Genomic DNA, 72,089 nt, shown 5'->3' on the forward strand with positions numbered 1-72,089 from the left:
GCGAAAGAACCCCCGCCTTCCTTTAGTAACACTCGGCCTCCACCTCGCCGACCAGTCAATCCCCGTAAATGTTATGCGTGCGGGGCGCCTGACCATCTGCGCAATAAGTGTCCTCTGATCAAGTCTAGTAGGGCAAATAATGAAGCTGGTTCATCACAAGGCTGTTTTAAATGTGGGGCTTTCTCACATATCGCCAAGAATTGTACCAATTCGAATAGCACCCCCTCCTGCTCAACTTCTGGGGTAACTTCCAACAACAATCAAAAGTGACTAGTGGCTTCGGCTGAGTCAACTAATTCATCTTCCCGAGGCTCAGCCCCTGGTAAGCAGATCGAAAATTCTGGGAACGTTCAATCTGCTAATCTGTCCTTTGAATGCCCCAAAGAGTGTCTTAAGATTGCGGCGGATACCCCCGCACCTGTTCCTTTCCTTAAGATTGAGGTAAATAACGAACCTATAACAGCTCTATTAGATTCAGGCAGTGTTTGTTCCATTATTTCGGCTGAATGGTACTCGAAATTGAAGTCTGTTTGTAACCTACCTGTCTATGACTCTTCTCCTGTGAAATGTGTTTCTGCTAATACATCTCCATTAGAAATTCTAGGTTCCTTACTGGTCAAAATTCGTATTTTAAAATTTACATGGAAAATTAAATTGTTTGTGGCCAAGCAATTGTCTTGCCCCATTATATTGGGAGTTGACTTTATTTCTCACACTGGTCTTGTGCTCGATCTCCAGTCTAGGTCGTGCACATTCAAATTTGCTTCTAGTTGTAAAATTCCACTATTAAAGTGTAATTCTGTGTCATGTTCTTCTATTTCGCCTACCCAGGATGAGATGTTGTTAGACCTTAGACATCTACCTGAGGAGCAGGCTGATAGTATTCGCAAACTGTGTCAGTCGTTTCCCGAGGTATTCTCTGATACTCTTGGCGTTACTGACCTGATCGAATACAAAATTGAGGTCACGGATTCGATTCCTGTCCGTTTTCCACCGTATAGGCTATCTCCACCTAAAATGAAGGCTCTGAAAGAAATCATCGATCAGATGTTGAAGGATGGTATTATTAGGCCCTCTAAGTCAGCGTATTCTTCGCCTATTTTTCTAGTCCCGAAACCCCAAGGGGGCTTCAGGCCTGTAATTGACTACAGGGCTCTCAATCGGAAGGTGGTGTTACAATCTGTGCCCCTTCCCGACCTTCATTCTTGCTTTTCATGGTTTCGTAAGGCCAAGTTCTTTACTATCTTGGACTTGAATCAGGCCTATAATCAAATTCCCCTTGCTGAAGAGTCTAAACACCTTACAGCGTTTGCCACGGACTGGAATTTATACGAATACAACCGCGTGCCTTTCGGGCTCCCCACGGGGGCAGCTGTGCTCACTAGGCTACTAGATAGGGTCTTCTCCGACATCAAATTCGAGTACTTATATCACTACTTGGATGATGTCGTCGTGTTTTCGGAGACCTTCGAAGAACATCTAGATCATCTGCGAGAAGTTCTGAATCGCCTTCGTAAGGCTGGGTTAACTGTCAAGTTGTCCAAGGTCGCTTTTGCTAAGCCCTCTATGTCATTCCTAGGGCATATTGTGTCACCGGATGGTGTAGCAGTCGATCATTCTAGAACACAGGCCATCCGTGATTTTAAACCTCCCAAGGACATTAAAGGTATCGCCAGGTTCATTGGTATGGTGAATTTCTTCAGAAAGTTCATTCCTAACTTTGCTAATAGAGCGGCGCCATTGAACCTTCTTCGTAGGAAAGGCATCAAATTCGAGTGGGGACCTTCTCAACAAGCCGCTTTTGAAGATCTGAAATTAGCTCTCTGTAATGCCCCTATCCTTGCTATGCCTGATTTCTCAAAGAAATTCATCGTCCAAACGGACGCGTCGTCGTCGGCGGTAGCGGCAGTCCTTCTTCAAGAGACTGAACTAGGGAGGCGACCCATCGCCTTTGCATCTAGGACTCTATCGGCTCAAGAAGCCAAGTATTCCATCTATGAGCTCGAAGGGTTGGCAGTCTTATTTGCCTTAGAAAAGTTCCGTCTCTATCTGGAACATGTCAAATTCGACCTGGAGACAGATAATCAAGCATTAAGCTGGGTCTTAGGTAGGCCGCGTCGTACTGGTCGTATAGCCCGTTGGGCCATCCGTATTTCTGCCTTCCAATTCAATGTCAGGCATATCCGAGATACCGAAAATGTTGTCGCTGATGGACTCAGCCGTATGTTTTCAGGCGACGTTGAGAACCATGAACAGGTCGACAGTCCATCACCTCCCGAGTCCATGCTATCTGAGGTTAATGCCATCCTAACAGATGTTCCCATGCTGTTTAGGGATATCGAGAAATACCAACGTGAAGATCCGACGCTGGCTCCGATAATGGAAACCCTTTCTTCTGGGGAACATGTTGTCCCTTATGTTCTGAGGAATGGAGTTCTATGTTGCCCTTCGAGGCATGATAAGATGATGAAAGTTGTTGTTCCAGCGGTTCTTGTACCTATGATCTTCAAGTATTATCATGAGACCCCATTAGGAGGGCATCTTGGTACCTTTAAAACTCGTGAAAAGATTCGTGATATGTTCATCTGGAAGGGTATGGACGGTGAAATCCGTGAATTAGTAAAGGCATGTAAATCCTGTTTGCTTAGTAAACCGACCATGTCCACTAAGGTAGGTCTTTTGTCTTCTCATCAAGCGTCGCGCCCCATGGAGCGCCTGTATATTGATTATGTGGGACCCTTCCCCCAGTCAAAGGGGAATGCCAACAAGTTCATCTTTGTATGTGTAGATGGTTTTACTAGATTTTCCTGGTTATTTCCGACTAAGCTGGCTACCGCTCAGTCCACCATTTCTTGTCTTAATACTATCTTTGCTTCTTTTGGTCCTTGTCAATACATAGTTTCCGATAATGCTAAGGCTTTTACATCTAATTTATTTCGTAAATTCTGTTTTGACTTATCCATCTCTCATGTAACTACTTCTGCTTATTACCCTCAACCATCTCTGGCTGAACGGGTTAACCGTAATCTCAGGTCCGCACTCATTGCCTATCATCATGAAGATCCTTCCAGGTGGGACACGTCCCTGCATTGGATAGCTTTTGCTTTGAATTCAGCGGTTCATGAATCTCACAAGTTCACTCCAGCTTCTTTAATGTTCAAGTTTGTTCCCAACTCGCCGCTCTCTAACCTCTGGTCTCTGAATGACATTCTACCCGAGATAATAGATCCGGACAACATTAAAGATCTTTGGAAGAAGGCTAAAGCCAATCTTAAAGTGTCTCATGAAAAGGTTAGGGAAAGGTATGATCGTGGACGGAGACCCACCCCTTTGAAGGTAGGTGACCAGGTTATGGTCAAAAATTTTGTTCCCGCGGGCAAGCTTGCCCCCAGATTTCATGGGCCTTGTATCATTCTCGATTTTCTTACGCCGGTTACCTTATTGTTAAGTAATCCAGCCACCGAGAGGATATTTAGGGTTCACCTGTCCCAGGTGAAACCGGTGTAATTTTGTGTTAACTTGCTTCATATTATTTTGAAAGGATATGAAGGTTATATTTTTTTTTTTTTTGAGTTCCACTTTTATGGCATTCTGCCCCTTCTATAATATTTTGGTTTTAGATGTAAGCCTTTTGTAAAACCCGCCCCGATCCGTTAAACTGCCATCCTGTTCTTGCCACGGCCATTACCACGCTCCCGTCTCCTGCTCCACCTTACACTGTGGCTTAATAAGATTAAATGCCACGGATATCTACACGCCGCTGGCCCCTCAACCTCTCCATAATGCCTGTGCCTTCAAAAAGACGATGGTCCAACACAATTCTGCCGCCTAGCCTTAATGTTTCAGTGCCCCCGCAGCCGCGCAGCGCCGTGCAGCAACTGGGGAGGGGGATGGGCCCCCTCCTCTCCAGCGAGGACGACATGTGCACGGCGAGCCGGAGCTCTCCTCCCGGCCAAGGCTGATGTGCGGCGCACGACCTGCTACTGGCCCGCAGCCTGTATATGTTCACCGCGGGCGCGGCGTGTTTCAACACTCTGCTCCCCTCATAGTGCGGGCGAGCGGTATCTCAGGGTACTTAAGGGGTCCGAGCGGCCTCCTTTTGGACGCAAGCTGCAACGGCCGGTCCGGCCATCCAACTTCATCAACATCAACTACATGGACAGTTACTATAAGAGATAACTACATTTGGGAATTCAACCGCAATATCTGATGGACATTGCAAATTTTTCCTTCACTTTTAAGTAGTAAAAGCTTATCTTCGGAAATTCAACTTCTATAAACCTAAAGACTTCACTTCACTTCCAACAACAAAATTTTGGAACCGAATTAAGAAATTTCTCAAATACTTCTGCAAGTTATCTTAATATCAACATCAAAACTTGGAACTTATTTTCAAACTAAAGTTTATGTTCTTCTGTGTTACCCCGTGGAGGAACTTTTGGGGGGGGGAGGTCTGTACCGGGCGGTACACCTCCACACCGTTTATTTAAAAGTTGCGCCAGTTGAAACTCCTCTTCTGGAGGAAGTCTGAACTTTATCTACGGTCTTAATTTCCAAATTTCTCAGAAGATGTCACTACCTGGAAATTTTTGAGTTTGTGAACTGTGTCATTTTCGACGTACTTTTGTCTTGCTTGTATTAAGAAGTGTGAACTTTCTCTTCTAGAGGACACTACTGAAGATCAACAATAGTGCACCCTAGTGCGGAGTCAAAGAACTATTTTGTTGGAGAAAATTTAATTTCAGGAGTTTGTTCGTTGTTAAATTTCTTTCTGTCATTGTTTAAGTTGGCAATATTTACCCCTTTCTTCCCCTTGTTTTGAATGTATCCAATCACGAATTTTTTCAATTAATTTCTGACCAATCTGGTGTATCTTTCCCCAACTTGTATCTGTTGCGGGGTCCTACCCAATAAAATCTTTGTGGGAGGGTGTTTTCTTTCCCCTAACGCCTAGAACTTTCTGCGAGAGTATTTAAACTGCTGATTTTAGGGTCTCCGGGCCACTTCTGTTCCATCTTTCAGTGTATTAAGTACATAGCAGGAGGCGGGAAGCGCCTCTTTCCTCGGCAGCGGTCAACAATAAGGTAATGGCCGATTAATAAATTTTTTTCTTTGCCAGCTCAGCAGTTTAACTTTCGGGGCAGGTTCTAAGCGTTCCCCTATGTAACCTTTTCCTAAAATGTAACTTCTCTTTTCTTCTATTCTCTTGTAAAGCGACATACTGGGATAGAGAGTGTTAACCCTCTCGAGCTCCCACTCACATTGTTTGAGGTGAACTTATTTTTCGCAACCTATTCTTCAGTAATGTAAGTTAGTAGTTTCTTAAGTCACCTCTGTAGTATGGGATTAGCCCTTGCATCAGTGGCCTTAGAGCCAAAATAGGTCTTAAAGACAAAGTGTATTAGGAGTGCAAGTTCGCCTCCTCTCAAATTGTGATTTTAGAGGTCATGTATTAACTTTCTTGTCATTTAACAGACCTCAGTAGATTGGGTATTTTGCTCCTGTGTATATGTCCTTTGAGGACGGCTTAAAGGTGGAGTTCGGAGTGGCCTATGATAGGCTTGTATTTTAAGGGGAAGTTGCCCTTTTTGAAAATTGTGTTTCTGCCTCAAGGAAGCTTTTGGATGTAATTGGAAGCCGGTGTTTCTGGCATGTTTGGGGGTTTTCGGCCCCTTTGTTGTATGGTGTTCATTGTAAGGTTGGGCTCATGGCTCAAGAATTATGTTTCTGACCTTTTGAAGCCCCAAATGGGGTACCTATGTAAATGTAATTATCAATCGTGTTTCGGCTATTAAGTACCTGTTCAATTTGTTGTTACCTAATTTTGAAAAGAAAATATAACCTTGTTAAATTTTAAAATTAATTTCACTTTAGTAGCTTGAGACCCCTTCACCACCCAGCACCTTCTTTCATGCATAACTACCACCAAAACTCGGTAACAATTATTATCATTACAATCGTAAGTTCAATATCCTCGGTGATATACGCGTTCTACCCAAACACTAAAAGCGTCTTTTTCTTTCCATGTACCCGTTGTCAAGGAACATAAGCCTACGTTAAAACGTGCGGTTATGATCCCGACACAGCTCAGTTCGATGTTTAAAAAAAACCAAAAAAAACAAAGGAATATCTTAGCAATGTGCTCAAGCCGTTAATTACAGCCATTGCAAGAACCAGACTGCTCCAGGAGCTGTCCACAGTCATTCGTCGGCAGAAACAGTGAAATAAACTCGGGCTGCTCCTTTTCCACTACTACTACTACATACCAAACCAGAGGAATAGTCTGCTTCTTGCACTGACAGATGGGTGATATTTTTCGTGATAACTTATTGTTTAAAAAATAGACTGGAAAGTGGAGCCGTCTAGTTCTTTTGATGGGCTCTTCAATTATTCTGGGCCAAAACCCCGTGTAATTTCAGGTCTTGAATATTTATTATAACCATGTCAACGGCGTAGTCATGTTGAAACAACAGAACCCGTGACATCTCCGACGTGAAGCAACATTGGGCGTGATCGCCGCTTGAATGGGTTTGCCATGTGCTGTTGGATGGGGGAGGAGCAGAAAGGAACTGGCCACCCTACTGTGGGTAAACTCTAGTTGAGTATGCCTGATAACCGACCTCTGGCTGAGCTGGGGGCAATAACTAGGTTTGGGTAAGACACGTGGTTTTCTTCTTTTTTTCTTCTTGTTACTCTAATATCTACTACGGGAAAGGGGACTGTACTATTTGAGTATCGTATTGACATAGACAGACCAAATACATGATTGTGAGCTAGGAACCTCTCGTAGATCTTTGTCTGCGGGCCAATGGAGTGCCAAAATGGCTGATAGAGCAGGCATGAGTAAGTTTTTAAAAAAGTAACTATGATCGGTGGAAAACGATAAATAAAAGTAAACAGACTCTGGGATGGGTTTAAAACAATTGTTGAGGAATGTAAGAATAGGTTGGCACCTTTAAAGAAGGTAAGGAATGGTAAAAATCCACTATACTAATACAGAAAAGTAAGGAGACTAAGAAGGAGATGCAGACTGGAAAGAAATAGAGTTATAAATGGCTGTGGAAGTAAGGAGTAATTGAAGAAATCTATTAGGAAATTGAATCTAGCAAATAAGTCAGCTAAGGATAACATGATGGCAAGCATAATTGGCAGTTATACAAATTTTAGTGAAACATGGAAGGATACGTATAGGTACTTTAAGGCAGAAACAAGTTGCAAGTTGTACATTCCAGGAATCATTAATGAACAAGGGGAGAGTGTACGTGAGGTTCTTCAAGAGGCAGAAGTATTCAGTCAGCAGTATGTACAGATTGTTGGTTACAAGGATAATGTACAGATGGAAGAGGCCACTAATACTAAAGAAGTATTAACATTTACCTATGACAACAATGACATTTACAGTAAGATACAAAAGTTGAAAACTAGAAAAGCAGCTGAAATTGATAAGGTTTCGGGGGATATACTTTAGACAAAGGGTTGGTATATAGTACCATACTGAAGTATTATTTGATTATTGTTTGCGTGAAGGAGCCATAGCAAATGAATGGAGAGTTGCTATAGTAGCCCCTGTGTTTAAAGGAAAGGGTGATAGACATAAAGCTGAAAATTACAGGCCAGTCAGTTTGACATGCATTGCTTGTAAGCTTTGGGAAAGCATTCTTTCTGATTATATTAGACATGTTTGCGAAATTAATAACTGGTTTGATAGAAGGCAGTTTGGGGTTAGAAAAGGTTATTCCACTGAAGCTCAACTTGTAGGATTCCAGCAAGATATAGCAGATATTTGGGATTCAGGAGGTCAGGTGGACTGTATCGCGATTGACCTGTCTAAAGCATTTGATAGGATGGATCATGGGAGACTACTAGCAAAAATGAGTGCATTTGGACTATGCAAAACTGACTGAATGGGTTGCTATATTTCTAGGAAATTGATCTCAGAGAATTAGAGTAGGCAAAGCTTTATCTGACCCTGTAATAATTAAGAGGGTAATTCCTCCAGGCAGTATTTTTTGACCTTTATGTTTTCTTATATATGTAAATGTTGTGAGTAAAGAAGGGGTTCAGAGATAAGGCTTTTTGCGGATGATGTTATTCTGTATAGAATAATAAATAAGTTACAAGATTGTGAGCAACTCCAAAATGACCTCGATAATGTTGTGAGATGGACAGCTGGCAATGGTATGGTGATAAACGGGGTTAAAAGTCAGGTTGTGAGTTTCACAAATAGGAAAAGTCATCTCAGTTTTAATTACTGCGTTGATGGGGTGAGAGTTCCTTTTGGGGATAATTGTAAATACCTAGGTGTTAGTTAATATAAGGAAAGATCATCTTCATTGTGGTAATCACATAAATGGGATTGTAAAAAAAGTGTACGAGCTCTGCACATGGTCATGAGGGTGTTTAGTGGTTGTAGTAAGGATGTAAAGGAAAGGGCATGCAAGTCTCTGGTAAAACCCCAACTAGAGTATGGTTCCAATGTATGGGACCCTTACCAGGATTACTTGATTCAAGAACTGGAAACAATCCAAAAGTAGCTCGTATTTTTTCTGGTGATTTCCGACAAAAGAGTAGCGTTACAAAAATGTAGCAAAGTTTGGGCTGGGAAGACTTGGGAGAAAGCTGCTCGACTGAGTGGTATATTCCGAGCTGTCAGTGGAGAGATGGCGTGGAATGACATCAGTAGACGAATAAGTTTGAGTGGTATCTTTAAAAGTAGGAAAGATCACAATATGAAGATAAAGCTGCAATTCAAGAGGACAAATTGGAGGCAAATATTCGTTTATAGGAGAGGAGTTAGGGATTGGAATAACTTATCAAGGGAGATGATCATTCAATTTCCCATTTCTTTGAAATCATTCAAGAAAAGGCTAGGAAAACAACAGATCGGGAATCTGGCACATGGGCGACTGCCCTAAATGCAGATCAGTAGTGATTGATTGATTGATTGATTGATTGATTGATTGATTGATTGATTGATTGATTGATTGATTGATTGATTGATTGATTGATTGATTGATTGATTGAATACAGAGGGTGAAGGAGCTCACGTACCTGAGAGCAATGGGTCCATTCCCAAGAAATAAAGTTCCCGTTTATAAGGTCAGGGCAGGTCTCCGCCAAGTGCTACACTGACTGACAGAGCAAACGCAACACCAAGAAGGAGTGGTCAGAACTTTATGCCAATTGCAGGGTAGACTGACGTCACTGAGGTATGCTCATGATGTGAAATGCGCCGCTGTGCTGCGCACGTAGCGAACGATAAATGGGACACGGCGTTGGCGAATGGCCCACTTCGTACCGTGATTTCTCAGCCGACAGTCATTGTAGAACGTGTTGTCGTGTGTCACAGGACACGTGTATAGCTAAGAATGCCAGGCCGCCGTCAACGGAGGCATTTCCAGCAGACAGACGACTTTACGAGGGGTATGGTGATCGGGCTGAGAAGGGCAGGTAGGTCGCTTCGTCAAATCGCAGCCGATACCCATAGGGATGTGTCCACGGTGCAGCGCCTGTGGCGAAGATGGTTGGCGCAGGGACATGTGGCACGTGCGAGGGGTCCAGGCGCAGCCCGAGTGACGTCAGCACGCGAGGATCGGCGCATCCGCCGCCAAGCGGTGGCAGCCCCGCACGCCACGTCAACCGCCATTCTTAAGCATGTGCAAGACACCCTGGCTGTTCCAATATCGACCAGAACAATTTCCCGTCGATTGGTTGAAGGAGGCCTGCACTCCCGGCGTCCGCTCAGAAGACTACCATTGACTCCACAGCATAGACGTGCACGCCTGGCATGGTGCCGGGCTAGAGCGACTTGGATGAGGGAATGGCGGAACGTCGTGTTCTCCGATGAGTCACGCTTCTGTTCTGTCAGTGATAGTCACCGCAGACGAGTGTGGCGTCGGCGTGGAGAAAGGTCAAATCCGGCAGTAACTGTGGAGCGCCCTACCGCTAGACAACGCGGCATCATGGTTTGGGGCGCTATTGCTTATGATTCCACGTCACCTCTAGTGCGTATTCAAGGCACGTTAAATGCCCACCGCTACGTGCAGCATGTGCTACGGCTGGTGGCACTCCCGTACCTTCAGGGGCTGCCCAGTGCTCTGTTTCAGCAGGATAATGCCCGCCCACACACTGCTCGCATTTCCCAACAGGCTCTACGAGGTGTACAGATGCTTCCGTGGCCAGCGTACTCTCCGGATCTCTCACCAATCGAACACGTGTGGGATCTCATTGGACGCCGTTTGCAAACTCTGCCCCAGCCTCGTACGGACGACCAACTGTGGCAAATGGTTGACAGAGAATGGAGAACCATCCCTCAGAACACCATCCGCACTCTTATTGACTCTGTACATCGACGTGTTTCTGCGTGCATCGCCGCTCGCGGTGGTCCTACATCCTACTGAGTCGATGCCGTGCGCATTGTGTAACCTGCATATCGGTTTGAAATCAACAATCAAACATCAATTATTCGTCCGTGCCGTTTCTGTTTTTCCCCCAACTTTCATCCCTTTCGAACCACTCCTTCTTGGTGTTGCATTTGCTCTGTCAGTCAGTGTATTTAGAAGAGAGCATCCATTGCAGCTACTGGTTAGGATCGCACTATTCCTACAGTATGTGTTCTCCATCGTGGTCCACGGAGCCGATTCTTAGACTGTGACATAAGCCACCATAAGAAGATTAGAAGCATTTGAAATGTTAGCCTACCTTCTCGTGCTTCATATCAGCTGGGTAGACAGAATACGAAATGAAGTGGTATTGAGCAGGATGTGTAAAGGAAAAGAAATGTGTAGGGCTTCTTAATGTTATATAAAACGTCATCCGGAGAACTACAGGCTCCTGCAAATTGTTATACAAATGGTGATCGAGGGGTAGTGGGGTCCTGGGAGACCGTGGCTGGAGATCCTGAGATGGGGCTCGGACAAACAACCATGTCGCTATTCCGTGCTGCCAACGACAAAACTGTGATAACCAGAATGATCGTCACCATTCGATTACGGATACGGCACTAGAAGATGCAGATTGAGATAAGTGGCTTGCATGGTTGAATGGTCAGCGTCGAGCGTAGGGTTCAGAGTGTTCCGGTTGCGTTTTCCGGCTGGCTCAGGTAATTTAAATGCGTCTAGATAATTCCTCTATCTCGGAGACTGGGTATTTTTTTGCTTTTTTCCAATACACCCCTCTTCATATGTGCACACAATACTTCACGCTACCAACCAACCACCACAGAAACACGTAGTGGTGCATACATCCCTCCATATAAGGTTAGCGTGTACGACTCATTGGCTGATGCGTCAGCGTTGAGGCCTTCGGTTCAGAGAGTCCCGGGATCGATTCCCTACCGGGTCGGGGATTTTATTGCGTGTGATTAATTATTCTGGCTCGGGGAATGAGAGCTTGTGTTTGTTCCAACACTTTCATTTTCATATTCAGACAGCACATTACACTACCAACCACAAGAAAAAAAGCACTCAATAGTTATTACATTCCTCCATATAGAGTTGGTCAGGAAGGGCATCCGACCGTAAAACCGGGCCAAATGCACACGTTTGCTACATATTGCACCCGTGACCCCGCAGGTGTGGGTAAGCTGAAGAAGAAGAAGAAGAAGAAGGAGGAGGAGGAGGAGGAGGAGGAGGAGGAGGAGGAGGAGGAGGAAGGGCATCTGGCTGTAAAACACGGCCAAATCCACTTATGCTACTCCCACCAGAATGCGACAAAAGCAGTGGAAGAAGATTGAAGTAGGTGGTTTGGAGACGAAATAACTAACTGTATCAGCGTTTACATAAAATGAATGTATAAATATCCATGGGAAGGTTATTAGGACCGAGGAATGAACCATTGAATATTGAATTCCCACTTCGTTCGTGAAATGTGCCTCATTTTAGTGTTCCGTGGAACTGGATAAATGGCGGAGTTACTCTAGAATTGAGGTGAGGAGTGTGATGCATTATTTCCCTCTCCTCTTTTTACTGTCCTTGCGCCAAGTCACTGCAGTAATGACGCCATAAATCAACAGCGTATCTGAACTTGCAATTGAAGATTTATTTGCCAAGTGTACGCTGAGGAGAACAACTGTTGAATATGTTTGTACCCACACCAGCTGTGTAGAACACCAGAGCTGCGACATCCGACAAGTGCGTGCCACTTCTATTCTTAACCTTTATTTATTTTACATCTTTGTCCTTCGTTTTGGCTATCCGCCACCAATTGAACACGCCTATATCTTTATGGCCGTGCTTCGCGCTTTGTCGACTCCATATCACCACCAGGGTACATTTCATTGTTTTGTATTCCTGACCGTCAAGCTCTTTGACTGTGAAGTTCCGGTAGCATATACAGAATTTCACCGAGGGGTTCAATTTTAAGATTGGTTATTCAAATGTACTTAACTTGGGTTTTAATTATGTTTACTACTACTATTGAAATGTATTATTATTGCTATCATTTTAGGCTATTTTATTATTATTATTCTACCGGGCAAGTTGGCCGTGCGGTTAGGGGCGCGCAGCTCTGAGCTTGCATACGGGAGATAATGCGTTCGAGCCCCACTGTCGGCAGTCCTGAAGATGGTTTTCCGTGGTGTCCCATTTTCATACCAGGCAAATGCTAGGCTGTACCTTACTTAAGGCCACGGCCACTTCCTTCCCACTCCTAGCCCTTTCCTATCCCTTCGTCGCAATAAAACCTATCTGTGTCGGTGCGACGTAAAGCAGCTAGCAAACAAAAAAAGTCTGGTCGCAGGTGTTACTTTGCATGTGAGAAACTAACAAAAATATCCAATTCAAGGGTACGATCAAAAGCGTACATTAGCCAAGAGAACTAAATTTTTCAGAAGGTAAGACAGAAATGTTGTGATGATTCCATTGTCCTTGGACGTTGTCTGTGGCGCAATATGAACACGTGCATGTCGGTAGTGTAACAGGTCTTCTCTCATAAAAGTTGCCTCTGTGGATCAGTGGTAGATCGTCAACCTCCGGATATCAACCCGGCAAAGGTAGTCGGATTTTTGAAGGGCGCAAAAGAGTCCAACATTCCGTGTCGTACGACGTCGGCATGTAAAAGATCTCTGGTGACACACCCGACAAAATTCATTAAATCTCAGTCACAGATGACCAAGAGAGTTTCGGTTTCTCTGTCCGCCATCTAGTAGGCCTCGAGTAAATCGGAACGTCGAAATTGACGAGCAGACAGCCAGATGGTGTCAAATTTAAAATGTCTGTACACGGTTGTTAAGGCTGTACGATTAATATTATTTATACAAGTTAAGTGCATCCTAGTCGACGGATGCCCTTTTATGTCTGACTCGAGTTTAATAGCGAGGAAATCGATATTCATATGCCGCAGTATATTGATCTCAAACCAGTCTTTGAATGATACCTAAATAATAATATAAGAGAATTTATTGGATTCCAACCTATTCAATACATTACAGGATGTTAACATTTTTAGTTAAACATCGTTAAAATGGAGACATGTTTCGCCCTCCATGTGGGGCATCATCAGTTATATCAAAGCACCTCAAAATTAAACCAGACGTCTGGAAGGAAATTGTGAACATAATATGTAAGAAAGAATACATTAAAAACACGTACAAAGTCCTATCCTAAACGAAATAACAATAGACTAGTTACACATAGTAAAATACGATAGTGGTTTCTTAATATTACTATTTTACTATGTGTAACTAGTCTATTGTTATTTCGTTTAGGATAGGACTTTGTACGTATTTTTTTTAAATATATTCTTTCTTACATATTATGTTCACAATTTCCAACCAGACGTCTGGTTTAATTTTGAAGTACTTTGATATGACTGATGATGCCCCACATGGAGGGCGAAACATGTCTCCATTTTAACGATGTTTAACTAAAAATGTTAACATCCTGTAATGTATTGAATAGATTGGAATCCAATAAATTCTCTTATTTTATTATTGAGATTCTTTCAATGCGGAAAACAAAATGATTTTCATTACTTGTAATGATACCTAAATGTTAAAAAGGTCTGAGAGAAGATTTTCTTTAAATATCTAGGATCTAGCACGTTTATCAGACAATCAGTGTCTGCCTTATGCTCTACGGTACTATAATTTTTCCGATGCAGACTTCTTCTCTCTTCAGTTTATTTACCTACAGCGTATTAAACTCAATGTTTCACGCAACATGGCCTTGCCGAGTTACGCTGTATGCCGTTGTCCTTACACGGCCACAGGATATGGCTTATTACGTTTTTCGGATTGGGCCATATATCCATCCAGTGGTCATGATATTCACAATTTCGTAATGTATGCGCTATAATTTGTCCGGAGGTCGTGTTATATAGCAATTGAGGCTTTACAAATCATGTCAGTGTTTTCCGGGCTTGTAGGCCGTGGTCCAGGAGCATTAGTCCCGACGTTTCACCGAAGACTGCGTTCGGCATTGTCGATTGTTCCGACTGCCTTTGATAGCAGCGAAGCTCACAGTGGAATGGAGTCCGTGCTTCAAGTCTCAATCAGAACACAGACGCACCGTTTCTGATGAGGATTAGCCCTCCGACCGGAATAGGGTCTTGGCTGCTATTTCTTAATTTGTTCTAGCTGGAGCTGCATTGATGGTGAGGGACCTGTTGAAACGGAATCGGTGCTGGTCAGAATTTGACCTGCACCCTTTTTAGGGGTGACTAATTTAGGACAACCTTGGGTCGCTTATAGCGGAGAGCAAGGGTATCGTCATTGCCCAACGTGATGATGAGGGCATTGGGCTTATGGATTAGTCCAGAATAGAATTTCCGGAACGTCTTCTTTATTCTGGTTCTTATCTCATCAATCTTTAGGGATTGATGTATGTGCCCATTCCGTTCAAACCAGTGTGCAACAGAGATGAGACCCTGGTTAACTGTTTGTTCCACGTATCCCTAGAGAGATAGGTGGTTTGTGAAGTACCGATACCGGTGCGCTCTATCGCACTCTCTGTCGGTCTGTAATGAGTGTGTAAGTTGTGTATTTTATTCAGTATAGGTAGATTGTATCAGTATAGTTGTGTTTTTATTTTGTGTTGTTTAGTTTGTGTTGGTGTGTGATGTGTGAGAGTGTGTGTATAACCGGGAACTACGATCACTCTTGTGTTGGTTGACAAGGTAATTAGTAGGCATCGGTATGTGGTAGTCCGTTGGTGATCGCTCGTCCAGGTACTGACCACGTCCGAATTGCTTTTGGAACTTTGCAACGAGACTGTTACCGAAATGTTGCGCAGTGACTGTCACATAATACTGGACTGATACGTTTACTGATTTGAGTGTGCGGATGTTAAATTTTGAAGAAAAAAAAGAACAGCATCTGTAATGGGCAGCGTTATAAGTGGCTGTGCAACCGCCTCGGTTTCCGGTTTCTGGTGTTTCAAGGGTGATTTGGTATATTGGTGAGTGAGTTTCTTGGCTACAGGGTCTCGGCTACTCGATCCACCGGGGTGGCCCTGTGGTGGGGAGAGGTAGGGTTTGTCTGGTGCGGGTAGTTTGTAGAAAGTAGGAAATATAAGCGTGGGGGAGGGGGGGGTATTGGGGGTCGGTATTTGAGAACATGGCATTCCGGGGCCGTGGGTATCCTCAGCCAGCCGTACAGATCGCTCCAGTCATCCAGTAAACAACAAATCGACTGAATCAACTGTCCGGGGTATTGCGAGGCCAGACAGTGGACCGCCAGTATCACCCCTCAAAAGAAACATGGTGGGTGGGGGGATATTGAGGGTCGGGGGTTTGAGAACATGGCATTCCGAGAGATGAGACTGCAATTGCACCTCGTTATATAGTGCAGGCTACAGTGCTCTGCTCGCCTATTGGTCCGCCGTGCTGTAGGGGCGGTCGCTGATTGGCAGTTCTTCGCCAATGATTCAAGCATTAAGGAACCCGATATTCATCGACCTGCTTTGGCGGAGACCCGTTGCTTATTCTGGTCTACCGTGGACATCGTGTCCTCCAGAATTTAAGGTTTTCAGGATTGGAAACTAGGCTTTGTTTACATGTTCAGATTCCTCCTAACTGTTGAAGCTGTTCTTGTGCTTCAGGATATCAATGGCTTCGCGTCGTAGCCGGACGTGATACGATACAGTAGTTGACGGTACTTTGGTGCTAAGTTGATCGGAACCCTTGATAATGCCGAACGCAGTCTTCGGTGGAACGTCGGGACCATCGCATGCTCCTGGACCACGACCTACAAGCTCGGAAAACACTGGCATGGCCGTGTTATAGTTGTATGAGGTGTTTAGGTATGTTTATTTTTATTCCTACACCGACAGCGAGATACGTAGCTTCGTTTGTTTTATCATGCGATTGTTAACACTGACCTCGCTTATTTATGGCCCTGAAAAGGTGGACCTCTCAGTTGTTCTCACCGTTGTTGTGCACGACCTCTTCCAGGCGTGTAGCGGTGGAATCCAATAGGGCAGAAGCATACTATTATCGTCACCTGCCACCTCGTCCCAGGCTGCACTGACAACTTCCAGAGAGCGTCGTTTTTATTTGGCGCGGGATCGGATAGATATTCACCATTATTCGCATCGTTTTGACTCGCACATTCTTGATTGGATTCATATCTGCCCTACAAGTAGGCTAGTTCATAAGCTCGAACGGACCTTTCGTTGTGAACCATTCCTAAACTAAGCGGGGCGTGTGGATCGGAGACAGGTCCTGCTGAAATATTATAGAATCGGCGGCATGAAGCACCCACACGGAAGGGACCATAATATTCTCGTAAACGTGTACATAATTCCCGGCGGTGAGACGTTGCTCGATTCTGTGGAACATTCCTGTCCTGCGAGAGCTCATCCTACTCCAATGGGCAACAGATACATAGCCAGAACGCCGATGTTCGGCTACGTATTCTGGATTGTGTCCGGTGCCAAAAGGTTGAAACACTCGTACCGGCTAATCGTTCGCCGAGGAAAACGTGTTTTCGTTGGAGAATGTGACATTCAATCAATCATGAAGCATGTTGTCGGCAAACGCATCTGATCATCAGTGAGCTTTTGTTTTTTAAACGCTCGCCGGGATTGTAACCCTGCCTAATTAAGGGGTCGCAAGGCCGTCCTTGATCTGCCAGTAAAATGCTCGGCCTGGCTTAGTTGAACGGCGCTCATTAACGGAGTCGAATGAACTTCAGCGATCAAGCAATCCTTCTGTTCCCAGTTCGAGATCCGCAACCAACCCGAGCCAGCACGTCGGCTAACGTCGAAAATGTCTTATCCAACGCGTCGCCGTACTTTGTGGGGTGCTGTAGCGTCGTCTAGCCTTTGTAGCGGTTAGATTTCCTTGTTAAACGAAACCAACTACCCGCTCACCGATCTAAGGTCCTTGGTGTGTCGTAGTTGTAGATGGAATCATCTGCCTTTGTGTAATAAGCGAGGTTGGGTCATCCTGCAATCGAATTGGTTTGCTCACTGTTGCTGCTGACGGAATGAAAGAACCTTCCAAGTGGATTTGAATTGACCATCTTCCCACAGTCAACCTGCGTCCGTACCCTCTGGGCGATGGTGCTTCACAACAGGTACATACAGTATTTATCTTAACAATGAACCATGCAACTCGTATCTTTTTTGTACTGACCGATGATTTTACCCTAGGAATACATAAAATGTACTATAAATCATTTTTGGAATAAAACCTGAATTGTTCCCTAGAATTAATAACATTTCTATATATTGTTTCATGTATCAATAAGAAAAGTTCAAATGTTCACTTTTTAAACACCACTGATCGCCCCAGATGTTCCTGGATTAAATTCCAGGTCGAACTGGGGATTTTAACCACGTTTGGTTGATTTATCTGGAACCGGTTGTTTAATTTCTCTTAATTCACACACAACATATAGTCCGCTAGTGACAGCCAGCCAGCCAGCCAGCCAGCGAGTGCCAGAGCATCAATTTGTGCGAGGTGTGTTGATAACGTTCGGTGTGAACGCGGCTCAACGTGTTGCTAACAATTGTTGCTAACATTTTTTGGTCTGTACCAACTTCTTGTGGATAAGAGAATTTCTGTTCGCAACACGAGAAATCTGATGCTACATTGAGATGTTAACAAATTCAAAAACATTTTTCGAAATGTTTGTTGGTATCACGAGTTAGCAACAGCTGTGTAAACGTAGCTTAATAGTTCAGTACATCCCTCTACATAGGGTTGGCGACAGGAAGGGCATCCGACCATAAACAGGGCAAGAGCTGTGTAGCTCGGACGGTAGAGTGCTGGCCATCTGCGCTAAAGTTGGCGGGTTCGATCCCGGCTCAGTCCGGTGGTATTTGAAGGTGCTCGAATGCGCCGGCCTCGTGTCGGTAGATTTACCGACACAGAAAGGAACTCTTGCAGAGCAGAATTTCGACACCTCGGTGTCTCGAAAAATCGTAAAACTAGTTAGAGGGACCATTATTATTATTATTATTATTATTATTATTATTATTATTATTATTATTATTATTATTATTATTATTATTACACACGTAATAGGCAGATATCAGTCCGCCTGAAGCATTCATCACTGCTTGTTCTTCGTGTTCTTTCATTTGGTCACTAGAGGCCCTCTTCCGTCCTTCGGTCCACTTCGGCCTTGGTGCTTTAAGTGCTGAATTCGCTGGCATTACTTCCCACTTGTATATCTTGTGTCTATAGATGTTTTGTGTGCAATGTCCGCTGAATCTACTTGCGCTCTTTCCAGATCGAGTTATACTTGCGTTATCCATGGTATCCCCTTGGATGTATCTGAGGATTCTGAACGTAAGTCTAGATTGTGGGAGTCTGCTTACGTGTCCATAAAATTTTAGTCGCCCTTTTCGGATGTCTGCTGCGAGGTTAGACAACCTCTCTATGGTATCCTTGAAGTGAAGCCTGTACCTTTCATTTGTGAGCTCTGGGCCGATAATTTTCCTGATGATTTTTCTTTCCCCTATAGGTAGGTTCTCCAGGTCGCTTTTGGTGTGTACCATCAGGGTCTCACTTGCGTATAGCACTTCCGGTTTAATCACAGTGTTGTAGTGACGAAGTTTGGCGAGGGTGGACAAACATTTTTTGTTGTAGATAACCTGTGTTTTGTATAAGGCTCTCTTCATCTTCAGTAACCTAGTTTTCTGCGCAGTTTTCTCTTTTCCGGTCGGTTCGAGCACTTCGCCTAGACTTAAAAGTGTGGGACTCTCTTGCCATATTTCGTGTTCAAAACCGATATATCGAATTTTGTGCAGAAGAACTCAGTCTTTTGGTAAGAGATTTGTAGGCCTACTTTTCCTGCACACTCTTTAAGTACTTCTACCTGCCTCATTGCAGTGGTTTCGTTATCTGTTAGTAGTGCCAGATCGTCCGCGAAAGCAAGACAACTGACCTGTAGTCCATCGTTGCTGCGTTCTAGTCGCACTGGCTTCCAGTGGTTTTGTATTTTCAGCTTTTTCTCCCATTCCTGGGTGGGTGTATGTAACACTAGGTTAATGAGGAGCGGGGAAAGACCATCACCTTCACGGACGCCTGTCTTGATCTCAAAGGATTCAGATATTTCTCCCATGAATTTCACTTTAGATGTCGTGTCTGTCAATGTCTGTTTGATCAGGCGCAGAGTCTTGCTATCCAGGATGTTGAACAACAACTGGCGGTCAACAGAGTCATAGGCCTTTTTGAAGTCAACAAAGGTACATATGACTGGAGTGTTCCGGAGGGCTTTGATTTTCTGGGTTGAAGATTTGTTCCGCGCAAGAGCGTTCAGGGCGGAAGCCTGCCTGGTATTCACCGATCTTATGTTCCAGCTGATCTTACGTCGTTTGACGCAAGCACGCTGAAAGGATTTGTACTAGTGAAATACCCCTATAATTGTTCACGTGTCTGCGGTCACCCTTCTTGAGCAGTGGGTGTATCATTGCGCATTTCCATTCTTCTAGCAGCTGTTCTGATATCCAGTTGTCCGTGATAATCTGCGTGAGTTCTCTAAGTAAGTTTGGTCCGAGGATTTTCAACAGTTCGGCCACTATGCCGTCTTCCCCAGATGCCCTGTTGAGTTTTTGAGTCTGAGGGTATGTTGGAGGATCTCCACTTGAGTCCGAGGTGTCTCTCTTTGGATTCCTCCACCTCGAATCTCTGTGGGCTCCGGACAATTGAGAAGTTCTGAGAAATACTGTGCCAGCACCTGGCAATTCTCCTTATTCGTCAGTGCCAATTTTCCGTCACTTTTCCTAAAGCATAGATTCGGTGGTATGTACCCTCGGATATGTCCTGCAAACGTCCTGTAAAATTTCCTTACATTGTAATTCCGGAAATTTTCCTCTACGGAATCTAGCTGGTCCGTCATACATTTCCTCTTGGATTGTCCGATGTTTTTTGCGGTTGTTTTCCGTGTTTCATTGAAAACCCGTAAGTTTTCTGGGGTTTGTTTGCTGTGGTATTTCTGGAATGCCAATTTCCTGGTGACGAGTGCATTCTCGCAGTCAGTGTCCCACCAGGGACGTTTGGTGTTCTTCCCCAGAGGAACGAGGGCTTGTGCTTTTTCTGTGATTTTTGTTGTTGTTATTATTATTATTATTATTATTATTATTATTATTATTATTATTATTATTATTATTATTATTATTACAGTCCAATTTGCGACATTAATCGCACCCGCAATCCCACGAGGGCGTGGGAAAGGTGGAAGAATAAGATAGTTGCCTGTTTAAATTGTGACTCTGCTTGAGAACGCGTTTTTCTTTCTGTGTTATCAGCAGAGTGCTCCATGACGTCAAGCAATTGTGATTACGAGTTCCGTAACTGAAATGAAAAGCAAGCATAGCAGAATAGCGTGTGAGAATAAATACCGACCTTAGAGCGAAGGTAAACAAGTTGGCCTTACGTATACATGTTTTATATGCTACGCTGGGAAAACAGATGAGAAGTTTGGCATTGGAAGTAGTGGACGCTCGAGGACGAAACAAACAAGGGGAGTGTCCATAGTGTGGCGACACCGGTTTTGTCGAGCCCCGCGAGGTTTATCTGCGTGGGTGCAAAAGCAATATTATCAGGAAATTTTCTCTGATAGACTTCAATTTTGGAGAATTTAGCGTTTGATGCTTTTCTTTTTACTTGTTTAACGACGCAATAACACATCGAAGGTTTTTGCCGGCGGAGGAATGGGAAAGAGCTAGGATTGGGAAGGAAGCGCGGCCGTGGTCTTAATTAAGTACAGCCCCAGCATTTGCCTGGTGTGAAAATGGGAAACCACGGAAAACCATCTTCAGGGTTGTCAGTGTTGGGATACGAACCCACTATCTGCGGAATGCAATCTCACAGCTACGCGACCCTAACCACAGGACAAACTCGCTTGGTTTATAGGTTATTAATATTCTATCATGTCGTTATTACGTATTGCACTGGTTCGATATAGGAGATTTGGGCATTAACGAACTTATAACTTGCAACTTAGTTGATCAAACCATAAAATAAATATGAAGTAAGCGGCAAACATGAATAAAAATACACTCGGCAGTGCAGAAGGAAAACTGACAGCACCGCTTGCTCTTTTTCCCATGAAGTGCAGGTTGTTAACCTATAGACTAGTACGGTAATGCCTAGTGTTCTAGTAAATGATTTCAAAACAGTCATAATCGGAGAAGAAAATGATTTCACTATTTTTGCTCAATGTTTGATGTTTCCTTGCCCGTGAGTTAGATGCTCAGTGGTATAGTGTCGACATCCAGATTCCAAGATTACGGATTCAAACCTGGCAGATTTAGTTGGATTTTTGAATGGTGGAGAAAATCCATTCGATTCTCCATTTCGTACAATGTCGGCATGTAAATGACCTCCGGTGACATGTTTGACGTTTATCCGATACCATAGTCTTTCAAATGGAGTTCTGCTCTGTTTGTTATCTAGTAGAATAAAGCGAAACCTCGAAAATGACGAGCAGGCAGCCTAATTGGCTTCGAATAAAAATGTCTGTAGGCAGTAGCTAAGACCGTGTGATTAAAATAATAATAATAATAATAATAATATAAAATAATCGATGACAAGGTCGTAATACTAATAGGGTTGGGCGATATTTGTTGTATTAAGGGAGCACTTGCCTTCTCTAAAAATCCTAATAGAAATTGTCAAAACATTTATGGTATTTGTAGAAAACTCTGACTTTCCTTGCCTTGTTTCAGAATTCGCTGTCGGTGCCCTTTCTGTTGTGATTCTGACGTTTCGCGCACTTTAGTTAAAAAGTTGTTACCCCTAAATCTTGTCACGGTACATGTTTTACTTGAAGTTCCAATAGTTTTCAGATGTACCCTATGTTCCTGTTCCTTCGCACCATGCAGTCAGACAATCGATGCCATTCGCTGCCTGGTCTTTGGTGACTGAAGATGTCGTTAGATGGAGGCTGTCATCAACATCTCCTTCAAAATCGATGTCGTCAGACTCATTAAAGCATGGCTCTTCTTCGCTTGCCTTTGTGACGTCTTCTCACCTGATCTCTCCTTTGTGAAGAAAGGAGCTGCTCTTTTATTACTTCGTGCTTTTGGTTTCTCTGCTAATCTTTAGAAACTAAGAGGGAGTTACCAAGCCCAGCGACAAGCTTGGGGAGTATGTATTTAGATTTAATGACGAAAAATATTCTGTTGGACCGTTATATTTTCTTAAGCATATCACTAGGAAATATAAAAACGGGCCTTTAGGTTACGTTACAGATATTAGTTATGTAATATAATTCTTTACTTTAAAGTAGTTAAACACAGTTTTATGTGGCTTTTGATATCATGCACAGCCACGGGACCTCCAATTTTGTGTGGAATCCGATAGCGGGTTGATTCGTGTGTCAGTGCTAACGGAGAGCATTTTGAACATTGCGTACAAGAAGGGGTTTCATTTAGTACGCTAGTACACTAGTGTTGGCTACTGAATGCATGATTCGAAGTAGTGTATCGATTCATTCAAGTGTCCGAGTGAATCGATTCACAGGAACGGCGAGCTCACGGCAAACGATTCATCTTACTTCCAGCGGACAGTGCTGAGTGGTGCACTCACTGGACGTTGTCGGGGAGCCGAGCTTCCGCTGCAGCGAGACAGTGAATCATGGCACATCGAAAGAATCGTGAACGAGCGCGGCTCAGTGAGACACATGATACACACGGCTCCTTATCCGCTCACTGCAGCGAGACATACAGTGAGCCATGCTACACTGAAAGAATCATATGCTATAATGGACTCTCGAGCTCAGCTCATTTGAAAATAATACCCATTTGCATTCACTGTCCTCTTCTTACAGGCAGGTTTAAATAATAGATGGATTTATTTGCAGTGTTAAAAAGGTAGTCACAACATACTGTAATTCTGAAGTAGCTAGTAAGTAGGTAGGCTATTAGGTTATACTATATATTAGTTTAATGAATCTTAGTATTATAACTTAATTGACATTTGACAATTAAACTCTACTCTAGCCTGCCCTATGACTATGAGTCATGCTTATGACCACTCAAAAGTACCTGTTTTATATTGGGAAGAACGGCTCAGTATTCTCTCAGTTCATATGTCACATCGTTGCACAAGACTTCAATCATACGTGGGCAGACGCAATAACAGTATGTTGAATCAGAAAACCAGCGGGCTACTGTACATCTCGGGTAGCCTATACAAAATATGACGATTTCAAAAATCCTCAGCTGATAGAAAAATACTTTTTTAAAAAAAATTACTGAGCGAGTTGTCGTGCGGTTAGTATCGCGTAGCTATGCGCTTGCATTCAGGGGATGGTGGGTTCGAATCCCACCGTCGGCAGCCGTTAAGATGGTTTTCCGTAGTTTCCCCATTTTCACACCAGGAAATGCTGGGACTGTACCTTAATTCAGGCCATAGCTGCTACCTTCCTAATCCTAACCTTTCCCACCCTGCGTCGCCGCAAACCTTCGATGTATTAGAGTAACTAGCATTTTTTCTAAGAAAGGAGTTCATAGTATGAAGACCAGATGGCAGCTGCGAGCACTAAATGCTGTTGCCGCTGTCTTACCAGCACATACTACACAGATGCAGTAGGAGCGGTGACCAATGAGCCGTGAATCGGATCACTGTATCGATTCAGTAACGTGAACGGAATCAAATGAATCGATTCAGTAAAATGAATCGATTGTCCCATCACTATAGTACACAAGAACCTCGTTTATCCGGATCGAAAATAATTTAAAAAATTTACTTGTACAGTATTTCTTTTACTGGGTCGACTCTTCTTGAATGTCTTCTCCGCCAAGGATAGTTAAGGAGAGGAATTAGAAATAATTCGGCCACGGTCTATCAAAGGTACCGTCCCGGAATTCGCCTGGAATTGAGAATGGGAAGCCATTCCCAGGACAGCCGAGGTGGGATTCGAACCCACGCTCTTCTGAATGCAGCGCACTACTAATTCACTGATGGTGAATTCGAAAATGAAACCGGCGCTCCATTAGAAAAGAACAATGACTCATGGAGAGGCAACAATCCAGCTGGACAAACTGATGGCCTATTTAGAATCCTTGGCTGAAACCACACCGGCAGAACTGTTGCTAGTATACCGTCATCGTGACCGCGCTGCGCGCAAACGATATAGATACAAATGTAAAACAGAAAAAAAAAAAAATAGTGCATAAAACAGAGTCGTAAATGTAAGAAAAGGGTTCTTATATTATTTTGTACAATTGAAGAAAGGTATTAACTTACTGTACAACTTATGTTAATAGATTTTTGTTTTTATTTTTGCTCGGGCCGTCGATCCATGTGGATCTTTTGCCCCTACTGGCACCATATTGTATGAACCTGCGTGTGATTGGAATGGCGGTAGTGTGGAATGTTGTGTATGAGGAAAGGAAAATTAAGAACTTCACAAACACCCAGTCCTCAGGCTAGGGATATTAATAATTACAATTAAAAGTCCCTGACCCGGCCGGGAATCGAACCCGGAGCCGCCGGGTGACAGGCGAACGCGTTGCTCTCTACTCCGCGGGGCCGGGCTATGTTAATAGATTAACATGTACTGCATTTGGATTTTAGTTTTTCGGAATTATCCGGATTTTCGATAATCCGGATTGGTTCCGGTCCCACTTAATCCAGATAAACGAGGTTCTTGTGTACGTTCTGTTACGGTGTAAAGTTGTAGAAAATGAGTTCTACCATAAGGCTTTTTCGGACCCATGACCATAAAACATATTTTCTTCTTCTACACGTGAAGGATGTGCTCTGAAAGTTTCGCCGTCTCTTACTGTTACATCCTCTATTTTATGCCCACTCGACACTCGAGAACACGCCGCGTAAAGCTGGCTGTGACTGAAGCACTGGTTCTCTGGACTTGTTTATTGACATTGCAAAGGCCAGTCTGACAGGGAGTCAGCTCGGCGCCCGTGGTCGTCACATCACGTCTGATAAAGATTTGACTATGAATGTAAATGGAAGACTGTAAACTGCACGTGCTGTTGCTGGCACGAAGCGACTGCAGCGCCACACTCCGGCGGGTCCACGACAATGCTCAGAGAGCGGAGTGAAAACACTAGGTATTCTATTCGTCATGTTAATAGTATTTACATATAGATAGAGAACATTCACGTCCCATTCTCTCCTGTGGTGTACTGTTACCGTACCTGGAATAACACAGGGTGTATTCTTCCAAAAGCATTAAAATAGTCCGAGCTCGATAGTTGCAGTCGCTTAACTGCGGCCAGTATCCAGTATTCCGCAGATATTGGGTTCGAACCCCACTGTTGGCAGTCCTGAAGATGGTTTTCCGTGGTTTCCCATTTTCACACCAAGCGAATGCTGGGGCTGTACCTTAAGGCCACGGACGCTTCCTCCCCACTCCTAGCCCTTTCCTGTCCCATCGTCGCCATAAGACCTATCTGTGTCGGTGCGACGTAAAGCAACTTGCATTAAAATACGATTTTGAAATCTTAGTGAGTGCGATCCGAAGGTCTCTCTCTCAGCAAATACTTGTGAATTGGAAAATATTGCGAAACTACCTTAAGGGGAATTATGTCGTCGCTCCTATGCCACAACCGCGAATGTGACAATGCTCTTTCTATCCATTATTTCCCTTAGAGCTGGCCATGCCTCTCAGCCACATATTGATATGCAACCCGTCAGAACAAATTTCGTTCAGTTCATTTTCTATGCTAATGTGTGAAGAAAAATAAACCTTACTGTACGATTCTGTGGAAATGTGTTTACATGATATATTTACCCGCTTCTTGAGTATGATGTATTTAAGGTACATTTTCCTTAGACACGCGCATAGGAAAACGAACTCAACGAAAATTGTTCTGATGGACTGCATATCAATATGTAGCTGGGAGGCATGACCAGTCTTAAGGGAAATAATGGATAGGAAGAGCATAGTCACATTCGCGGTTTTGGCATAGGAGCGACGATGTGTGAACTATGCATGTTTTGAAACAAAGAAATATCTCACATTTACCGCCTTAGCCAGACAGCTGTTAATAAGCGTTACTAAATTTAAAAAAGAAAAACACATATACCTACTACACCTTGTAAGCAAACTATCAGGTTGGGCAGGAAAATATCCAAGTTATTTCTCGCTGTTCGATCAAGATTTACGAAAAGAACGCAATACGTAATTTTTAGAATTCGAATGCAGTTAACGCCAGAGATGTACGCCAATGAATGTAGATGTGGAAAACTGAGGTTTGGATCAGAATCGGTGGAAGCGGCAGCTGGGATTTAGGAGTGGATAATGCTGTTAAATCACAGACTACAAAGTGGGCTAGAAGTCGGTATACTCTGAACATAAAGTCTTGTGTGTGTGTATTCGTAGTTGTTCCATTTATATCTACACAGTGACATTAATGTATAGAACTATCGGGCAAATACTTGATCAGCTGAACAGTGGAACGAGGAATCAAATAACCAAGCAGTAAATTAAATGTCAGATTCGTTTTCTCAGTTGAAAAGCGTTTAGTGGTTTGCGATGTGGGTTCACGAACGATCACAAAAAATCCTACAATTTGTGACCAACTTTCAGTTGCGTTTTCGGAAGGTTCCACTGCCCAAGAGAATATTATTGGCATGGTAATGGAAGACTTACAGGACATGATCCATACGAGATGTACCTCGAACTTTGAGAACGTTGACTCTTCTACAAACCTGTTCTCTGTTGAAGAATCAATCAATAACACAATCTCCAGTTACGTAAACTCAAAACCTATCGACCTTTCCAAGAAAGCCAGTTGATTTTTAGCTATTTTCCTACAACCGAAGCCAAAAGAAACATTATTTTTAAATGACATTTGTCCAAGAAGAATCCACATTCCTGTCAAGAAATCCTCGTTGTGTTACGATTCAGGTTGAAGTAACAAAGGATCATGTGTTTGGAACGTATTTTTTCGGTGGCTCGGTGAATCAGAAGTCTCACCGGGGCATGTAACGAACAGTTGCTTCCTGAACTCTAAATGGAAGGCATAGCTGACTGACACATTGCGGTTTCAACAAGGTAGTGCACCAGCTCATTTCATCGTAAGTGAACGGCAGAGCCTTAATAAAATTTTCCCAACATTGGCGGATTGGTCGAGGAATCTCGGACATTCCTTCGCCTTTGCCATGGCCTCTACGAAACCCTAATCTCATCACTTTAGCCAATACCCTGTTCATATGCGTTACTAAATTTAAGAAAGAAAAACACATATGCCTACTACACCTTGTAAGCAAACTATCAGGTTAGGCAGGAAAATATCCATTTCTCGCTGTTCGATCAAGTTCAGGAAGTTTGTAAGAACTGTGGAAGATCAGCTCTCATAAAATGCGGGTGGAGCTCTGACAATTTTTTTAGAATAAGTATTTGGTAACTATCATTGTTTCACTGCATATTTCCGGTATAAAATCAAACCTACGATACGAAGTGCTATGACAGAAGCAATATCTCTATGAAATTATTATTAATGCAATCTCAGTATTGTCACTAAGCAAATGAGAGAGATTTGTTTCTTTTCCATATACAGTGACTAACCGCATACTGCACATCTGCTGAACAACAATGTGAGCTTCATACACACACCCATAGATAGAAGAAACTCTTGCACAACGAACATCCGTCAAGTGGCGGGAAACGTTCATTCTTTTAATAGTAGCTTTATAAAGTATTATTGAATCGTTTACATTAATCAACATATGAAATGTACACTGTAAAATGGGTGATGCCACAATCTGTGAGTTTTACAGAGAATGAATTTGAAAGGTTGCAATCTCATTATTGTAATTAAGCAAATGAGAGAGGTTTGTTTCTTTTCCATATAACTAACCGCATACTGCACATCTGCCGAACAACAATCTGAGCTTCGCAATAGCAGATTTACGTTAAGACAGTGAAAATACAGTTTATACACATATATACACAGGCCAGTAAATGTACTGCTGAGTAAAAAAAAAGTGATCACGTTGTCGCGTAAAGGAGCAATGCCAAGGTAAACCAACGACTAACCCCCTTGTTGCATTGTTTCACTATGGCATTTCCCACTTTTTGGGTTGTATACCAATTCTTCGAAACGCTATAGATATGGCACTATAATTCCTTTTAAGTAAATTATAATATACGGTATTGTACTCCTATTGGTGTATAAAACAGTAAATATCAGTAATTTATTATTATTGCCTCCCGATTATACATTGATCTTAATCTATATGAAATACAGCTAAGTTGTGAAGACTCAGAGAAATACCTAAAAAATACCGCTATCTTTCTACTTATTAAGCAACGTTCGTGAATTTTATGAAACTAATTTATGTTTCTGGCGTATTAAAATTAAGATTACAATCTCTTAAGAGTAGCCTATTCGGTACATGATAAGTTTTAATCTTAAAAATTCATCCTCGGTATGAACATTATCTTATGTTCTTTTATGCATTTTCTTCTTTGTCATTATTTAGATTATGTTATTATAGCTGATTAGTGTAAGTTTTCGTGGCAGTTAGTTACAACCAAAAAGACCTCTGGTCTTGCATTTAAACAAATACACTTCAAATTAAAGAAAACCTGGTCCATCAATTCATTGTCCACGAAATGTTGACATCTCGCCTTTTGGCAGTGGACGCGTCGTATACTGTATACTATTCTAATTTTGATGACTGAATTGAAATTAAAGTGAGTGAAGATTTTTTTTATTTTAAAATATCCAATATATTTAAAAATTGAAAATAAAAGAAACTCTCGTAAGGTCGTCATATCTGCACAAACCTGTGAGTTTTCGATTTTATAATTTCCAGTATATTTAAAAACGCAAAACAAAATAAAACCTCATAATATCGTCAAGCCAGTACAAACCGAACATCAGACAGACTGTATTACCTCTTTACCCTTTGCAACCAGAGCCGTTGCTTACTGGCGCGGTGCAGCACACTTCGACCTCTGGTCGTCGTCATTTAACTGTACAAAAGGTCTCAATTTATGCCACTAGATGTTATTCAAATGAGGTGCACGCAAAGCGAAAGTGATGAGCCATGAAGCTCCGATTGAAGTGTTTGATGGTTTGGTAATGTAAGCAAGCAGAGCGTGGTCAAGTGGAACATAGATTAAACAGACAGTAAACAGAGGAGTGTATGAAGGACTTTACTGCATGTGGACCGGCACGTAAAGGCTGTGACAAATGAGAAAATTTTGAGAGACGGCTAAAAGCTATCCAACCAAGTTGCGTCTATGTTGTCGCGTTATCTCACCCACTCAGAGCGTTACAGTGCTGAAACTTTCACAGCGTTAAATATCACTTGCGCGAGGAAAAAATTATTTTTACTGCATAAAGACGACCGCAATGGAAACAGCTTCCCATTTGACTATAATTATTCATCAAAGTGTTATATGTATATCACAAACATCGTCTTCTGGGAGGTATAATCTAGTTTAAACTCTATGAATGAATAGCAAGTCTGCTGAGGACCGTAACATAATCGCACGATAACAGCAAGGAAACTGCAACAAGATCCACAATCCTCCATTTGCAGCTAATTCTGTGGCCTCATTTAGTTTCATACCTCCTATCAATAAATAATTAAAAACAGTGTCTAATCATCGACGGCTTGATCTCCCTCCCTCTAATTCTCTTACCTTCCATGGCCGAGTCCATTATTCTCCTAGGTATCCTATCGTGCTCTGTTTCCCACAATTGAAGCCAGTTTATACGCACATCTTCATACGTCGAGTTTATTTCTAAGCCTTTTTCTGCTCATTCCGAGTACCTTCCTGCCATTGTTTCTAACGGTTTTCACCGGCTATCATTCTCGCTACTTTCATGTCTGTTACCTCTAACTTATCCTGAGTCCGTTTTACTTTCACTCCCATACAGCAAAGCCAGTCTAAAAACAGCCTTGTCTAATCCCTGTAAGTGCCTGAGGCCATTTCTCACAACCGTCCAGATCAACACAAATGCCTTTTGATTGCCTGTAACAGCATCTCCCATATTGGATAATCTCTCAGTTCGGCTCACATTTCCGTTGGTACCGTATCATACTCCTTTTGTAGACCTACGACACATAAACATAACTGTCTCTTTCTCCCGTTGCACTTTTCAATTTCTTGACGCAAGCTGAAAATTTGAGCCTGTGGTCGGAAACCAGTCTTGTTTTCATCCAACTTGCTCTCCACCACTGATCGCACCCTGCTTTCCAAAATACCTGTGAACATTTTCCATGATGTATTGATCAGTTAAATACCTCGATAGTTCTTGCATTCCTTCCTGTTTCCTTACTTAAAGATAGATGCAGTTATTGCTTTTGTCCAATCAGAGAGTGTACCTTACATTCCATGCTAATCTTATTACTCTATGAAGCTATTTCATCCCTGCCTCCTTACTAATTTTACCAGTTCAGGTATAAATTCATCTGTTTTTGCTGCTTTAATACCACCAGTTTTTGTACCATCCTTTCCCGTTCCTTCAGCGTAATTTTACCGAAGGTCAGTTCCAGGGTTGCCACCGGGCAAAAAAGTTTCGTACTGAATTTTCCCCTAAAAAGGTACTAGATTATGGGAAAAAATACTGAATCTTATTTTTTTTTTACAATGGAGTAGGATTATTTATAAAGGCAGTATAGAAAACAAAGTATACGTATTCAGAATACATATTTATTATAAGATAAATTTGTAATAATCAGAACTTTCTGGTTTTGATGTCTATTATGGGAAGGATCAATGTTGCAATTTCAATCACCCCCATTGTAACACTGCCAGTTCCAAGCTGAGTGGAGTTTAGTCATTTATTTGTGTTTAGAATATGAACGCTATGATTATTCTCACGCATTTCATTTCAACATTCTCTTTCTCTCTCTCTCTCTCTCTCTCTCTCAGAAATCTCTTGAAGTGAGGATGGTTCATACTGTACACCATAGCTATGTCATGGGTCGATATATTGACGTTATTGGCGTATAATCAAGTAAGCCATGGCTCGACTCTCAGTGACTGCAGGTGGTATTGTCTAGATGGAAATTACCTGATGGCGTAGAGAAGGACATCCGGCCCTAAACTACTAATACCGGAAATGAAATTACGTAGATCATTAACAAACTCGGAATTGATAATAATGGAGAAGGATGTTCAGATCGTAAATCATGTCTCCGAAATGTAGATAATAATAATAATAATAATAATAATAATAATAATAATAATAATAATAATACTAATAAGGAGAAGAAGATGAAGATGAAGAAGAAGAAGTTGTTTAGGAATAGCCCATTTCCCGAATGTTAATAAGCTCGCCGGACAAAATATTAGTCAATCTGGTGCACACGCACAGATGGATAGTACAGATGGCGCAGCGAACGAGTCTCGTGCTCAACCGCACGCGCACTGCCTCTACGCGAGCATAAGGCACTAGCGATCAGTGAGACATTGATGTTTCAAGTAGACATTGTTACGTCAACATGGCTAGGTGTAAGGATGTGACAGGGTGGCAAAGCGGGGCAATCGTGTTTGGCCGTGCCCATGGCCATACGGTGCGTGAAGTTGCTGGATTTGTTGGTGTTTCGCAGTGGACTGTTCGTCGTGTATACAAGAAGTTGTATACGACACGTGACCATGAAACACTACGTCAGAATTGTGATCGGAAGAAAGATCCTGACTGAGAGGTACCGGAGACGCGTTTCACGGGTTGTGAATCAAAATCGCTTCCAAACCCGAAACTGCATTCGATGAACATTTGGAGTATGTTACCTCGCAAGAGGCCATTGCTCACACAGGCACCGAAAGCAGCGCGTCTTCAATGAGCTAGAAATGATCGAACGTGGACAGTAGCTGACTGGCGGAACGTAATGTGGTCTGACGAATCACGTCAATGACGGACGTCGTTGAGTGCACTGAAGGCCAAATGAAACATTTCATCCTGTATCTGTGCAAGGGAAGGTTCAAGCCGGAGGTGGGTTTGTGATGTTTTGAGGGTGTTTTTCGTATCATGGATTTGGCCCGTTCACTGAGGTGACCACTAACATGAACCAGTGTGTTTATTTAAACATTCTAGATTATCAGATTTTGCCTTTCAGTCAAGCTGTACATGATGCATATTCTATTGATAGCCCGATTTTTCAAGATGACAACAGCAAAGTTTATCGGGCTGGACGCATTTGTGACTGGTTTTATGAGCAGTACCCCCACCCTATTACATCTCGATTGGCCTGCAAAATCACCTGACTTGAACCTCATTAAAAATCTGTGGGACATGTTGGAACAGCGGGTAAAACGCCGACATCAGCGTCCCGGCAATTTGGTGGAACTGTGCGATAAAATCCTCAGCGAGTGGCTTAACCTGGATGCGACGTACCTGCACACCCTTGTGGACTCACTCACTAACCGAATCCAGGCGGTTATCAAGTCCAGAGGCGGAGTTACACAGTATTATATGATGCTTCTAATGATTTCTCCATGGGTGGCTAATGTTTTTTCTGCTGAGCTTGCATTCACCAGCAAGATGTTAGTTGCTTCCCACATTCAGGGAAATTATCGAGGAATTAAGTTGGTTAGTTTAGTATGTTTATATCAAACGGATTTGAAGGCTTTAATTGCTTATTCTTCGGTTTCTCATATAGGGATCGTTCTGGGAGGTTTGATAACATGGATTCCAACACCTAAATACTATCTACTAGCAATAGCTTAATTTTAAAATTTTAAAATACACTGACTGACAGAGCAAATGCAACACCAAGAAGGAGTGGTTCGAAAGGGATGAAAGTTGGGGGAAAAACAGAGACGCCACGAACGAATAATTGATGTTTGATTGTTGATTTCAAACCGATATGCAGGTTACACAATGCGCACGGCATCGACTCAGTAGGATGTAGGACCACCGCGAGCGGCGATGCACGCAGAAACACGTCGAGGTACAGAGTCAATAAGAGTGCGGATGGTGTCCTGAGGGATGGTTCTCCATTCTCTGTCAACCATTTGCCACAGTTGGTCGTCCGTACGAGGCTGGGGCAGAGTTTGCAAACGGCGTCCACTGAGATTCCACACGTGTTCGATTGGTGAGAGATCCGGAGAGTACGCTGGCCACGGAAGCATCTGTACACCTCGTAGAGCCTGTTGGGAGATGCAGGCAGTGTGTGGGCGGGAATTATCCTGCTGAAACAGAGCATTGGGCAGCCCCTGAAGGTACGGAAGTGCCACCGGCCGCAGCACATGCTGCACGTAGCGGTGGGCATTTAACGTGCCTTGAATACGCACTAGAGGTGACGTGGAATCATTCGCAATAGCGCCCCAAACCATGATGCCGCGTTGTCTAGCGGTAGGGCGCTCCACAGTTACTGCCGGATTTGACCTTTCTCCACGCCGACGCCACACTCGTCTGCGGTGACTATCACTGACAGAACAGAAGCGTGACTCATCGGAGAACACGACGTTCCGCCATTCCCTCATCCAAGTCGCTCTAGCCCGGCACCATGCCAGACGTGCACGTCTATGCTGTGGAGTCAATGGTAGTCTTCTGAGCAGACGCCGGGAGTGCAGGCCTCCTTCAACCAATCGACGGGAAATTGTTCTGGTCGATATTGGAACAGCCAGGGTGTCTTGCACATGCTGAAGAATGGCGGTTGACGTGGCGTGCGGAGCTGCCACCGCTTGGCGGCGGATGCGCCGATCCTCGCGTGCTGACGTCACTCGGGCTGCGCCTGGACCCCTCGCACGTGCCACGTGTCCCTGCGCCAACCATCTTCGCCACAGGCGCTGCACCGTGGACACATCCCTATGGGTATCGGCTGCGATTTGACGAAGCGACCAACCTGCCCTTCTCAGCCCGATCACCATACCCCTCGTAAAGTCGTCTGTCTGCTGGAAATGCCTCCGTTGACGGCGGCCTGGCATTCTTAGCTATACACGTGTCCTGTGGCACACGACAACACGTTCTACAATGACTGTCGGCTGAGAAATCACGGTACGAAGTGGGCCATTCGCCAACGCCGTGTCCCATTTATCGTTCGCTACGTGCGCAGCACAGCGGCGCATTTCACATCATGAGCATACCTCAGTGACGTCAGTCTACCCTGCAATTGGCATAAAGTTCTGACCACTCCTTCTTGGTGTTGCATTTGCTCTGTCAGTCAGTGTATATAGTAATACTAATATCAATTAATAGGAGATTAGGTTGTATAAACTGCATTCATTTCTACATAATTAGACTGGGTTTTGTTTTTACAACGCAGTAATTTGGGAACAAGACTTCCGTGGCTCAGGCGGCAGCGCGTCGGCCTCTCACCGCTGGGTTTCGTGGTTCAAATCCCGGTCACTCCATGTGAGATTTGTGCTGGACAAAGCGGAGGCGGGACAGGTTTTTCTCCGGGCACTCCGGTTTTCCCTGTCATCTTTCATTCCAGCAACAACTATCCTATATCATTTAATTTTATCTGTCAGTCATTAATCATAGCCCCAGAGGAGTGCGACAGGCCTCGGCAGCCGGCACAATCCCTATCCTCGCCGCAAGATGGGTACTTCATTCATTTCATCCCTGACCCTGTTACAGGTTGTAGGTTTTCATTTTCTTTTTCTTTTCTTTTTCTTTTTTTGGAGAGGGCTGCATTATCTAACACAAAAGTAATACATGGTATGTAGGTTCACTTAGGTACTTAACAATTATGCTACTTTTGTAACAAGAAGAAAATCAAATGCCGAACTCACCATCAGCTCGGGAAAATTAGTGAAACCTACACCTGTATTCTTCCTAACAGTTACATTTCCGGTTGAGATTTTCGTCTTCTGTAAATGTATCCTGCCCTCATTCGAAGGAAATTAAACTGTCAGTGTATAGGCAGTTGTATAGTTGAATTTTCGTCATGGTATGCATAACTTCATGCAATTGCTAACTTTTAAGACACTGTCAACTTGCAAAACAGTTTATTTCCATAAAAACGTGCTGTACGATAAGAATTCGATGGACGCAGTCCGGCTCCTTGGTTAAATATTTAGCGTGCTGGCCTCTGGTCACATAGGTCCCTGGTTCGATTCCCGGCAGGGTCGGGAATTTTAACCATAATTGGTTAATCCGCTGGCACCAGGACTGGGTGTATGTATCGTCTTCATCATCATTTCATCCTCATCACGACGCGCAGGCCGCCTACGGGTGTCAATTCAAAAGACCTGCACCTGACAAGCCGAACTTGTCCTCGGACACACCCTGCACTAAAAGCCATACAGCATTTCGTTTTCTATGAATACATCCAATGAGAGTTATTATTTGCCTTGCTGCCACCTGGACGACAACACTGAATGCAAATCGTTGATTGATTGATTGATTGATTGATTGATTGATTGATTGATTGATTGATTGATTGATTGATTCTCAACATGTGAAGTTAATTTACCTAAACTAAACCCGACTATGAAGTCTCATCTTAATAACAGCTGTTTACGTAAAACCTGAAGTGATACATTTAGAGAATAAGCGTGCAATTAGGACCACGTAAAAATAAAGCTCTGTCTTTCAAGAGCCAAGAAATGTTCCCAATACTTATATATTACCTTCACGTTCGGCGCACTTCCTACAATACGGCAGTGGTATCACGCACTGGGCAATGAGACTTCAATAGCAAGTCGGACTCCATGCAGAATGGATGAGACTTAAACGCTGGGGGGTGGGAAGTACTGGAACAGCCGCTGTAGTCACCTGTCTCCGTGCGATCTTGACCTCATCCCCAATGTGAAAGAACCATTGCATGGGAGACGGTTTGGGACACGAGGGAACATTGGCAACGCTGTGAAACATGAGATGCAAAATTCACACATGGTGAAGTGACTGGTATCCAACGTCTCTCGCATCGTTGATAACGTGTTATGGACAATCTAGGGAACTACTTTGAAGATTTGCCATAAAGATTACTGTACTCTCTGAAAAAAAAAAAAAAAAAAAACGAGCATTATGCAGCACTAGTATTTTATGGCTGGCAGTTCCCTCGCGTTATATCCTGCACTTGGTAAATCTACTCGGCATTATTCATGCATTCGTGCGAAAGAAAAGTTGCTATGACTTATGCCCCAGCCCTGGTACATTTAAGTATAATACTTGTTTTAACTGTCGATTTTAAAGTTTTGTAGTGCCTTCGGCAGTGCCTGTTTTCAAAATAATTTTAGTGCCTTTTTCCGTGTCTCCTTTGCAATTTTTAGTACTTAATGTCCGGTCTCTGAAGAACAAGCATCCTGAGCCAGAGTTTACTTGTAATTGGGTGGCGAGTTCTTTTACATTTCTATTGCGCTGCGTTTCTCTACGACCGCGCCGGCTCACGAGATACTCCCCTGCAATTTGCCACTTTACTTTTCTAAACATTTTTCACGAATAAATATTTTATAGTAGAACTACTTTTAGAATTAGATTTGTAACTAGCTGATGTACCCGTGCTTCGCTACGGGATTCTCAGAAAGACTGACTTTGTGGTTTTCCTAACCTGAAATCAACATAGGTCATTACAAAAACGTAAGTATGTATGTAGCGATTAAAAGCAATGCTATCATATAAAATACTCGATCAAATGGAAAGCCGCACGTTTTATCACTTTTAACGAACAGTGCTGTGGTTAGATTGCGGTGCCAATCTAATAGTCCAAAGTTCCAGAGCTGGGATGACCAGGACGCAGATTGCCATGAACACTTATCTGCCATTATTCCGCTAAATATCCACACTGTTCATTCCAATCAGTGCCTCAGAGTAGGGATTGAATAGCTCGAACGCTATGATGATCCAGTGTGTTACCTACCAGTAGTATCAGAAAATTTATAAACCAGGGGAATGGCATGCTAAAGAAGAAAGTTATCTAACTCCCCAGCTACTTCCCATCAATATTCAGGCAGGCTGTTACACTCTGTACGACTGGGCGAGTTGACCGTGTGGTTAGCGGTGCGCAGCTGTGAGCTTGCATCCGAGAGATAGTGGATTCGAACCCCATTGCTGGCAGCGCAGAAGATGGTATTCCGTGGTTTCCCACTTTCACACCAGACAAATGCTGGACCTGTGCCTTAATTAAGGCCTAAGGCACTCCCAACCCTTTCCTATCCCATCGTCGCCATAAAACCTATCTATGTCGGTGCAACGTAAATCAAATAAAAAAATACTCTGTACGCAGCACTAATCCTATCTACCGGAGATGAGGGGCAACTGAAGACACAAAGCACATCACGACAAACAATGGTCAGTGTAATGTTATTGTTGAGCAATGTTATGAACTTTCTATATTGTAGGCCTTCACATTTAGTTTTCTTTCAACTCTGTGATTTGTAAAATATTTTATACCATAAACTGTAGTTTCTTATTCTCCGACTTTACATACCGATTTCCATTAAATACTGTTTACCCATTTTCTCGTTAGTCGGCGCTGATATGTACTTAGTAACAAAAATACAAATTCATGAATATCTCTGTGATCATAGCCAGTACGGTAACAATGTATAAGACATGAATAATAGGAAATTTAATGCTATATAACCTTCGTTATGTAGCATTCATCGATTACACCTCTAATAAGAAATATTTGAGAATTACATATTAGGCCTTCCCCTGAACTACCATTTCACTCAGCGTGAATAAAATAATGTACAGCCTAGACTATAGCGACTTATTTCCTGACTTTGCATACCGATTTTCATCAAGATAGGACTACTAAAAACAATATTTGAGAATTAAATTTTAGGCCTTCCCCATGACTACCATTTTTCTCAGCGTGAATACAATTATTGATAGCCTAGATTGTAGCAACTTATTCCCCAACTTTGCATACCCGTTTTCTTTAAAATACGACCACTAATAACATAAGTAGTTGAGAATTCAATTTTAGGCCTTCCCCTAAACTACCATTTCACTCAGCGTAAGTAAAATGATTTATAGCTTAGATTGTAGAGGCTCATCCCCAGACTTCACATACCGATTTTCATTAGACCACTAATAACATAAATAGTTGAGAATTCAATTTTAGGCCTTCCCGTAAACTACCATTTCACTCAGCGTGAGTAAAATGATTTATAGCCTAGATTGTAGAGGCTCATCCCCCGACTTCACATACCGATTTTCATTAAATTCTCTTCAACCGTTTTCTCGTGATGCGTGTACAGACAGACAGACAGACAGACAGACAGACAGACAGACAGACAGACAGACAGACAGACAGAAATTACGGAAAAGTAAAAAGTGCATTTTCTTGTTACTATGGACATGACCGATACAGAAATACCATTATTTTCAAATTCTGAGCAATGTACAGACAAAACTCTTATTTTATATATATAGATTGTATCCAAAAGTTCAGACTGAGGTCGTGTTTAAACTAAGTTCTAAAATCTTACTAAATCGCATGTGTAGGAAATTAAGAAAAGGAAGCTATTTGGATAGGACACGTACTAAGAAGACAAGGTGTATGCAAAAACCATTATAGAGTGGACGATTAATGGAAAGAGATGTCGAGGACGAAGAATAATTGGAATTATAACAGATTTAAAGAAGAGCCGAATGTATGTTTAGTCGAAAGATGTTCAAGATGGAAGTGCTTATAAGGCATATTTCCGTCAACCTGTCTACGGTAGAAACACTGATGATGATGATGATGATGATAATGATGATGATGATGATGAGCAAACGCCAGTGACCAAACTATTTATTTTTGAATGATTGGGAATTATTAAACACACATTCGGAGAAGGGATTAAGCCTGCCACTTTTTACGACCGGCCATAAAAATTGCCTTCAAGCAATGGGCGGCGAACCCTCTGTACTCAAAACAGGACAAATAAGTGACCAGTAAGCTGGGAAGTCTAAACAAAGTTGTTTCACTTACATTGAAGATTAAGGCAGTCTGTATCCGGTTCTCGACACTTAATACTCATAATGAAATGGTCTCTTCCCAAGAACACTTTAAAATGTGTTCGTGCTAATTTCAAAACCCAAATGTCGTGATATTTTATCAATAATAGCTGTACAGACAGATTTAAATGTTTATATGAGTAAACTACATGGGACTTTTTACATAATGTTGGTATTAAGCAAAGCAAGCTTGTAGTTTTACGTGACTGTTGATATCACGATCATAGCCACGGGGCCAACACTTTTACGTGGAACTACTCGGACGAGCCAAATGAGAAACTATTCTTCTGTCTACTAGACCACAGCGATGATCTTATTTTATTACAATCTAAGGATTATCTCTGTATGTGGAATGACCTTTGCAATTTGACTTACATTCTTCGTAACATTTCTGTCATTGGTTTCATACTTTCTGAGCATCGTATTTTATTCTTGTACCATCTGCGAACTTGATATATGCAGAAAATAACGTTTGTTTTATGTCTTCAGTTCGCCGCTTGTCAAATATGAAAGAGTCCGTTCCACTTTGGAACCTTGTGAGGTAAACGAGACTGAGTATCGTAACGGTGCAAAACCCATCTCAGTTGATGCTTATTTTTCTAAAATCTCGAAGGAGATCTCGTTCTTGATTCTGATACAGTGGGCATTTGCCTTCACATGCATTTCGTAAGCTATTTGTTGTTCAAACTCTTTCCGTAGAAATCCATTTAATTTGTTATTGAAATGCATACGCTAACACACGTAGCCAGAATGGGGTGGTTCGATCCCAGATCACTAAATATTCCGATGACTATTATAAGTCCCCCTTCCCAGGACTTACATTCACTACTCGAAAGAACCGCGATTTTATGTTGTTTTGAGGACCATATCACTTGTTATAATGTACCGTAGTATTTCCTTTTTTCTTCTTTGCTATTTGCTTTACGTCGCCCCGACACAGATAGGTATTATGGTGACGATGGGACAGGAAAGGCCTAGGAATGGGAAGGAAGCGGCCGTGGCCTTAATTAAGGTACAGCCCCAGCATTTGCCTGGTGTGAAAGTGGGAAATCACGGACAACCATCTTCAGGGCTGCCGACAGTGGGGTTCGAACCCACTTTCTTCCGGATGCAAGCTCACAGCTGCGCGCCATTAACCGCACGGCCAACTCGCCCTGTCCGTAGTATTTAAATTGACTGTCTTTCCCATCCCTGTGCCAAATATAAAGGTCATACGAATGAAATATAAATATGAGAGAATATGATATGTATTTTATTACATAACCCAGAAGTATAAGACGCTACAGAAAGCTAAATGCTAACATAAATAATGCTAGAACGTGCTATTTATTTTAGAAGTTTTTTTGAAAACTTACAAAATACCTCAGAGGATAATATTATGTTTCTTTCTAAGGGCCGGTTCTACCACCTACTGGTAAAGTAGCGCGTAATTTGCCCTCCGCGTAAAAGGATGTTTCCGTCCGACCACTCCCAGGTAGCGCTATCGGCAGAATAAATCGTCGATACCCGGCGCGTAATTTATCGGCCACTTCGAGGGCCCGATAAGACTTTACCTACCGGGCAAGTTCTGAGAGCTGAACATTATTAGCTGTATTTCTGGTGATATGCAACTCAAATTAGCTTAGTATACTGAAATAAACAGTATACTGTAACAGTGATCGATATTGTATTGCCGGATTTTGAACATTAATGCTTCCCTTTAGTTGCAACGGTCACACCAGCCTCTCGCATCGGTAGCGCAGGGAACGCATTTTATACGTCAAGCTTTCGTAAAGAAACTGTAAAAGGATATAAAATCAAAATCTATTTGGAAATCATTTCAAATGGGCTTTAATTTTCTACTTTTTCAGTTTCCGGACACAAGATATATATTACTGTATGTATCCTAGCTAGCAGGTGAGGCCGCCTGGGCGAGTTACTGGTCATACTCCCCAGTTGTATCCCCGACCAAGAGTCTGAAGCTCCAGGACACTGCCCTTGAGGCGGTAGAGGTGGGATCCCTCGCAAAGTCCGAGGGAAAAACCTAACCTGGAGGGTAAACAGATACAGATGATGATGATGATGATGATGATGATGATGATGATGATGTATCCTAGCTAACACAAGCGTTTTCTTAGCGTAATGGTTAACGCGCTCGCTCCGTAATGCGAAGTGTCCATGTTCGAGTCTTCATTTTAACGAATCTTTTTTATTTCCATTATTAGCGTTGTGTTAATCTGTATGCCTCTTTTCATACGTTCTTATCACAATATTATGTCTATTAGGAAAATTGCTTTATATGTATGCTACTTATAGCAAGTGATGTTATGATTAATAGCACATAGGACTGTCGCCCAGGTAGCAGATTCCCTATTAGTTGTTTACATAGTCTTGTAAATTATTTCGAAGAAATTGGAAACTATTCCATTCCCGAATTCATCTTCCTATGAATGGATATTTATCCCGATTAGTTCTTTACATTTACAGTACCTTCCAACTTTATCTTCATAAAGTTAAAAATTAAAATGAAATGCTTTATCAATAAATGGAAGCATCTGGAACTAAACGAGGTCACAGAACTAGTTGCAAATAGAGCATCGCGGAGATACTTAATCAATTCACAGAAGCCTGCAGATAGAATGCTCAAAGGCAATAGGTAGGCCTAAGTCCGTAAAGAAGATGTGTGTGTATATACGTATATGGAAGCGCGTAAAAGAGAGTTAAGAACAACGGCAGGGAACGAAAATACATTTTAAAGTGTAAATTAGAAATACGATGAAAACCTGCGTACCTTCTATTACGGAGCGAGCGACTTGACCAATCTACTACGAGAATACTTTTCAAAAACGCTGCCTTACATGAGAGGTTATAACTGGCGTAAGAAAATGTAATCTCGGGATTTTAATCCCAATTAGGTATTGATATTGAAGATCATAGATTAAAATCACGAAAGCTTGACATGAATCGTTGTCCATAACTCTTAAGACTCCCCTTACTAGGCTTTATGGTGATAATCAGCAGACGCAAGCACAGGGGAATAAGACAATCGAAATGAGTTTCATGCATCTGACGATAGATAGCACCACACTCGAAAGCGAGACATCGCTGAAAATCAGTCTAGCCAACTTCGTATATCGGTGTCTAGCTCCGGGTAGCTACCTAGCGCTTGCGCGGAGGTGGTTGGACGCAAGCCAAAGTACCAGCCGATTTACACCTCCAGGTAGTTTACTTCCCGGGCAGCTGCCAGCCACTTTACCAGCAGATGGTAGAACCGGCCCTAAGAGGAAGAAACGGTTTGAAGGGCAAGAGGTCGCCTAATTTATGCTATGCTCTGATTTGTCTCTTATTAATTCTGTTGGTTATTTGCAGAATAACAAGGTATTTTCAGTAAAATCATGGTGTATTTCTTCCAAGCCTTTTTTTTTTTTTTTTTAACAGAATAGAGGTTTTGAAACAGAGGCGTATTGCCGCAATAAGATGTATATTTACTCTTGGCGAACGGTGCATCTGAGTTGTCTTACATTGCACGACGATATCTACCTGTCTGTTAAAGAAAATCGCAGCACCATGAAGGCATATGCCTGTATTCAGCCTGATCTGCTGTATCTTGCTGAATCGTGAGCCAGTAAGACTCTAAATCGCGTCGTGTTTGCTACATCGTGAGAGTTAATTCGTCCACAATTCGGGTTGGCTGAAGGGAGTTGTGCTGGCATGTACCCATCATGCCCCTGGCGGGCTACTGTAAAAGCGTAATGTCTTGGGGAGCTTCTCTGGAGATGCCTGTAGTGTGAGGGTGGGAATTGTCCTGTTGAAACGTCCCTTTGCAGCGGTCGCCATCAGAGGGACAACCACTGGATCAGCAATAACAATTGCCGGTTACCAAGTGTTTTTTCGCATAATGTAATAGTTGTTGGAATTTCCTCTGCTGTTGCTCGGGGTCTGTCTGGGAGATGTGCATGATTCAGCTATCCTCCTGAACTCTTGTCCGCCGGGTTGGTCCTATCTCAGGTCTTCGATCATGTGTCCCCTTCATGCGACCACCGCTATTATACACAGTGTACTGTAGATACCTTTTGGCCAACACGCGCAGCTACAGCCTCCGCAGATAACCCGCCCTAACGTAGACCAGTTATCCTGGTCCTCTCAACCAGTGAAAGTTCTGATATCCTACTCGTATCGGTGAAGCATTTTTCACTATGGAACTTTTCACGTCACTGCACCTCATAGACTGCATATCAACAAAGCCCAGCAGAAGGACGTTCGTCCGTGACCAGTCAGATGGGGATGGCCTTATGAACAATCCAATTGGCCTGAAACTATTGTCCGTATACGTTGTTGGCACCATTCCATATCTCTAATATTAACACGGGTGACTCATTCCTTCGTGATACTGCAATTTCCATTTTCCATGTAGTATATGCTTAAGAAATGCTCCTGGGATCGTTGTGGTGCATCATCATTTTAGACCGCAGAAGCCAAGTATGCTTGAGCTGCTGTTTTTCCTTAGAATGCTTCACTAAAATCGTCACTACTCTGCTCCCTTTTTTCATTAGACTGACATATAATGCTGAAATCACACCAGTGCTTCTCGAGAGTAGCCCGAACAAACAGACTGAGAAATGCCAAGTAGAAACCATTTTATACATTCTTTACATGATACTTATGTAATGGTATGTAAGTTTTCGGCAGGCTTTTGCCCTCTAAATGCTTTATAAAAACCAACTTTATATACTATCATTATATTCCTCCTTTTCTGTATATAAATAGTTTGCAGTTAGTGAAAAGAGAATTTACTTTTTCCTTCATTAGGTATGCTCTTTTTAAAACGCATCGCATTGATTTACAATTTACGATCTGATATTTTATTCTGTCTATAATGTATTTAATTTGCGCAATAGCCTTTGTATGGGATTTATCTTTCGCATATTTGTGTACGGGGGACTAACATGAAGGTATGTCATTAAATTTTCTTGTGTATATATTGAGAAGTGTTCTCTTTCGAACATTCTTCGCGGAAGCCTAAATTTTGCAATATTTATTGTACAAACAAAATACAGAGTCTGAAAATTTGATTCTCCGTATTACCAAGGTGTGAAGTAACGTTTACAAGTAATAGTTACTTCTTAAGTAACGTCTTTAGTTTGCATGAACTGTATCAGTAACTCGATTTGTCTTTATGCTTAACGGAGTAGCCTTTTAGCCCTCTAGTGGCCTTTAGCCCTTCACGCGGTCGCTCAGCTCCAAGACCCTGAGGTCGCTTTCTAACGTTGTTCTTATATAAGCAATGCATACTATTACTCTTATATAAGGAATGCATACTATTACGCCTTACACCCCCTGCCTTGTCCCATTAGTATTAATGTGTAGCCGTCATCTTGTTCAGAATTCCAAGTTCAGCACCGAGTCTCTGAGGTTGCCTTACAACGTCACGCCCCTATGAGTGAAGCATATTTGTTAAGCCTTACACCATCTCCCTAGTCCCATTAGTACAATGAGTAGCCGCCAACTTGTTCAAGATTCCAAGCTCAGCTCCGAGTCCATGAAGTAGCCTTCCAAAGTTATGCCCCTATGAGTAAAGCATGTATTTTGGGTCTGTAAAGTTAACGTCCTTGTAAGTTTAAGGCTGCACTCTTAGCTATCAGTCCGCATTTCAAACATCCCACGCTGTGACTTCATGTGAAGTTAAGCATGCACTCTTAGTCAGCATATTCCGTGAGGCGAAGCCCGCTGGGCGTGTGCGGGTGGTGGCGGCTGGAGCCCCCAGTTTAACCTACTAATCATGCACGTATAAATTTGAATAACAACCTCTAAAGTGATGATGTATACTCTCGGGGTTTCATGTTAAAACTTAACTTTATTTTTCAGGAAAGGTTTAAGTCCATGAAAATTGGAGTTCATCGCTGTAGAAAAATATATCCGAGTGGGTAAAAGAAACGCTTACAGTTGCGTTCTTATGCTGAGCCCCAGTTTTGAAACTCCCACCCAGTCTCGCCCCCGTGGGGAATTCTGGGAATTGTCGATTTATCTAGGGATCCTGATAGCATCCACTTCTCTGGTGCCAAGATTTTTTGTAAGATGCCTGAAAGTGCCTCGTTTTATTCACGTCTATTTTCATTTGTATGCCTTTATACAAATACAGATAGACATACCAATAAATCGACTTCCATTTTAGGTAGTAGATAGATAGATAGATAGATAGACCGATATTTTCGTTCTATAAGAATATCCTCAGATTGAGTCAAATCACTTATTTGCATGCGTATATATGTACAATATTTACAAGATGGTTTATGTCCTATAAAGTTTACTTTGCTTAAAATGTCTTATACCTATATACGCATGTAAGTAAGTTGCTAGAATCTCATTTGATTGGATCGGTATTCGAAATACGGCCGATTTATTGTCAAGCTAGACACCAGGTATTTCAGCTGCTATGTCCCTTTTTAATTTTTTTTTTCGGTTTTAATTCTCTAATGTCGTGCTGAATTGTTAATTCCATGTCTCGATCATTTTTCTGAATCCTTCCTCTAATAAGGTTATGCACATCACTGTGTTGATTAACGACTTTAACTTGCTTACTGTGATATTTGAGCAACAGCGTCCTTATTTTTAAGAAATGATGGATACATTTCACAAAGTGTTTTATTTTTCTTTTTTCTTTCGGAGTTTGGTATTCTCAAATTTAATGACAGCCCCGTAGTGTTATTATGTTGTTGGCCAGGCTGTCGACACTGGTTTCTCGTTTTTCTCACTCATTTTACGGCGGCTCGCATCCCTTTTTAGCCACCAAATGTCGAGCTACGGTTTCTTTTGCGCACGGCTTGTTTTGTGCAGAACCATATGTGCCCCATGCATATGTTACCGATATCCTTGTACTGGTGTTTAATTGCCGGCGTTACTTTTCTGATACCGATGCGCAGATGCTGAAGTGTCCAATAAACGTCGAGTTTTTACTTCCCGGTCTGTTTAAATGGACGTAGTGGGTTATTTTCCCGTCTACCCAGTTGCTGAGTCACTGGCCAGATGCTTCTTCACTCCAGTTACCTATGGAGTGGTTCATTTTCAAGAAATTGGCGTTGTATTCGGGTGTTAGGCATTTGAGAAAAATGACCACAAAATACGAGACGGCGCTTCGTCATAGAAAATGAGTGCTTTTCAGATTTAGAGTACAACTCTGCGTTTGACCTTAGGCGATATTTGCCCAGGGAAATTTTATGCGGGAATTTCCTCTCTTTTATTTGGATGATCTCCACCTCACCGTGGAGAGGAACACGTACTCGACGGTATGTGGGACTTCAGGACGTATTGCTGTAGTGAAGCGGCGGTATTCGGTCTGTAATGTGTTTGACAAGGACTGATAAGTGGATTTTAAATCATGTTATTATTATTATTATTATTATTATTATTATTATTATTATTATTAGTATTATATTAAAATGTATGTCGAAAGTTAATGAGAGTTCAGAAATAACGATATTAAAAGTCACTGCAGAAAAGGGACCGGTACCGAGTTGAGGAGGGAACAAAACATATACAATACTGATATTTATTTTCACAGCCCGCAATATTTTTAGACATGCTAGTCTTTCGTATTTTTGCCTGTGGTGTGAGACAACATTTCCTGCATGTCTGAAATATTTGCTAATTTGCTTTCCAATATATCAGCATAGCAGTCCGACTCGTTGGCTGAATGGTCAGCGTACTGGCTTTCGGTTCAGAGGGTCACGGGTTCGATTCCGTCTGGGTTGGGGATTTTAACCTTCATTGGTTAATTCCATTGGCCCGGGGGCTGGGTGTTTGTGCTGTCCCCAACATCCCTGCAACTCACACACCGCACATAACACTGCCCTCCACTACAATAACACGCAGTTACCTACACATGGCAGATGCCACCCACCCTCACCGGAGGGTCTGCCTTACAAGGACTGCACTCGGCTAGAAATAGCCAGACGAAATTATAGCATAGTAGTATTACTCGAAAAGTGTGGATGAAGAATTCAAAGCAAAATTAGGAAGAGGAAAATCGTCGTACTCGTACAGTATTGATAGAGATAAGAATACCACCCTGGAGCAGTGGCTCTTTGGCAAACGCCCCCCGTCCCCCGTCCCTTTTGACAAACAGAAAGTACTGTCGGGCCTCCTTTCCCAGTCTAATTTCTTTATCGGAGTAGGTGGTGGTTTATTTGTGGGTGTTTTTTAAAATATCTTTTGTACGCAATATTCTAGCAAAGAAAACCAAAGTCATCTCCGTACAGGCCATGAAGGCCCTTGGAGGGGTGGAAGGCAAAGGCTTCCACTATCCCCAACCTCGGCACTTGATAGGGTAGAGTGGTTAGCTTTACGCCAGGTCGCCTTTGCCCCCAGGAATTAATCTGGTACTCATTTTTGGTGTAGGCTGAGTGAACCTCAGGGCCATATGCACCTCCGAGAGTGGAAATCTCGTTTCTGAAATTTTTACGACTTCCTGACGGGGATTCGAACCCACGTCCTTCCAGGCGAACCGACTACACCTTTACCGCCTCGGCCAGGCAGCCCCTACGCAATATTCTAGTATCTAGGCCTGGAAGAAAAATAGATATAGCGCTGATAGTTGGTTAGTACAGATGAAACAAAATGTACTCGTAAGTAAACAGTACGTGCATATAGTTTCATTGTGCACTGTTATGCCTTTCAGTCTTCAGTCAGCAAAACCAAACCCCACGGCACTTAACGCCCTTGAAAGGGCCTTGGTCTGCCCAGCGGCCGCTGCTCAGCCCGAAGGCCTGCAGATTATGAGGGGTCGTGTGGTCAGCACGACGCATCCTCTCGGCCGTTATTCTGGGCTTTGGAGACCGGGGCCGCCATCTCACCGTCAGATAGCTCCTCAATTTTAATCACGTAGGCTGAGTGGACCTCGAACCAGCCCTCAAGTCGAGAGAAAAATCTCTGACCTGGCCGGGAATCGAACCCGGGGCCTCCGGGCGAGAGGCAGGCACGCTACCCCTACACCGCGGGGCCGGCCTTCAGTTAGCAAGCCTCTGTGAATTAACTAAGCACCTCCACAATCGTCTCTTTGCTATTAGTTCTGTGGTTTTATTTAGTTCCGCACTTCTTATTCTCAAATAATTAAAAACTGAGTTTAACCATCGTCACCTTGGTGTCCCTCTGCTTCTCTTACCGTCCATGGCCAAGTATATTGTTTTCATAGGTAACTTATCGTTCTCCATTCGCCTCACATGACTTATCCACCGGAACCGGTCTATGCACAGCTTCGTTCGAGTTCTTTCTTAAATTGGCCTTTATCTCTCCGTTCCGACCTGTTTGTATCGGCAATCATTCTCGCTACTTTTATTCTGTTACTTCCAACTTACGGATAAGATGTTTAAGTAACATGTAGGCCTAAATCTTTTTTCATAGTACAGAAGATTAAATATTTAAATAACAAACGTCACTGTGACCGGGTGACGTAATGATGTGCTTTTTGAGAACAATGTTTATCGTCACGGGGTCCATATGAGAAATGTCAACTGTTGCGTTCTTTTTTTTTTCTCTCAGTATTTACTCTGGAATTTAACCTGCCTCTATATTCTGTACATTTTTAGCTCAAAGTTATAAATTCCTCGCCATCATGCATCCAGAGCTCCGACAAAGACAGTTCCTTAAATTTAGTGTTGTCCATTAGTTGTGCTTACTCAGTTACATTTACATTTACATGTGATGGCCCAGGAATTGGGTTGTTAGAGCTTGCATTCGAGGCATGGTGGGTTTGAACGCATAAAGGTGGTTTTCCATGATTTTCCCATTTCTCCCCCTGCAAATGCTGGGGCTGTACCTTAAATATTTTAATAAATCGGATTAATTAAACGGGATAAATTGATTAAAATCCATCTGGAAAAAGCAGTTTTCCTTAACTGCCGGTTAAACGACACGCCAACTCAATACCGTTTTTTTTCTTTTGTTTTCGACGATTGCATATGAAATATGATTTATTTAGACAAGTTTTAAGTTTTTATGCTGCGCCCCGTTTCCATCACTTTGCGCTGTCCGTAGGAGTCTCGCCTACTACAGTACTTTTGAGAGCTACTGCCCTGAATGATTGGGATAAATAGACAGGATAAGATCATTGAAAACTTATCTGGTTTTAGTGAGGCTCATTATTTCAGATGGTAGAGCGCTGATTTCTGAATCCAAGTCGTCGGATACGATCGCTGGTCACTCTGGCGGAATTTGAAGGAGCTCATATACGCCAGCCGCATTTCGATACATTTACCGACACGCGAAAGAATTCCGGCGGGACAAAATTTCAGCAGTACGGTGACTCTGCAAACTGTAAAAGTAGTTAGTGCAGCGGAAACCAATAACATTATTATAAATACCGTTACAAACAAGATATTCTTACAAGTAGCTGAAAAATGTATTTAGAGGAATAGATCGTGATAGTTTTCCTTTGTTGGTCACCAGGAAGTGTATGACAAGAGCACATGGGAAAACGATAGGTAATACTGAAGGACTGGGGTTGTAATACAAGTTGTGTTTCATCTCTTTACGACCCGTTGTTGTTTTCTGATAATAATAATTTCGTGTGGCTAATTCTAGCCGAGTGCAGCCCTTGTAAGGCAGGCCCTCCGATGAGGGTGGGCGGCACCTGCCATGTGTAGGTATATAACTGCGTGTTATTGTGGTGGAGGATAGTGTTGTGTGTGGTGTGGGAGTTGCAGGATGTTGTGGACAGCACAAACACCCAGCCCCCGAGCCATTGGAATTAACCAATGAAGGTTAAAATCCCCGACCCGGCCGGGTATCGAACCCGGGACCCTCTGGACTAAAGGCCAGCACGCTAACCATTTAGCCCTGGAGCCAAGCGTTGTTTTCTGGTGTTGAGTATAGATATTTCATCGCTGATCGATGTTACCATTTAGTGGTGGTAGTAGTAAAGTGCAACTTACTGAAAATAGGAAATTGCACTGGAAACATTTAGAGGATAATAAATAATTGAAGACCTCCCCGGAACAAGAATGTAACCGAAACATTTCCGAAAAGTGATATTTCAGTGTAAATAGTGTGTATTATCACGCCTCTGTGCTGTGATGTCTTATGTCTTACATTTCAAGTTCAAGCCAGCAGAACTTTGTCCTCCGTGGTGTAAGGATGGAACATAAGTCAAGATAGTGGACAGTGCTTGTGTTAGTTCATCACTACGTATAATCAAAAGCAAAGTCATCTCCGTACAGGCCATGAAGGCCCTTGGAGGGGTGGAAGGTGAAGGCTTCCACTATCCGTAACCTCGGCACTGGGTGGGGTAGAGTGGTTAGCTCTATGCCCGGCCGCCTTTGCCCCCAAGAATTAACCTGGTACTCATTTTTGGTGTAGGCTGTGTGAACCTCAGGGCCATGCGCACCTCCGGAAGTGAAAATCTCGTTTCTTAAATTTTACGACTTCCTGAAGGGGATTCGAACCCACGTCTTTTCGGGCGAGCCGAGCACGCCTTTACCGCCTCTGCCAGGCAGCCCCTCACTATGTGCAATAGATCATGTAAATAAGTCATAGACGAAATCACATCTATAATTTGAAATATTTTCTTGACATGTTATTGTTGATATTTTTGTTATTACACTATTATTATTTGCCATCTTTTTTGTTCCAAGTGCATGTACAGGATTTCTCTTCTGTTGTACACAAACGTAAGACATGCTTGCAGATAATTTTCCGTTGTACCACTTCCAATTCATACATTATTTTTAAAACCATAAGTTATAACAATAAAATAATATTTTTAATTGATGAACTTATTTGCTCACTTGCATGTGCAATTGGCTCGAGTAGTGAATACCATGAAATAACTCCCAAAATAACTTTTCCTCTCTCCTCAAAACTTACAGTACTGCCTTGTTGGTTACATCCTTATGCCGGAGAGATCAGCAGTTATTTACACGGGGCGAGTTGGCCGTGCGGTTAGGGGCGCGCGGCTGTGAACTTGCATCCGGGAGATAGTGGGTTCGAATCCCACTGTCGGCAGCCCTGAAGATGGTTTTCCGTGGTTTCCCATTTTCAAACCAGGCAAATGCTGGGGTGTACCTTAATTTTTTAAATATTTTTTTTGCTAGTTGCCGACACAGATAGGTCTTATGGCGACGGTGGGACAGGGAAGGGCTAGGAGTGGGAAGGAAGCGGCCGTGGCCTTAATTAAGGTACAGTCCCAGCATTTGCCTGGTGTGAAAATGGGAAACCACGGAAAACCATTTTCAGGGCTGCCGACAGTGGGGTTCGAACCTACTATCTCCCGAATACTGGATACTGACCGCACTTAAGCGACCGCAGCTATCGAGCTCGGTGTGTACCTTAATTAAGGCTACGGCCGTTTCCTTCCAACTCCTAGGCCTTTCTTATCCCATCGTCACCATGAGACCTATCTGTGTCGACTGAGGAAACATATTGATAATTTGTCCACGGACTGTATTGCACGTTTGGAAAATAACCTCCGTTTCAATTCATTTCAGTGTCATAAAAGTATTTAAAATCATCCATACTTAAATACCTAGTGTAAAGTGTTCGGTAAAAGCCACGCTCGTTCTTTCTTTCTTTCTTTCTTTCTTTCTTTCTTTCTTTCTTTCTTTACTTTTTTACTTTGGAAATTAATAGCAAATGCTTTTAACGAATGTGAAGCGATCAGTTTGGCCCTATTCAAAGGAACGGATTTGGTTCTTATTTGATGAGTAAGAATTATTTCCTGTGTGTGGAATTTCATTGCTGTTTATTTTGAAATATTGCACATCTCTGTCCAATATTCGAACCGTACGCCTCCTCCTCGCCACTTTCCAGTTCACTATCGTAATACAAAATTAAAATCATCCGTAGTGAACGGCGCAATTTACATCCTCCCGTGCTAGTGATGTAGTGCAGTTTACATTGTGTTGTAGACCTCCAGTAGAATTTACAATCGCCCCTTTGGCTATGTTACCGTGTCGTTCGTTATCCGCTTGAAACTAATCCTTAAGCTGACCCGTTATAAATTTGTTACTTCGCATAAAGGATGAGGGTATGTCGATCGTTCAACTTTGCTGATCAACACTTTCAAACGTGCCCTCCATTGAATGACCAACTTGGCTACGGCCTCTGGAGTCTATACATAAAGAAAACTGATTTCCATCTTAACCCTCGAAACTGCTGTAAGAATATCGGTCAAGAAGTCTGTGCGCTCGACCCTTTGTCTAGGTATTAAATTATGTGCGCTGCGTTGAGGTTTGATAAGGCCTTTTGAGCCCGTCTTACCGGAAGTAAGACTGACGGACTTAACAGTTTATTTGGAGCGGCCTATTTCATCGTCCGCGCATGACAAGTCGCTGAATTAGTTTATCGATTGTAGGACTGCAAACCTCTGCCGGCTGCTCAGATTTCTACAGTACACGTGCCTTATTCACTGGTGCGTAGCAGTCAGCTGTAGTTGCTCGCCGCAGTAGAAAGCCAGCATTAAATGGTTTATGACACAACTCGCTCTGAGAAAAGGCTAATTGACATTTTATGAACTCAAACATATTTTTTTCTGAGAAGGGGGGGGGGGTGGGGGGGAGGAGAATAATTGTCTTTGTGTTAAAGTGGCTCACAGTGATCTGTAATAATAAAAAAATCGAAAATAGAAGCAACACATATTTTAATAATGCAGTATGCATATGTTTGTCCGGTCCCGCGGTGTAGGAGGCAACGCGTCCGCCTGTCACCCCGCGGCCCCGGGTTCGATTCTCGGCCGGGTCAGGGGTTATTAATATCCCTGGCCTGGGGACTGGGTGTTTGTGTCGTCCTTAATGTTCCTTTTCATACATTCAACACTTAACACTTCCGCCACTTACAAAATTCACGCAGGTTCCACACATATGGTGCAAGTAGGGGCAAAAGATCTTTCTAGATCGACGCCCCGAACAAATAGCATTTAAAAAAATTCATATGTTTGCATTCATAAAAGTCCAAGGAATCACATTATGACTTTGGCTTCGTTTGCATGGTGAATTGAGATGTCAGTTGAGCGGTTTGTTAACATTCATTTTCTAGGTCAAACCAATAAGGAGACCACCCAAAACAAAACTTTTGCCCCCTGTCCGTAATGTATTGGTGATGCTCTATTTTTTTAATTATTAGTAAAAACTGCATAGAATGAGTAGGCTCTTAGAAAAAATAACATGGATTTTTCTTTTAAATACCAAAGTATAGCACAAAAATTAATACGTTTTTGCACGGTAACCCCGTCCTAAGGGAAAACGGTGGTACTTGTAAATTTGAAATCTGGCGTATCAATACACCTCATAAAGACCTATCAAATGAGTTGTGAAAAATACTGGGGGGAAATATGCGGATGAGTAAGAGTGTCATTTATTTCTTTGAAATTTTCAGTAAATGACCCCAATTTTAAATGGTCTTTTTTAAATATTTTAAAATCTTATATTTGGCGCCAGCGCTTGAATGTTCTCACAGCCTACTTGATCCACATCTGTTTAGGCGGAAAGTGACTTTTGGGAACAGCTGATCGCTTTAGTCTTTGAGCAGCTTGCGATACTTTTAAGGTTAAGTGCATAATACGTCAAGTTTGTGAGTTTGTTGCAAAAAAATGGGTCGTCGAAGTGTTCCAGATGAAATACAGTGGCAAATTGTGGGTATGCACAAGGGAGGCAAGTGTTATCGACAAATTGGAACTAATAAGGGTGTTAGCAAGATATGTGTAGAGCAGACATCGGAAATGTTTGCTGAGACTGGCAATAATAAGAGTGCAACCCATGGTGATAGGCCAAGGAAAACCTCTCCTAGATAGGACAGAAAGCTTATTCACTTGTCTAAAGTGAACAGGAAGGCTAGTTAGGGTGACCTAAGTACTGCTTTAAATCTAGAATATAATATCCTAGTCAGTAAGTCAACAGTTGGCCGACGTTTGCGTGAGGTTGGCCTTGAATCTCGATATGCTTTGCGAAAACCTCTGCTTACTGGACAGCACCGGTAAAAAGGGTTGGCTTGTAGAAGCTTGGAGGCGTGTAGTTTTCTCGGACGAGAGTCGATTTGAGTTATTTTCGCGCAGAAAGGTCCGTGTCAGGCGCACGATAACAGAGAAATTCTTGCCTCAATGCCTCGCCCCGGCAGTTCAGTAGGGTGGTGATGCCGTTATGATCTGGGCATGCATCACCAGTGAGGGACCAGGGGAATGTTATGTGGTAGATGGTTCTATGAATTCAGAACGTTACTGCACAACCATGGAGGAAGTCATGTTACCATCCGTCGCACAGCTGTTGGGAGAGAACTTCATCTTCCAACACAATGCACCATACCATAAATCGCGCGTCACGATGGCCTGGATGGAGTCAAATAACGTGGAACTGCTGCCATAACCAGCTCGTAGCCCTGATCTCAATCCTATTGAGAACCTTTGGAACAAGACTGGGCTACAGCTGGACAAAAAGAAACTAAGGAATAAGGAAGAGTTGCGTCTCAATCTGCTCGAGCTCTGGAGGAAGGTGACCAAGGAGGAGTGCCGCAGCCACTTTATGGTGTAGCGTGTTTCAACATGCAGGGGTGGCCACATCATGTACTAACATTGTAATGTATGTGAATTGTTCTCTAGTTTACTTTGAAATAAAATAAATGACTTAAGAATACAGTTTTTTTTTTTTCAGTTTGGGGTGTGTGTCCTTATTGTTTTGACCAGCAGTGTAGGTGTTCCCGAGACGTAAAGAGTCTCAATTTGTATATCAAATGTAATGGCAGACATTTTTACACACCTTCCCATTATATATAACACAAGTGTGACAAAATGACACTAAAACATCCTCTTCATTGTCAAAAAAAAATAATAATAATAATAATGTAAAATTGCATAGTTTGCATTGAGGTGCAACATTTGCGCGGCATTACCCTGCATCTTTCTTTAAACTTTGTAAACCGGGCGAGTTGGCCGTGCGCGTAGAGGCGCGCGGCTGTGAGCTTGCATCCGGGAGATAGTAGGTTCGAATCCCACTATCGGCAGCCCTGAAAATGGTTTTCCGTGGTTTCCCATTTTCACACCAGGCTAATGCTGGGGCTGTACCTTAATTAAGGCCACGGCCGCTTCCTTCCGACTCCTAGGCCTTTCCTATCCCATCGTCGGCGCGACGTAAAGCCCCTAGCAAAAAAAAATCTTTTTTCTGGGCTAATGCAGAGTGACTGGGAAAGGACACTTCAGCACAATGACCGGATATAACGAGCAATTCTGCTTGATATTGTATGTGTTTATAACGAGTTTTCTTTTCTCTTGAATTCTTATTCTCTTGTAGCTAAGAGACAGAAGAAACAATATACCTCGCAATCAGTGTAAAGTCTGACTATCGCCTTAAATTTTATTTCCCCATAGTTTCATGAATGGTAAATTGAATCGCTTAGAACGAGAAGGGTACATGTGGCATTATGGCCAAAATTGAATTGACCAGTTCTTGCTCGGCATGGATAGACGCACCTCAATGTGAACTATGTTATACGTGTTTGCATAACGTTCTTTTCCTTCTGCTAAAAACAAAGTATGAGGTTAATATTCAAGAAGTACAGACGGATGTACCAACCATTTACAACGTTGCCGGCATGAACTCCATAACATCTCCTTATAGAGTTAGTTATCGGCTGTTGAATTTTAAGACGACACTACCGCTGATATTTCATTTATTTTTCACTGTATAGGAAAAAAGTTAGAACCAAAATGCTTGTGAGCAATATTTTAAATCAATATTATCATGAGAAATCTTCCTGTAAAACCAATCGTAAGGGAGATATAATACATCGAGTTTTATATTTTAGGCCCCAGTGAAGCCTCCTTCCCGATTTCGGTTGTTTTTATACAACTTATAGTTACCACATCCCACCCACTTTTATCCTAAACTCAAATACAGACTTTAATGAAATCCCTCCATCCGTTTTTCCGCGATGTTTTAACAGACATACAAACAGTTAAAAAATAAAAATAAACACTCAGACATAAGCTATTATTTGTCCTGCCCAGTATAAAAGCCAAGTATAAGGTTAATATTCGAAAAGTACCGTCAGAAAGAAGATTTTAGAAATGCGGTACATAGAAATTAAAAGGATTATTATTATTATTATTATTATTATTATTATTATTATTATTATTATTATTATTATTATTATTTATGTGCTGCCTTCTAGCGAACGTTGGTGATCAACATGGCGATTTCGAATTTAGATGCTGCGACTGTACTGTCCTCGTCGTAGCTCGTCCGCATATGTTGTATTTAAAGAAACAATATGATGAAGGAAAACAAACTTCTAAAACTATAAACTTTGATTATACAAATTATATTTTAATGAATTAAAATCTTAAGATCAAGGCCAAGCATGATATTTTAAAGCCAGAAATTCAGGAAATTGTTGATCTCTCCTTGGATTTTACTGGACCTAACATTTGCACGCCCCTTCCTGGGTGCATTCTGCTCCATGATCTATTTACCAGTGTTAACTATAACTAGCAGATTGTGAACACGCGTTCACATGACCAGTATTGCTGCTGGAGCATAGGACGTATTCTGCTTTGTCATCAAGCTGTATCATTCATCAGATATAATTGTATGGTTCATGCATTCCCGGCTACGTTACTGTAGTGACGCAGCGTCCTTTCCACTCGGGTTTACATAACTAGGGAGTCACATTATTCCTGGCCTCTGAGTGTAACTAAAGATTTGAACAAAATTGAACAGGTTATCTTCCATTTTTATTGACGGCTTCACAATACTTCATTATTGTGGTAAGAAATGTCCCAAGTGTCTTGTTTCGTATTTGCCTATTTTCTTAATGTCAAACGTATAATATAATAATATTATTACCTCTCTCTAATACGTTTTTGGAAACGTTAAGGTGCTGGAAGTTTGAGGGGCTCCGGAAAGGGGTGAAATGTCACAATTTCCATATTTCGCTTTGTTACGTAAGGATAATTCTATGAAATCGCCTCTTTCCAGTGATGTATCGTTGTTGCGGCCGTAAAAACCACATGAAACATTTTATCTTAGAACTTTGGCCCTTGATTTCTGTCATCTGAGGTTCAATGCTGTGCGAATATTGTCAAGCACTTCTCGCTCTTAGTAATATTTATACTGTGAGTCGGTATTTCTCCAAAAAAATATTATCACATAGCGGTTTTCGCAGGCTCAACGACGATATAGTACATGCAAGTATCTACTTTGTATGTACTGTACTTATAAAACAGTTTAAAGTGCAACTTGTACAGGCTTGTGGCAAAATGCTATTGATTCCCATAAAGCTACTTTTTGCTGTAAAACGTGTACTTTTCCTTAGGATCTAGTCTGTGAACTTGTTTACAATTTTTGGGTTTGTTTACCAGTATCCTCTGCTTGTTTGTTAAGAATGAAGCCATACTTCACCTAGTCGTCCGAAGATCGAATCCAGATGTTTTCTGGAGTGGAATATCCCCTTGAAAATTCATATGGCGCCACGAAGTATATCATCGTGTTGAACCTATACCAAAGCCCAATTAAGCCAAAGATTTTAAAAGGGAGTCTAGTTTACAGGGCATGATATTTATGTTCTTTCACGAAATGTAGACCCATATCATTTTAATACTTTAAATATATGCAGTGTCTTAAATCCAGTTCCTCGTGGACGTCATCTCTGTTTTTAGGGTAAAGGTGGATACTGTTGTCTCTCTTTTTTATACATCGTACGGCATTTAGGGTTAAACTATAGATCATTCCATGTTGATAAAACAGTATTGTTCTTATGACAACGGGGTTGCCATATCGAACAGCTCTGCTGAACAGCATCACGGGAAAACTGTGGCACATCTATTGGTGAAACTCAGTACTTAAGTTCAAAATAAGAGAAGGAAGGAACTAAGCTCCAGTATTAAAAAAAAAAAAGTAAGATATGGGGGTTGTAAAGGGGGAGGAGGGGTATTTAGGATTTTACGACATGGATAAACTACTGAATATACAAAACCTCAGCATTGAAGTTCAAGACAAACTGGGATAAAATAGAAAACAAACAATTTCTGTAGGCTCGGTCTGGCCTGTGGGGTATGCAGTTAATTGCATTTAATAAATTTGTCCAGGCAACGCCGGGTGTTACAGTGCCGTCATATCGCCCCACGACAATAATGGTGAAAATTAAATGCGCTTGTGAAAAAGTGGTAAAATTGTAGTGAAAGTAAAATGCTCTTAAGAAACAAAAGCTAAATAACAAAACCAAGCACATATAAAAATCATAGGGAATTTCTGTATCAGTACAAGTCATGCCGTGATGTATCGCTGCACACCACAACATCAAAATCTTCAGCAACAACATGCCCCATCCATTTTCTTTCTTTCATGAAACAATGTAAAGTACGTTATAATATTCCTCAAAAACGAGGAATTGTGAGTATCTAAGAGGGAGTGCAATACTGTTTTCGTAACATGAATTGAGCTATAGTCTGAAATTGTTGGGGAAGATTGACTATTAAAATTTTTGCTGGCGTATCCGTTAGTTCATTCTCCATTTTTCTTTTTACGCTATTTGAAATAAACTGTCTATGTAAATGTTTACGAAATTCATGATTATGGTCTTTAACGTCGTTTTATGAATCTACACATAGTTTAGCGATACACTTTCTCCTTGCACAGCCCCCAGTTTTGTAAAATTTGTAATTATTTTAAACTAATAGCTTACGCTCCTTCTCGGTAAACATCACAAACATATCCTCGCTGCGACGCCGAAACCGCGAATGTGACTATGCTCCTCTTATCCATTATTTTCCAGAAGACTGGTCACGCCTCCCAGCCGCATATTGACATGTAGTCCATCAGAACTTTTTCTTTGTGTTCATTTTCCTATGCTACATTGTAAAGGAAAATGTACCTTCAACACGTCATACTCTAGGAGTTGGTAAATATGTCATGCAAACACTCATTCCTACAGTACGGTAGAGTAAGGTTCATTTTCTTTTACACACGCGCGTAGGAAAATTAACTCAACCAAAATTGTTCGGATGGCCTGCATATCAATATGTGGCTGGGAGGCGTGACCAGTCTTAAGGGAAATAATGGATAGGACCAGCATTATCACATTCGCGGTTTTGACACAGGAGCGACGATATCAGAACGTACATCACTCATATTGCACCACTTTGGAGTATGACAACCGATTGAAGGAGTATGTTAAGATCGTGTTGGTCACCTAGCGGCTTATGAAAGGTCAAAACAAAGGACACTTTGTCTGGAAGCACGCCTGCACTTTCGTAAATACTGTAATCTTTACTGTTCTACGTAATGTGACAACGGAACAATTATTAGATTATGTAAATTAAAACAAACAGTCTGTGCAAATTGAATATCCCCGAAATTACCGCCGGTGCGCTCGGCCCTCAACCGAGTCCTGACAATGCTTTCACGTACTTGTGCCAGGCTTCTCACTTTTATCTATCCTATCCGACCTCACTCGGTCAACTCTTGTTCTTTTCCGACGCCGACGGTATTAGTTTCGTGGGGCCTAGGGAGTCATTTTCATTTTCACACCCTTTGTGACCTTTGTTTTTCTTTGGCCAGTATCTTCATTTTTCGAAGTGTCGTACCCTTTCCATTTTGTCCCTCTGATTAGTGTTAATAGAGGATGGTTGCCTAGTTGTACTCTCCTTTAAAACAATTACCACCACCACCACAACAACAGTTACAAAATATTATGTTGTATGTGTACAATACCAGCTATAATAAACGATTTAGTAACACCAACCAATGTGTGGATCTGATAAAGTTTTATTTTCATTTCAGGTAAGCACCAGCCCATGTCGTGATATTGGTAAGTTATTTGTGTGTTACGATTTCTAATAGTTATTGTGTTTCAATATGGAAATAGAGAAACATTATTTCTATGGTCTCGGTTTAAGAATCTGCGAGTTAATTGCAGGGCCATGTTGTACACTATATCGTTAATGTTCCATTGAAGCAGATAATCGGAATTTTTTAAGGAATATTGGTTGGTAATACCCCCCCCCCCTCTCTCTCTCTCTCTGTGGATCAGTGGTAGAATTTCGGTCCCTGAATTACACGATTGCGGGTTCAAGCCCGGAAGAGGTAGTCGGATTTTTGAATAGTGGAAAAAAGTGCATTCGTACGGTGTCGGAACGTAAAAGATCTCTGGTAGACACATTTGGAATGTACGCGACGAAACTCGGCCATCGGCCAACAGAGATCTGGTTTACTCTGCCATATCGTAGAGTGAAACAACGTTTTAATTGCCGCGTAGGCAGCCTAGATGGCATACGGTAGCTGAGGCTATGCGATTATTTAATATGCAGGGTAGCGAAAACTATTCCGTTGTCAGATATGAGCGCGTATTTTTTCGGTGTTATTCGTATTTGATTCGGTTAATATGGACAGATCTATAAATCCAAACTCGAAGCGCTTTTCCATCTCATACATTCAGCACAGCAAAACATTTTCCGAAATTATCAGCATACGTGTTGTTCCGATGCTTCTCTGCAAGTATGCTTCAAAATGTTCTTAACAATAAGCAATTGCTGTGCTGCTTCTATCCATTGGATTTGGCTCTGTTTTACTACCGGATGCCCTTCCTGACGCCAACCCTCTGAGGAGGAATGTAATTACTATTGCGTGTTTTGTGGTGATAGTGTGCTGTGTTGTCGGAATATGATGAAGAAAGTGTTGGGACAAACACAAACACCCAGTTTTCTGACCAGAAAAAATAATCAGACGCCATTAAAATCCCCGACTCAGCCGAGAATCTATCCCGGGACCCTTTGAACCGAAATCCTTAACACTGACCATTCAGTTAACGAGTCGGATAAGCAGTTGCTGTGCATTGATTTTAAAATTTTCATGCAAGTAGATTATATTCTTATTAACAAGAAGTTCCCTTAAATATAATTACCTAAGTCTTTGAACTCATTGCGCCACTCTGTTACCGGTATAAATAATAATGTGACAGTGATGGCCGAGTGTGTCGTGGTACGGTGGAATTCAGTAACTTTGACGAGAGGCGACATTGTGTGCGAAGGAAAGCACTACCGCTGACGAATTGTTGAGCCTCGCGATAAGAAAGCTCCGTGAAAAAGCTAGAAGCTGATTAGCAATGGGCCAGGCAGGCACTCAGAATGATGTGGAAGTGGATACTACGCGTATCTTCTGCGAGTCGGTATAAAGAGCAAACCCGGTGAGAGAGAGTCAGTCTTGAATGCGTCAATCGCGAGTGAACGGAAGCAGTTATGAGACGTTCGCGAGTTCGTGACGAATCATTCAACGGGATTGAGTTCTTCAGATGGCTGCATGTAGTTCAGGGATCCTTGTTAGTTGAAGTGAACTGTTTTAGAGTGACACAACGCTGTGGGGGCCGTGTTGGAGAACAGGAGTTCGACGCGCCAGAGTGGTGTGTGATGGCCCAAATGAGTGAGTTGAAAGGCGAATTAGAATACTCAAATACTAGTGAACTCGGAAATAGCTCTAAATAATAACCGAATAAATTTAATAGATAGTATAACATGCTACCTCTTCTTTTAGTTTTAAGGATCCTGACAACCCCTCGACAATAATGGTTTTTACGTCCTACTGTGTAACTTTTGCGGTTTTCGGAGACGTCGAGGTGCCGGAATTTTCCTCACAGTCATTCCTTTACATGATGAGAAATTACCTATACAATGCTGATTTTTTGAGCATACTCAAGTATCTCCGGACTGAGCTGGGATCGAACCCACAAACGTGGGCTTAAAAAGGTCTTCGTTTTTTCGTCTCATCGTCTCAGCCCGGAAAACTGTCTTTTACCGCTTGTAGATAAAAATGTTGTACCTTTTTTGGTATTATATATATATAGATAAATAAATTAATTAAATACCGTTAAAAGGAGCGTGAACCGGACCTGTCCAAAAGTAAAGGTTTCATTGAAAACTAAAGAAATACTGGATGAAAAAATATCCTTATATCATTGATACCATTAAGATTGGAATAATAGTGGCTGCGCTGTTTCAGTCATGTAACTGTCAGCTTGCTTTAAGGAGATAGAGGGTTCGAACCCCATCTTGTTCCATCGTCGCCATAAGACGTACCTGTGCCGGTGGGGCGTAAAGCTAAGTGTAAGGAAAAGAAGATTGGAATAAATCATGATTGGACGAAATGTAACTGGAAAACAATGTTAAAATGAAGAGCTCTACAAACTAATTGCAGATGTAGATTCGAGTTCCTTCTCTGATAGATGTGGGATCGGATACTGGGGGAGTCGATCGGTATTTTAAAGTGCATAATTGCGGAAGATCTTTGTCGGTAGATTTACTGACCCATTAAAGTACCCCTTTTTTGGGGCAAAACCCCGGCATTCTGCTGCCTCGTAAAACTGATAGCGATGGAAGAGAACCTAAACACAAAATAGACTTACCCACAATTTTCACCTCCATTTGTCTGCATCTCTATAGTATGATTCCGTCACGTTTTATTAGTTAATTACTGAGTATGCATTGCGTTTGTAGTTTTAACGAAATATGTGCAATATACTTAATGTGAATGTATGAACGTTTCTGTGACATTTCCACTGAGCATTTCATGGAATAGCTTTAGTAGTAAAAGTTCTTCTCGTATAACAATATTTGGAGTACTCGTGCCTCTTACTGTTATTTCTTGTGTCTACTTAGGTGGCCGCCCTTCTTACCGCCGTAATTAATTAGATCAGGTCTAAAATATCAGAGTAAATGCAAAATAAACACGGTTGGCAGTTTGATGGAGAGGTTCGAAACTCCGGTGGCCACCGCCAACGTTACCACATAAATCGTTGGCGAGCTTGCCAGTTCTATTCCACAACAAAAGGAAGTGTCCGCACTCCTTCCACATCACTCATTATTTTCATTGCCCTGTACTCACAAGATTGTAAAGAGGCAACTGTCGGATGCCCATCCAGTTGATCTAGTTGACTGTTGCGGTTAATTCGCTGTGCACATCGTAACGTAATTTATTTAGTTTTAACTTGGAATATGTCTTTAGCATCGTTCCCACTGTACTTGGGGCGGTGAGCGTTGTAAAAACATGAAAGTTCTACAGTCGAAATAATTCTAGACAGCTTGTGTGAGGACAGTGTTCAATACCTTCCTTTAAAGAGGAAAGGCCAGTCTGCCCTCACTATGGTGTCGTCGGAAGAAGCAATAGTGTTGCCAACTTATGGTACAAAAATCGCCGTGCGGCGTGGCTAACACATAATAGGCTCCGGCGTGGTAGCACGACGCATACATCATAAACAAAATCAAATATTGAACATTCGAGAGAAATGCGATTCGAAAAAAAAAGTGCAAATAATTTAACATACATACATTATCATTATGGACTGTTATGCCTTTATAGGAATCTATTCCTATAGAGCAAGCAGAATTCAGATCTGGAAGAAGCTGTAACGAGCAGGTATTTTCTCTCACTACTCACATCGATATTGGTTTGAGAAGAAATTAGGAAGCGTAGCTGTCTTTTTGGACCTGTCAGCTGCCTATGATACTGTTTGGCGCGAGGGACTCCTTTTGAATTTTGTGAATGCTATCGTATGCCGCCATATTAAACAATATGCTAAGCAATAGATACTTACATATCTAGTCCGATAATGATAGATGTAGAGTGTTTAAACTAAATGATGGTTTACCTCAAGGATCTGCCCTGGCTCCCCTGCTTTTCAGTCTATACATACACGACTTGCCGAAAACACCTTCAAGAAAATGCATTTTTGCTGATGACATTTGGTTGATGATTCAGTGCTCAGACTTTCCTGACGCTGAAACTATTTTATCCACAGATCTCTAGCCCATGGATGTATATTTTAAGAAATGGTGGCTCCACCTAAATCCCCAGAAAACAGTGGTATCTGCATTCCGCGTACACAACGGACTCTCAAATTACAAATCCGTTGTTAGGTTCAGAAACCAAGTACTTCCGTATTGTAGTACACCAAAATACTTGAATAACGCTAGATAGAAGTCTGACCTTCAAGCAACATCTCTCGAATGTGGCTGCGAAAATCAAAACTAGAAATAATATTCTACTGTCTTAGCCGTATCATATTCTGTTGCTGAATACTGCTGTCCAATCTGGATCAATAGTGCTCATTCTAAGAAAATATATATACAACTCAACCAAGCTATGCGAATAATCACGGGACGTATTCGGAATACGAACACACTATGGCTATATGTTCTCAGCAATATTTCACCTCCATCCCTAAGAAGATCAGAAGCACTTCGAAAGGTATGGAAAAACATTCAGCAGAATCCAGAGCTACTCATTCACGAAAATATTGCACAAGGAGAACATCAGCGCTTGAAATCAAGGAAACCACCGTGGCGCACAGAAGTTGACCTCGAAAGATCCTCCTTCAAAGTTACCACTTCATGGAAAATCCGGTGGAAGCAGTCTTCAGTAATCAATATACATCTATTTGAAGACCCTTCTAAGCGAATATAAGGATTCGACCTTCCCAGACGTCAGTTGAGGATCATAAACCGGATCCGAACCACACAAAGCAGATGTGGATATTCGCTACACAAATGGGGATGGGCTGCTTGTGCATATTGTGACTGTGGTGCCTCATTGTAGACAGTCCACCTCTTTGTCACTCACTGTCCTCTTCGTGCTTTTAGAGGATCGATAGCTGATATTCATCAAATAATAATATTATTAGTTGTAAAGCCATTTCGGTTGAGGCCATGACTGTCCTTGGAAAAGCGGAAGGTAATGGCTTCTACTTTCCATAACCTCGGCACTAAGTGAGAAAGGATTGTTACCTGGAATTAACCTGGTATTCATTTTTGGTCTTGGCCATGTGCCGCTTCAGAAGAGAAACAATTGTTTCTTACATTGTTGGACTTGCTGATAGGAATCGAATCCACGTCCTTCCGGGTGAACCAAGCACGCGTCGACGAGGCAACCCGTTCTTATTTGTTTAACGTCCCTCTAACTGCTTTTTTATGGCTTTCGGAGACGCCGCGGTCACAAGAGTTATTTTACATGCTGGCGTATTTGAGCATTTACAAATACCACCTGCCTGAATCTGGATCGAACCTGCCCACTTGGTCTCTGAAGGCCAACGCTTCTACCGTCTGAGCCACTTAATCGGGCAGTTTTGTATCAGTGTACGAAGTGTCTCGTATCTGCTCAAGTAGTGAGTGCTGTTGAAACGTTATGCATGGCTCATAGCCAGCTGTCTGTCCTTGAGCAAATATGCATGATGCCATTTTGATTGTAATAGTGCAAATTTATGAAGAAATTTGCAGTTGTGTGGGAAACTGTCCAAATGCTGATCCTATCTTGTTTATACTGTGTACTCAGTAACATTTTCGTTTTTTCTTATTTCTTTTCTTCAGTCAAAATGCAAGCAACTATCTCAACTTCGTCTCGCTATCCATCGCGAACTGACCTGGACGGAATGAGCACAACATAACACATATACGTGCACTGCTGTAAGAATGGAACGATGGCGTGAACACTGCTGAGACTGGCACGAGCCGATGCTTGGCTTGGCCAATGCGAGCCATTCCATTTGCAAGACGGCGGTGGGCGGAGGTGTGAATTATCATTTCATTTTCACCTACTAAAGAGAGCAGATAAAGAAGAAAATCCACAGCCTGTTTCCACTCGTTCAACCGGGTCAAGAATGTAATGAATGAAACCCCGATCTAGCGGAGAGGTTAGGAATTGTGCCGGCTACCGAAGCCTGTCGCACTCCTCTGGGGAAATGATTAATTACTGACACATCAAATGAAATGATATTGGAGTGTGTTGCTGGAATGAAATATGACGGGGAAAACCTGTCCTGCCTCCGCTTTGTCCGGCCCAAATCTCACATGCAGTGACCGAGATTTGAACCACGGAACCCAGTGGTGGAAAGCCGGCGCGCTGCCACCTGAGCCACAGAGGCGTCTGTAGCAGAGATGATGTGATGTTTATTCATTACTAGCTGTAGTACCCCCACAGTAGTAAGTCATAAGTCTACCAAGTTTGGTTGAAATTACTTCAGTGGTTTAGGAGGAGAAGTGGAAAGGTTCTTCGTAAAACATGGGGGCGTGTTCCCATCCTCCTATACACAGCATTTCTTACTGGACTGTCATGATGCAGAGTAGGTCGCAGCCTCTAGTGACAATCTGTCAGTTAAGGTCAATCCGCATCTTGGTGCGGCTTTTTAATTACATTAATTATATAAAATCACTCATAAAAAGCCGCCAATCGGATTTTGTTCAAACCACTTCCTAAACCCTCTCAGGAATAATAGAAGCAAACCGTGAAATTTTCAGCGAAACCGATCCAGTACTTTTTGGTCCACTCGAGACGAAAAAACAAATATTCATTTTAATATATTAGACTAGCTGTAGTACTCGACGTTGCTCGGCTAGTTTTTAAATGTTTACCTTCAAGATTGGTATTACTTGTTAATTATGTTTGAGGTGATTTTTTTTTTTAGAAATCCTTATTGAGAAATTGATTGATATTTTACTCTATTACGTTGTTCTAAAGTTATTTATATGTGTTCGATTTCTAGTTTTAGATTATTTCATTTTCGAATAAAAGTTTGTCGACGTGGAAGCCCGAAATGACTGGGAAGTATTTGATCTTCTAAAAAAAAGTATATGTATTTACCCGTCGCGCTCTAGATATAGTGTACACGAATCCAACCTCCATTATGACTGTCACCAATCAGGCTTGCGAACTCAAAATCTGTGTATTCAACAATAATCTATTTACTACTGGGAGGAGTGCGCAGCTGAGAGCTCGCATCCGGGAGATAGTGGGTTCGAATCCCAATGCCGGCAGCCCTGAAGATGGTTTTCCGTGGTTTTCCATTTTCACACCAGGCAAATGCTGGGGCTGTACCTTAATTAAGGCCACGCCCGTTTCCTTCCCATTCATAGGTCTTTCCTGTCCCATTGTCGCCATAAGACCAATCTGTGTCGATGAGACTATTTACTTATCACCCCATCACAGCCCCCGTCTCAATGGGGGCTGAAAGTTCATTCAAACGGTATCCAGAGTGTCACAATTCATCCCAGCGATAAAAAAAAACAATGGGTTCGACATTCATCTCGGTTATTTTCCATTATTTTATTCGCCTTTGGAATCCCCCCTTCTCAAGTACGTACACATGTAGAAAACAGACACAATTATATGTACAAAATAAATTGATTTTAGATTGTGCATTAAATTAAGTTAAATTTGAAAAGTGTATTCAAGTGCTTTGGGATGTACAACATATAATATAGACCATGTGAAAAGCACAGATTTTTCAGATTTAATCCACGCACCCGAAGCACCTTGTTGATAGCCATTGAGAATGAAAGGCGAATAGGAAATTGCAATCTTTTGAAATGAAGTACCATGCCGGTAGGAATGACGGGAATATGCGGCTTTTTCTTTAGTGCTCCATTGGTAGATTTTTCTGTTCTTTTATTACAATTGGCTTTACGTCGCACCGACACAGATAGGTCTTATGGCGATGATGGAATAGGAAAGGGCTAGGAGTGGGAAGGAAGTGGCCGTGGTCTTAATAAAGGTAAAGTCCCAGCATTTGCCTGGTGTGAAAATGGAAAACCACGGAAAACCATCTTCAGGCTGCCGACAGTAGAGTTCGAACCCACTATCTCCCGAATACTGGATACTGGCCGCACTTAAGCGATTGGAGCGACTGGTAGTAAGCTCTGTAAGCTGGTAGATCTGCAAATTGATACGCATTTAGGAAACATTATTATTTTTACGGCGAAAGCAGCTGCAACTGCAAGCAAAACAACAATATTGCTTATTATATATATTTTTAAATGTAACAGAGCACAGTGTACAATCTACATATTAATAAATTGCGTACCTTTTAACAGTTTTTAATTAGCGCTTCGCTGGTAGAATTACCAATTGCACCCGTTTTGTTTCTTTTGCCATCACTAACATGAAAACCACGAAGAAGATGTGCACTCTACTTTCTGCCCATACTGTCAGCCATCTTTATTTGCAGGGTCGTGAACCTCCTAGCAAGAAACGCACTTTATAACACATGGTGGCGTGTTCCCATCTTCCTATATACAGCATTTCTTACAGGACTATCATATACAGCAAGTCGCTGTCACCTAGCAACGGTCTATCCATCAAGTCGATCCAGTCTTGTTGCGGCTGTATAGTTAAATTAATTACATAAAATTACTCACCATAAGAAACTACCAATCGGATTTCATTCAAACCACTTCCCAAAACCTCTCAGGAGTAATAAGAACAAATGGTGACATTTTCAGCGAAATCGTTCCAGTAGTTTTTGAGTCCAGTCGAGACGAAGAAGATTAGATGACAAGTTTGAGGATGATGACTGATTAAAGTCCAAACTTAAATTACTGAATTCTTGTAATTTTTCGTAAAAAGTAGATCTCAATAATAATAATAATAATAATAATAATAATAATAATAATAATAATAATAATAATAATAATAATCTATATGTATAAATTAATCAGAATAAAAAAGAATGGTATTTCTGCATCGGCTTTGTCCTCAGTAAGAAGGAAATTGAATTTTTTGACGTCTATGTTTGTTTATATGTATGCATGTATGTATATACTCGCGAAAACGACTGAAGATAATGTAATGAAAATAGGTATGTAAAGTCGAGAAATGAGGCGCAACAATCTAGGCTGTAATTAATTTTATTTACGCTGGTTGAAATGGTAGCTGGGGGGGAAAGGCCTAAAATTGAATTCTCAAATATTTGAGGGGTTTGGGCGTACAACATGGTAACTGACATTTTAGTGCTTTGGAGTTTTCGGGAAGGCAAACATTTACAAAAATATGACTACACATTTAGAACAGTCAGCATTTTAATATTTGTCTTACTGTTTAATTGAACTTTGCATAAGGCAATGCTAGTAATATCATACACAAAGTATATTTTTACTCTTTGGAAAACATCAATATCAACCAGTACAAAACACTGAAAATGGGAGATACCATGTTATACATGCTTGTGGTATACACATGTCAGAACTACTATTTGCTTGCATCTATGAGATACGGTCTCTTGCGTAGAACTGGACGAGTACATCTGAAAAGCATAGTTTCCCATATGCAGAAAGTTCTGAAATATATCCCCTCTGCCGTCTTCACTGAATATCTGAAGGCATGCTTTCTTGCAGTTACAGCCAGGACCTGGTTGATGACTTTTCATCTCTTCCTTCCTCGTTTCTGCAAGTAAGGTGAACCTTTGTTGCGATCTTCACAACTTTTTTGTTGCTGATTCAGACCCGTGTCTTTCTTCTCCCACATCTTTCTCTTCTGGCGTCCATGTCATCAGTGAAAGGATCATCACAGAAAAATAAATTAAACATTTATAAACAACAAATTTATAATTAAAATATGTTTTCACTATAAAAACCTTAATTTCAAACCTGCACAAAATTTTATGCAATCTATCCTCCTTTTTTCGGAATGTAATATGGTCACACCGTGCAAGAATAACATGGTATCTACAGTAGATACCAACATATACTTGCAGGCGGGAAAAGTGAGGATATAAAATTTTCTTACCTCATTTTGGATATTAACAGTGTAGTGTTCATTTTCATTTTCCTCTGTTTGATAGGCTGGGTCCTTATCAGAAACATCACACTCTTAATCATTCACTAGAAGCTTTTCATGCATTGCAGCATTACACACATCCCTTTCCCTGTCAAACTCCAACTTCCTGCTAGCAGCCATTTTGTCTCACATACCATGTTTTACATGCATTTGTTTGGAGTTACCAGGAAAAATAAGTCTGTATATTACTACCATCATTCCGTTGAGATACCGAAAACCTAACCGCTCTTCTCACACCCAGAGGTCAGATACCATGTTTTACGTTCAATATCTCAATATTGCCAAAATTGTCACCTACCATGTTTTACATCCGAATCCCTCATTTACATTATTAATGGTCCTATCTATAAACACTACCTAACAAAAGTTATAGAAAATAAAATTTCCGATCATTTATGTTTTATGCAGTTTCACCATTCCGACTATGATAACAGAGGTATTCGTGAATGTAGAATTTTCTTGCTTAGTCCATAAGAAAATAGCCGAACAAAATTTAATGAAAATCGATATCTAAAGTCGTAGATTAAGGCACTTCTGTCTAGGCTATAAATAATTTTATTCTGTCTAGGCCATAATTAATTTTATTCACACTAGGTGAAATGGTAGTTTAGTGGAAGGTCTAAAATTTAATTCTGAAATCTATGTTGTTAGTGGTCATATCGATCAATTCTACATAACAATATTTATAGGGACCGTGCGTATAGCGAGTGCTGCCATCTCGTGGCTTAATCTGAAGTAAATGGTAGGAGCGGTAGGAGCATCTTTCATCGTCGAGTTAGTAAATAGTGGTTTTTTTATTTATTTTACTAATCTGTGACTGTTCAGATTGCTTATTGAGGTAGCCTACGATTTGATTAGGTTTCTTCAGCATATTCTCTAAGTATGAACGAAACTCATAGAACCAGTAAACGCAGTAAATGTCACGTGAACTGTTCCGTGTACGGTTGTAATTACACCTACGAAAACAGCCAACCAGGAACGAAATATTTTCGTTTTCCAGCCGCAGCTGCCCATAAGATCAGAAGGGAAGCATGGATAACACCTTTAAAACGTTCAACACCTGATGGAAAACCGTGGGTTCCTACCAGTAATTCCAGAATCTGCAGCCGACACTTCATTGATGGAACACCTATCAGAGACCCTGATAGCCCTGGATATAAATCTACTTTGCATATGTTACCAGGAAGATTTAATGAGGCTGAAATACAGAGGAAACTGACAGTCAGGTACAAGAGGAGGAAAGGGAGACAAAGTGAAATGCAAGAAAACATGAATTCTGTTCCTGAATCACAATCTCCCCAAACTGTTTGTAGTATAGGTATTCAGACTGATAATTTACCATTTTTAAATGACCAAGGAAATGTAAATGTACTATTTTGTCATTTATATTTGCCCAGCGATACTTCAAAATGTGATTCAGAACTTTTTTTTTTTTTTTGCTATTTGCTTTACGTCGCACCGACACAGATAGGTCTTACGGCGACGATGAGACAGGAAAAGCCTAGGAATGGGAAGGAAGCGGCCGTGGCCTTAATTAAGGCACAGTCCCAGCATTTGCCTGGTGTGAAAATGGGAAACCACGGAAAACCATTTTCAGGGCTGCCGACAGTGGGGTTCGAACCCACTATCTCCCGAATACTGGATACTGGCCGCACTTAAGCGACTGCAGCTATCGAGCTCGGTTCTGACTATTTTAACAGTACCTAACATTAATAAGAATGTAATGACTGATACTTGTTTCAAGAGAGACTGTGGTGTTGGAGTTGACCTCATACAAGTGAAAAATTCATTTTGTGGATACAAGTCTGTAGAGGGCAATGAAAATAGTTCACTTGACATAGCTGGTGTAAAATTAGCAGTCTTCCAGCTTTAGTTGTCCCTGTTACCTACAATAAGTCACAAATGCACTCTTACCAAACAAAATATGTTACTACTCTTTCTAATGAAAATGAAACTTGGTTTGACTTTCTCTGCTATTGCAGTTATTTTTAGGTGTCACAAAACCACAGCTTCTGCTAATTTTAAGTTTGTTTTGCACCACATCTATCAAAAAACAATAGGTTGGATGTTCTGGCCACAAAGGTTCAGTATCAGAAAGACTATGCCTACTTCACTCAAGGCCAATTATGAAGATTGTACATGCATTATTTTTTTGCACTGAAATACATTGTGCGAGGCCAATGAGTGTTCGACAGAGAATTCTAATGTTTTCACACTACAAAAATGGTTTCACTGTGAAATTTCTTGTGGCAATTACACCGTCTGGTTTTATTTGTTTTCTTTCTAGATGCTATGGAGGTAGAGACACTGATAGCTATAT

The sequence above is a fragment of the Anabrus simplex genome, chromosome 7 (assembly GCF_040414725.1).
Source record: "Anabrus simplex isolate iqAnaSimp1 chromosome 7, ASM4041472v1, whole genome shotgun sequence".
In the NCBI taxonomy this organism is placed as follows: Eukaryota; Metazoa; Arthropoda; class Insecta; order Orthoptera; family Tettigoniidae; genus Anabrus; species Anabrus simplex.